The sequence below is a fragment of the Neltuma alba genome, unplaced genomic scaffold (assembly GCF_004799145.2).
Source record: "Neltuma alba isolate B1F8T4 unplaced genomic scaffold, ASM479914v2 tig00012732_pilon, whole genome shotgun sequence".
Classification (NCBI taxonomy): domain Eukaryota; kingdom Viridiplantae; phylum Streptophyta; class Magnoliopsida; order Fabales; family Fabaceae; genus Neltuma; species Neltuma alba.
In genome coordinates this window covers 361,404-422,351 of record NW_021637152.1, presented here as the reverse complement: position 1 = coordinate 422,351, position 60,948 = coordinate 361,404, and the positions used below count along the sequence as shown (strand labels likewise).

The window sequence follows — 60,948 nt, the reverse complement described above, 5'->3', positions numbered from 1 at the left end:
TTCGTTTTTTTGTGTGCTAGAATTACTGTTAACTAAAAATAACTGTCTATCTTAATATTTGTCATTTAGTTGTTAAAAGGTTCTCATATAATTGCCAACGGAATCTAACACTGTACATATGCTTACGCACACAAACTCGTGCTACTTCTATTAATTTGATGTTGATCAATATATTAATATGAATATGAAGTCTGAAGATTTGTTTGCCCCTTCTTTACTTTTGATTTTCAATTTATTTTGAATGAATTACAAAAGGATTCCAAATAAAAAAAATATTTTTTTCCAATTCCATCTACCTGCTGTACGTTAAACTTCTATATGTACATTTAACTCAACATGGGTATGATTAATTTTTTTATTTGAAACCTATATGTAATTATCCCGTTTATTGTCACATAAATAGAAAATGGCCCATCTTTGATTGATCAAATAAATTAAGACATCTCAATAATGATAGGTGTGGGTTTCATTTTGGCCATTATTTAGAAACTCACTGTAGAAAAACTGCCTCATCAATATGAACAAGACAGAATCGTCATGATCCTTCTCCAGCTTTTAAGGACCCCTAAAGGTTAAAAAATGAAAGAAATAAAATAAATTTCTATATATCTGCGCATTAATCAAATCTGTTGCATCTCGCAGAAGAAACTTCTTGTATTGTTCTCAATGTCAATAATGCAGAATTGGTCATCCATTCCAATCCTTCCACAAGAATAAACAACCTTTGTGTCGCTTGAACATGATATATTATACATTCGTCTAGTTCGACTTTTGTTGTATTTCCATTCAAGTCATTATCTAATTTGGATACATGTACTCGGCATTAATCTTGTCTCTATCCATAAATAATCTAATCTACTACCAATTAAAAAGAACCATTAATTCAGACCTTCATATGTTTGCCTATAGAAAGCTATTCAATTCAGCTACCACCACTAACTCATTCCATTTCCTTTCCTTTTCTTTCACTTCTTTTTTCCCCAGAAAAAGTGACGATGATGATGATGAAGCTTCTGTTCTTCAATATCCTATTAGCAGCGGCCTGGGCCGCAGCTGAAGCTCAATCCCTTGCAGGCTGTCCCGACAAATGCCGTGACGTGGACATTCCATATCCATTTGGTGTTGGGGTACAACCTGGTACTTCTCGCAACTGTTTCTTGGATCAATCATTTAATCTCACTTGTGACAACACAACATCCACATTATATTTTGAGAATTACCCAGTTTCCAACATATCCCTCCAACGAAATCAAATGGACATTTCAACGCTGCTCTCTAGGGGTTGTTGCAATCGAACAGGCACGATCCATAATATTTACACCAAAGGCTTCACCATTTCCAGCACCCAAAACAAGTTTCTAACCATCGGATGCGATGCTTTGGGCGTACTTATCTTCCGCAAGAACTTCACTTATTACAGTGGCTGTGTGGCGCTATGTGACAAACCTCCTCCAAAAGGGATGATTGATCAGACTTGTTCAGGAACTGGGTGTTGTCAGGTGGATATTCCGACAGGAATGAATAATATCAGCTTTTATGGAGCTACTGTCGACAACCATACCAAAGTTTGGACCTTCAATAATTGTAGTGCTGCTTTTGTTGCCAAAAGTGATTGGTTTAGTTTCTCCCTCGATTATCTGCAAAAATTTCCCTTGGATAGGGTCCCACTTGTCGTGGATTGGACTGTTTCGAATGTTTCTTGTCAAACTGCTTCCAGTAATGAAGAAGAATATGCTTGCAAATCCAACACAGATTGTGTGGATTCCAGTGATGGAACTGGGTACACGTGCAAATGTAAATCTGGGTTTGAGGGAAATCCATACCACCCGGATGGATGTCACGGTAACTTTAAAATCCTGTTAATTTCTTTCCTTTAATTCATAGATAGGTGTTACCAAATGAACTGGATAGGTATGCCTAGTACACTTCAAATGAACTAGATTGTTTGGGGCTCTTGTTGAAAATTGTGAATTCTATTAATTAACTTATACATCTTTTCATAGGAATAATATGATATTGGATAATATTTAAATCAAGTTTTTTTTATACAAATATTTAAATCAACTTACTTATATCAATTTTGTCCAATTTCTCTAATCAACCATAACCATATGTCCTGCTTTTGAAATATTAGAATTTAATAGCAGTTAATTTTAAATTCATATGAAACAAAAAGGAAAAGACACATGGTCATGTATGATTAGAGAGCTTGACATAATGGATATAAAGAACTTGACCTAAATTTTTTTCTTTATACTACTTCTAGTTCTTAATATAAGAATTAGTTGACTAATTTGAGTAGATTTACTAAAGTTAATTATTTGTAATAAATATGTGTTGTCTTTTATAAAATATCCTTGCTAATCAAGTATTATTTAATAAAACATTTAACATGTACAACTACTATGATAACTACCTTGAAAAAAGTAAATAAATATGAGAGATAAAATAGATTAAGGTCTTATATTTAAAATCAAATTAAAAGCCAAATTAGCTCTTATATTAAGGACTAGAGGTAGTAATATTTATCATTTACTACCTCGCCCTAGTTGACTAATTTGAGAAGGTTAAAAAAGTTACTAAATTACTTAATTATATCACATGTTACATGATCTTTTTAAAATATTTGTATAGATTATTAAATTGTATATCAATTTATAAGTAAGACAAATTAGTTGGAAGAAAAACAATAAATATAAATAGTTTAAAGTAATTTAATAACTTCCTTAATTTTTTTCAAATTAGTCATCTTACATTAAGGGAAAAAAATAATATTAATTATTAATATATACTATATACTAATACCCTATTTTTTATTTTAGATGTTGATGAGTGTAGCAGATCTAATAACTGTAGTATGCCAGAGGAATGTCGCAATACTGAGGGTAGCTACCACTGTTCTTGTCCGTCTGGATATAAAGGCGACGGCTACACTAATGGAACAGGATGCAGTTTGGACCCTCCTCGGTCTGATAAAAAATTGCGTCTTCACATAATTGCATTAGGTGAGGATATGAAGAACTATGTTTTTTTTTTCCCATTTTTTTGAATCAGTTTAAAAAATAAAAATTATCATCATGAAATAGTTTTTAATTTTTCTTAACACAAAGGGATATTTTTTCCTTGTTCATCAAAATTCAAAAACCTTTTCTCCTATTCAAAATCATGTATGCTTGGACTACATGGCTTGTAGGCATTAGCGGAGCCTTGTTGGTTGTCATTACACTAATATTCACATTATGTTGGGCACGCAAGCAAAGAACTCTAAAACAGCTGAAGAGAAGAAATTTTGAGCAGAATGGAGGATACATGTTGCTACAACAACTTTCACAACATCAAGGGTATGGTGACAAATTCAAACTATTTACGGAAATTGAGCTTAAGAATGCCACAAACAATTTTGATGAATGTCGAATCCTTGGTCGTGGGGGCCAAGGCATAGTTTATAAAGGCATATTACCAGACGACTCTATTGCTGCCAGTAAGAAATCTAAAGTAGCAGGAAATCTCAGACAAATTAAAGATTTTATCAATGAAGTGTTTGTTCTTTCTCAAATCAAGCATCGAAATGTTGTCAAACTTTTGGGATGTTGTCTCGAAACCGATGTCCCATTGTTAGTATATGAGTTTGTGGACAATGGCACCCTTCTTGACCACATAGATCCATCACATGAGTTTTGTATTAATTGGGAGACTAGAATAAGGATAGCTGCAGAAACTGCTGACGCTATTTCTTATTTACACTCATCTGCTTCCATTCCAATTATTCATCGAGATATTAAATCTACCAACATACTCTTAGATCATGATTTGAGAGCAAAAGTATCTGACTTTGGAGCTTCAAGACTTGTTCCTCTAGATAAAACTCATGTTACTACCATGATACAAGGAACTTTTGGATACTTGGATCCGGAGTATCTTCACATAGGTCAGTTAAATGAAAAGAGTGACATTTACAGTTTTGGAGTTGTACTTGTGGAGCTACTTACAGGAATGAAAGCAGTTGAATTTAGTTGGCCAGAACATAAAAATTTGGCAATGCATTTTGTATCTTCAATGAGAGAAAATCGTTTTTGGGAAATTCTCGACAAACGAGTATCGGACGACCCAAAGAATGCCAAGCAATTGAAGGAAGTAGCTTTATTGGCAATGAGGTGTGTTAGAGTGAAAGGAGAGGAAAGACCCACTATGAAAGAAGTAGCAAAGAAACTAGAGGATCTAATTGCAATGGACAAACGTCATTGGGTGATGAGGGCTGAGGATCTTATGTCAGAAGAAGGTGAACGCTTACTTTGTCATATACCTGTTGTAGATAGGGCAGTTGGTGATGGTACTTTAGCTTGTTATGATAGCATATTGAAGGAGATTGCAACTGAAATTGCAGATGGACGATGATCATCATTTGATTTTCAAGTGATAGGATGGAATGTAATTTTATTCTTATTGTTTCAAGCTAAGTTTTAAGCATATCATTTTCATGATATTTTATATTGAAAATGCATTTTGATGGATATATGTGTGTGTGTGTATATATATGTATATATATGCATGTCATGATTCCATGTGGCCATTTAATTGGCTTTGGTAAGATTTTATACCACAAATCGTCAAACATTTTTGTGTTTGTTTAAGTTTTTCTTTTTGCCTCCTACAAACTGGACTGATTGTCAAATAAAAAGAAATCAATTTGTTTGGATTACTCATCAAGTCTTCAGCGTATTGAGATATATGTATGGGTGTGTGTATAGTAGCCCGTCTCAACGTCCTCCTAATGATAAAGTTTGCGGATTTCCTGAAAACCCAGATGAGATACAAAGTCCAAGGACCAGATTGACCAAAAGAGGCAGCCCAAGTCAATATCCAAGTGATGTTGCTTCGAAGTGAATCTAGCTGGTAAAGCATTCCAAATCAACTTTCATATGAAAAGTTGATGAACTCAAGGAATAAGATTTAGTTGATGAATTTTCCTCCAAAAGATTGAGAAATTAAAAATAGCATCACCAAAGGGTTTGCAATAAAGCTTATCCCTTGAATGAAAAATGGAAAAAGGAGTCCGTCAAGTTGTTTGAGGTAACGATCCATAGAAGATTGTTTAGAATCATTTCATAGAAAGATGAATATTTTGGGGCCAAAACCAACTTTAGCTAGGAATTTTTTGATGGTGTAAGAAATTGCCTAATATTTTTTTACCAACAAGGCTTTATTAAAATCCTTTGTTTTCCAAAGCCCTAAGCCACCCTAACTCTTTGAAGAACAAATTTATTTTGTCCCACGCTAAGAGATGCATTCTCCCGTTGCTAAAACCCCAAAAGAAATCTGCACTTTTCATACTTAATCAATGAAAGTCTCCCAGGCTGTGAGAGCAAGTCAGCTCGCCATTGTTGCATCCTATTATCAATATGCAATCCAAATCTTCATTGTAGAACAAACTCCTATTCTTTCCCAGATGTACATAATGATATGATATATATATATATATATATATATAGATCGAATTTGATTGTGTGTTAGAAACAATTAAAATCATAATTTTGATGGTAAATTAAAAAAAATATGTAAGTAAATGTGTTAAAAATAACTGGCACAGCAACAGATCCAAAGGCTTCATCATTGATGAGGGACAAAGGGCCAAAGAAAAAGGTTGAAGAGAGAGTGTCAGTCAGAATTAGCCACCGCGCTCCTTAAAACATTACTATGTGCTACAGTTCAAGTAGGCTTTGCTATATTTTCTAAAGGTATGAGTTTTTATTTACATGTATATATGTTTTTCTAACTAAGACATGCTTGTTTATGGGACCTTTGTAATAATAAAAAAACATAAATTATAAAATTAAAGATTAGGAAGTGTTATTTCAAGAAAAGAAAATAATCTTTTTAATAATTTTTTTTGCCATTTTTACAATTCTGTAAGATTAAAATAAGCGGAAAAAACAGAAAAATCACACTTGAATATTGAAATCCGAAATGCCCCTTTGAGCACACCAAATTGGAATTTTAAACTTTGCTAAAAAGACTAAATCGCTCTTTTTTTTAAAAAAAAAAAACTATCAAACACTCTCATCGGCCAATTGGTCACCCGAACTCCAGTGCTGGCAGTGGCCACTGGAACTCCGATGCTAGCAGTAGCCATCAAAGTTCAAGTGAGTCGTGGGTTGTGGGCTGATGACTAATCGCCTAAGCTCTGGTGACCAGAAACTTTTGTTTTTGGGGAAAATTTTTCAAGTCCAGTAATATAGATAACAAATTCTTTAAAACTATTAACAAGTTTGGTATAACGATTAATAACATATTTTGTAGAAAATTAAAAAAGTGATATTTTTACAATTTCAATAACGCAGTTAATAAGTTATGTAATTGTATTAACAACTCTTATAATACTATTATTCATGTGATCTGAAAGCTTTATATACTTTGAAAGATTAGTCATGACATCATAAATAGGAAAATTTTCAAGTCTTGTAACGTAGTTAATAAGTTATTTAATACTATGACCAAGTTCAGTATACTCCTCTGATCTTATTATATGGCAGAGAGAGAAGCCAATTTTTGATCCTATTTATAGGGCATTGAGAGAAATTTTTTATACAGATGTACAATTTTACTTTTCATTTATTATTATATTGACTTTGTTTGCATGAGATATGGTGTGTATTAAATAGGGATAAAATTATAAAGTTGTTAAATTTTAAAGGGAAAACCATATTGGAGGTACCTGTATTTTTTGTAAATTTTCAATTTGGTACCTGTGTTTTTTGTTCTTAACTAAATCTTTAATTTTGCTCAATTAACATCATTAATCCTTATATAGAGACTAAAAATGCCAATAGAACAAAGTTATAAGAGCTAATGTTGCTAAAAAAATAAAATTAAATGTTTAATTAAGAGGAAAAAACACATAGGTACCAAATTAAAAATTGAGAGAAAGTAGAGGTACCTATGATATGGTTTTTCCAATTTTAAATGAGAGTTAAACGAAGTTTAAAGTTTTTCTTGGTCCGTGTGAAACATATTGAAAATGACTTATAAATAGGACTAGAAGAGTAGCAATAAACAATATGTTTTTAGGAAATTAAAAAAGTGACATTTTTATAACTTAGTAATGCAATAAACAAGTTGTGTAACAATTTTAACAACTCTTGTATCATCATTAACCAAAAAAAAAAGTCGATATTTTTAATATTAGCTCTCTATGAAGGTTGTACAACAAAATTTTCTCATTTATTAGGCAATCACTATAATTATGAGAGTTGTTAATATTATTACATGACTTGTTAATATAATTATATGACTTGTTAATTATGTTACTGAAATTGTAAAAATATTACCTTTTAAATTCCTTGAAAAACCTATTATTACCTGTTATGCCAAAATTGCTAATAGCTTTAAAAAAATTTGTTAATTGCATTACTAGACTTGAAAGAATCTTTAAAAAAGTACTTGCTCAGTTGTCAGTTGGCTGCCGGAGCTTTGAAAATCAGCAGCCCACTTGAACTTTAGCAGCTGCCGTGGTTATTGGAGCAGGTGCTTGATAGTTTTTCAAAAAAAAATAAAAGACAATTTGATCTTTTTAGCAAACTTCAAAATCTCACTTTAGTCATATGCGCTCAAAGGAAAATTTTCATTATTTAGGTGGTTAGAAGGGATTTCAATATTTAAGTGTCATTTTTTTTGGGTCTTTTTCTCGTAAAATACTTACAAACCTAACATTATCTATATATGTTAAATTTTGATTATATATTATTATCAATAATATAAAATATTTTTGGGACATTTCATAATATTTTTTTTAAATTTTTTTTACAGGTTTAGGTGATTATATCTTCTTAGGAATAGCTAGATAACATTATGTTAGAACCAAAAAAATAGCATCTGAGAAATAAAAAAATTGCTATATAGTTTGATATAAGCCATTAAAAGTTTTATAACAAATAAGTAGTATATGGCTGTTGTCATTTTTTATATAAGAAGATGTCATTACAACTTGGTTATTTGTCATAAAACTTTTTAGTAATTAGATTTTTTTTTTTAGTTATTAGACTGTTTATATATCTAAATCCAAATTAAGGCCTACACTTTAAACAAACTCCTAATAAGGTCAAGAGGCCTTATTAGGAATTTTTGAATGTTATTAAAAGACTAAGATACTCTTTTTATAATTTAAAATAATATTATTTTAAAAACAAAAAAATTAAACCATAAAAACTTGACATTATATATATTTATTTATAAAAATTGTTTTGCAAGAGAAAATTTGAAAAAACTAAGAGCAAAAAATTGACAATGCATAATACAATATTCTTTGCAAATTCCAATATATTGACAAGAAATTTATGAAAAGAGGGGCCTTTTAATTACTTGATTCCAACACCATTAAATTAATAATTTTTTGAAGGAGAATTTTTTTCTTATAATTGAAAAAATCAGAATCTTAATGTGTCGATAGATTTTGGCATCAAATCTATCATTTCTTTCTAAATACTTTGCTATATCTGATATATGGACATTCTCATTACCTTATATCTTATTAATTTTGTTACTAAAATTTATACTAATAATTAATATGAACTTATATTAGTATTCTAAAATAAATTTTTCAACATATGATGGGATCGATGGAATAATATAAACTACTCAATATAAATTTATATGAAGAAATTCATACTAGTCATCAATAGAACTTGTATTATGTAAACAAAAATATTCAATCATTTGTCAAACTGATCTCAACAAGGATTTGGATTTTTACAAGTCTTTATTGTGTGACTTGCTTGATGACATCTTGAACAATGGTATGTTTTTGTATTTTGAAATTGTGATTCACGTCTTTTAGTTCTTGGCCTTCTAGGAGGTCGACTGGTTTGAGGTGGTTAGAGGAAGACTTATCCCAATATATTTTCCATCCTCAAGTTATTTGGGTTTAGCATGTCAATTGTTATAACGAGTATCATGCTTATGCTATAAATCTTCTCTTGTGATGTAATCTTATAGCAGTTTTCAACATAATCATACACATTACCATGTACGAGTTTAATTGCTGCACAAGCATGTGGACATGGAATTCTAGACATCTGCCATACTGCATAATTACACTGATGTATGCGAAGATCAACCCGTAAGTCTCCATAAGCTGTATGAACACAAATCATATCTCGATAATGTTTAGCTAACATTTGTTCAGCTTTGGCCACACTTTCTCTCACTTTCAACTCTATATTTGGACCAACAACATTTTTCCACTTTCTCATTGCCATACTTGATGCAAACATTTTTTTTGCTACCTTCTCTCAATGCTCATAGATCAATTGGGCAACATTATGCTTCCTCTCCTTTACCATCCATGCATTGAATGACTCAGCAAGATTTGTTGTTATATTATCTCATTGTTTAAATGGAAACTTGCTTAAAGCCCACCTATCAACATCCCCATGATTCTCAAGCCATTGAAATAACTCTGAAAAGAAATTTCTCATATTTTCCATAGCATCATTGAACTCATTCTCAAGCCTTACATATGCAATGTCATCAAGCAACTTTAATGCATCATCTTTACTCTGGGCACCTGTCCTTTTCTTACCTCTTTAATTTCATCAATTGTGTACTAAAGTTTTCTTTCACATGCCGATAGCAAAATACATGATGCTCACCATCGAATATTTCCCGCACAACTCCTATTATAGCATTGTGACAGTTTGAAACAATTGTCAACTCAATTGACCCTATTATCTGTTTAATCATAACCAAAAACCATGTCTAGTCCTCATATGTCTCCACCTTCGCAATACCAATTGCAAATGGCAACAGTTTATTATCTGCATCATATGCAGAGGCTAATAGCAAGGTACCCTTATATGGGCCACTTAAATGAGTTCCGTCAATATACAATATATGTCTTGCCCCAATTAAGAATCCATTTATAAAACACTCATATGCTACGAAGACACACTCAAAAATGTTATTATGAGAAGCTACCCATTCAGCTACTATTTTTGGATCGGTTTCCTTCAGTTGTAAGACTGCTCTGGTCTACCCTGAACATCCTTAATTGCTTTTTTCTTAGCAGCATACGCCTATTTATACGTGAGATTCACACCATAATCTTTTTTCAGTGTCTTCATAATTTCATTAGGATGTTTGTTTATGTGAGACCTTACTTCCTCAATTATAATAGATGATGTTAGACTAGCACTTTGAGCATGTATCACTTAAAGATTGTCTTGGACATTATGAATATGTTCATTTTGAAATTGTGTCACACATAAGAAAGGAGTTCTCTTTCCCACTGCATTTGCTGTTATCTTCCAAGGACATCCTCCAATTTTACATTTCACAGACATCCTATCCTTGCTATTTTTCAAAAATTTATGCTCAAAGTTGTGAGCAAGACTGTACTTGTAGAGTTTCTGCTTAAAATCGTTAGCATTTGCAAAGTTTTGCAATTCTCCTGACAACAATCCTTTCCATTTTAGAGAGTTCAATTCCGGCATAGGTGTGGGTGCACTTTGTACTCCACAATATAGGCTACTAAGTCCTCCACAAGCTTCATTAGTTGGACATGCAACATTGCCAGCTTGACAAGACATGGATCCAAATTGATTATTGCAACAATTTCGAGAGAGAGAGAGAGCTTTGTTCTGGGTGCCCCAACAATTCCTCAATGCTGCATAACCCAATCAAAACTCATGTTTTATATTAACAACAATACTATTAAATAATAACTATTAAAAAAAAAACAAGTTGCTTACACTTGTGGCTCATCAATTGTTTCTTATAAATTGTCATTTCCTTTGCATGCTATATACACATGCCCACTTTTCTCATTATATTGAAATAGGTTTGCAAGTTCCGCATCATCAACAAGACCTATTAAGGTCCTCTCATCACAAGCCACAGTGTATTTCATCTCGCTATGATTACTAGCAATGCCAATCCATGATGATATCGTTACTTTCATTTCTTGAAGTGTCATCCCTTCTCTTATGGTTTTCAATCTTACACTCCCCCCAGTATATTGAATTTGACCTTCGCTATTTTTCACAAATTGCCCACCTATATGAAAAAAACAAAGTAGTTGTTTTGCAGATGTTGATGCTGAAGTAGATGCCACTTTTTATGCCAATCTACAACAAACAAATTAATGTAATTAGTATTTTAGGTGCATTTAATTGGAATGTTTTAAATATACAATTTACATATAATCATATTGTTCATAACTCTTAAATAGTACAATTAATGCTAAATGCCGCCTAGTTGAAAGAATAAAAAATTACAATAAATTATTAAAATATGTGAATCAAAATTAAAAGAATAAAAAAGAAATCGTATAAAGTCCAACAGAATCCCATTCTAAACAAGATATGTGCAAGTCCTCAGTTTCGACTACCCTAAATAACTTGTGAACAGGACAAATTAGCAACTAAAGATAATCACCTCTGGTAAACATAACCAACGGCATAGGGTAAAGGAAGTGTCACTTGTTTCTTCTTTCACGTAGAATAGATGTTACTATATCAGAGAAGCACGCGCTTAGACAAACAAAGCAAGAGATAATTTCAATAATATGTCTAGAAGATAAGAAGCCACTTTGATCCGGATCACAATAGACATTGAAAAATTGGAAATTTTGGGGTTTCAAATAATGAAAAATTGCGAATACATACCTCTTGATTTATTGGAAGTCCATCGAAAACTTGAGAACCCGCAGATGATTCAACACTCAAGCAAGGAAACTTGAAACTGATGGATCAATATTTAGCGGCAGTGCATCTCAAGAAAAAAAAGCTAGGTCATAAATTGATTGGAGTAATCACTAATTTGCTAACTTAAAGGGTATTTTAGTCTTTTAATAATATTCAAAAATTCTTAATAAGGCCTCTTGGAGTAATCATCAATCATCAATCAATCATCAATTATATTCTTGAAAACTTGTCATACCCTATACGTTTGAAAATGGGTCGGATGTGAAATTGTAGGATCCAAATATATTCAATTGATGAGATTTAAAAAATATCTTGATTGAGATTTGAATATATTAAATTAAATAGGAAACATTATAAATAAATGCAATTTCAAATAAAGATTCAAATAAAAAAATTAATAATTAACTTTGAATTTGAATAATATCTTAATTGAAATTTGAATATATTAATTTAAATAGGGGGTATCATAATTAATCAATCATCACCATCAATTCATTCAATTATATTCTTGAAAACTTGTAAAACCTGATACTTTCAAAAATGGGTCGGATATGAAATTGTAGGATCCGAATATATTTAATTAATGAGATTTAAATAATATCTTGATTCAGATTTAAATACATTGAAAAAAGTTCATGAGTATTTTTTACCGTTAACTTTTTTTGTTTTGAACGGGGGTATTTTGATAATTTCATTAAAAAAATCATGGGTCCCATGACTTAAAAAACGGATGTTAACGGTATTGGTATTATTGACCTCTTTTTAAACTTTGATGGGTAGATTTGAACCCAAAAAAAGTTCATGGTGATGAGTGAACTTTTGGTAAAAGTTCATAGCTATTTTTGACCCTTAACCCAATGTTCATAGCATCTTGAGAAGTAAAAAAAATTGCTATATAGTTTGACATAAGCCATTAAAAGTTTTATAACAAATAAGTAGTATGTGGCTATTGTCATCTTTGATATAAGAACATGTCATTACAATTTGGTTATTTGTCATAAAACGTTTCAGTAATTAGATTATTTTTTTAGTTATTAGACTGTTTATATACAAAATATACAGACCTTTAAAAAACAAAAAAAAACAAGAAGAAGAAGAAGCTTCTGCGGCAGTGGTCCAAATAGTCCGCTAAAAAAATTAATTCGTCAATTCTGGAAAACACACAAAATTTGACGGCTTAATTTGTTTTCAACTTCTCATGGTGGATGACTCAAGCGGCTGTTTCCTCAGGAGAGCACTTTGGTCCTCTTCCTCTTTCATTCCCTTCCTGTCTTTCCCGTACCTACAACCGGCCAAAAAGAAAATGTTTTACCTACAGTTTTCAACAATTGCTTCCTCTGATTCTCCACTTTTTCTAAGCTTCTGTCACCCGAGGAAGATTCAACAATTTCTTGACCAGAAAAGTAGGAAGCTTGAACGCTTCTTGCCTTTCAACTGGCTGAACAGTTAGAAGCCTTCTCGCAGGAGAGAATGACAGAAACCACATAACTACATGCGCAGAGTTGTAGTGGTGAGTGTTTTTCTCGTTTTGGGTTCAATATTTTGTAATATTTCAGCCGCATTACTTGCTCGATGCGCTCTACAATTGAAACCTGCGTGGACTGATGAGACTGATCAAAGCAAGCTTTCTCTTTTCATTTTTAATTTCTTGTGGTATTTGTGTAATTAATTCTCTTGTCACTCTTGTTACATGATCATTATGTAGATGCCTAAATCGACTTCTGTTAACTTTCCCCTTCATTTCACAACAATGACATTGTCTTTTGCCTTTGGATCATTTCCTAATCAGTAGCTTAAGGCGAAGAGGAAGTTGGAAGAAGAGGAAATCTAATCAGATTACTAAAGTTGGAATTTCAGGACACAACTGAACTGCTGTGTGACAAGTTCAAGATATGGCTGTAGAGTTCGTCAATGCCATTGATGCTGCTGCAGCTGCTGAGGTACTTGTTTAGTTGTTGGTTTGTTATTTTTCCTCTAAATTTTATGCATATGTTGCTTTTGGATTATGCCAGTACTTTTTTATGTTGATTCTTTCAACCAAAGTTTTTTTTTTTGGGGGGGGGGGTTTGGGTGCCGGGGGTGGGGGTGGGGGTGGGGGGGATGTACTATATTGCTCTGTAAAGAAACTCTAATGCTATGCTTCTTTCACATTGGAATTAGTTCCTTCTTTGTTTGTAATTTGTCAATAAAGTTGGATAACTATGTATTGATAATTGCATTTTACTTTTCCATTTGAGTTGACTGTGATACTTCAACTCCATCACTCCCTTATAGCTGGCGGTGTTGCTATTTTTACAGAGTGAATGTGCTAGACTGAGAAGACTGCTTGAAGAAGAGAGAAAGGTTGTGCAAAGGCTTCAGCGAGAAAATGTAGATGAGGCTCAAATGGCCAAGAGAAAAATTGAAAAGATGAGCTATCTATTAGCTGAGGCTCATAAAGATGCTAAGCATGCTACAATTAGAGCTGATTTTGCTGAGGTTCTAGCTAGTCTTGGCCCCTTCCACCCTCCATCATTGATTTTGAAATTCTTACAATATTTAGACTAACAAGGCTGAATGATATATTTATTTTTGCGCCACTGTTAAATTTCGGAATTCTGAAATTAATATTGGTTTATATCTGTCATTCAAATTTTACCTATCACTAATTTCCTCTCCAAATTGTTATATGTATTTGTGTGATCAGATATAATTACGTATTACAGGCCCTTTAAAAATTATTTAGGATAGATTGAGGTACTTGAGTGTATACTGATTGCTTACTTTTTGTGTTTATAAGAATGAATGGGTTAAAGTGAAGAGAGAATTGCAAGAAACTCGAGAGCTTGTGCAATTGCTAAAGCCAGAAGGTGAGGAGACAAGACAAGGTGTATCGACACGGGTTGACGACAAAGAACTGGAGCTAAATAATGCCCTTGGTGCTGCTTCAACTGCTGAGGTGTTTATTGTTGCACCTGTAATTTTGTTTTAGTTTGTTTCCTCCTTGAAAGATGCATCTTAATCCAGACGGGCTTTTGCGAAGAACTTTTCTTTGTTATTTTAGCATTTGCTAACTCTATAATGAAGAAGCAGTTGGTGTTGCAACGAGTTATCTTGCAAGTTCTTTCTTCAATGATTGACATTTGGTCAATTATTTCAAAAATAGCTTTATTATTTACCTGTTAAATCACTAAAGAAGACATACTTAAAAGAAGCATATGGTTTGCTTTTATTGTTAATTTTTTCCCTGTTTCTAATATTACTTCTTACTACTATTATGTTGAGCCCATTGCTAATTTCTTTTTTTCCATTCGACGTGATACTTTACTGTGCCCCTTTACTACTATTATGTTGAACCCGTAGCTAATTTTACAGAGTGAACGTGATAAACTGATGATAATGCTGGAGGAAGTAAGAAAACGTGTCCAAAGGCTTATACTTGAGAAAGATGATGAGGCACAACTGACCAAGAGAGAAATTGAAGAGACAAGTCAAGAATTAGCCAATGCTCGAAAATATGCTGAGTATGCAACTACTAGAGCTGACATAGCTGAGGTTTGAGTTTTCATTTCTATTAAAATGTTTATCTATCAACGAGGTGGCCATATTTACAAGTTGCAATCATTGCAAAAAGCAAAATACAGGATTCTTGTGCTTTAAAAAAGATGAAAAGGTTTATATAAACCAATTTGAATGGCAAAGAATTTTTATTTGTTCATAATAGGCATGCAATAGGAAGGAGGAATTATGGTTTGATTCTATAAATTGGGATTTTGTGGAATGGGGAGCCTGGGCAGGGTGATTGTGTTTTGGTTATGTTGAGGTTTGAGCCTGCACAAGTTTGTTATGGAAGTCACCTTTCCGTCACTCTTATTTTCCTGTGAGATGGCACCTGTGGCTCTTAAGGAGGAATATGAATGTTTTCGTTTTAATGATTTGGGTGTAAAAACCACTGGAGTTCCATCCAGTTTAAAGGAAGAATAGCATTCTCTTCTAGGCATTTTATTTGTGCCTCTTTGATAGGTTAGATCCTGTCTGGACAAAATAACCATGATTTGGGATCCATCAACAGTATGATCATCAAAGATTAACAGATGTTCAGTTTCTTAATTTTTAAACCTTTTCAAGTCTCCGAAGCTCTTTGAAAATAAAGAGAGAATCTATGGGAAATAGCCGAATAGTATATACTTAAAAAAACAGTTAGATTGTATCTGCACTTTTTTATAGTACTGCTTTGTAAGCAAATTCTTACTTCTTGGATCGAGCAGGAATGTGATTTTTATCTTGGTTTATTTTTTTCCAAAAAACAGTCAAAAATTTATAAAAACCCAAAAGTAATACTACTCTAATGTTAGTTGTTTCATGTTTGTAACCGGTGAAGAGATTTGTGTAATTATTTATTTAACTTTTTTGTGTTTGGGTTGCTATGACTGTTTAAGTTTATCACTTCCATAGCGTTATTAATTTATATCTAATCTTACAGCGTGAATGTGCTCAACTGAAGAGAATGCTGGAAGAAGAGCAAAAAATTGTGCACAGGCTTAGACTTGAGAAAGATGATGAGGTGCAGCTAGCCAAGACACAAATTGGAGAGATTGATCAAGAATTAGCCTGTGCTCAAAGTGGCACCAAGTTAGCTCGAAAGCATACTGATGTTGCTGAGGTATTGATTAACAATACGAACCATTACATGCAAAACAATTTGATAACAACATATAAGAGTATGAATGATAGATATTCTGTGTCTGAACAGCTTCTTAACCTATGTTTTTATCTGTCATTCGAATCTGCTAACTACTATATATTTTGGTGTGAGCAATTATAAAATTTTATGCATACTTAAAGAATTGTATGGATTAAGGTGAAAAGCGATTTGAAGAGAATGGAAGAGCTTGTCAAATTGCTGGAGTTGGAACATCAAGAGATGAGAGTAAGTGTCAGGAGGCAGGATGAAGAGAAGGCACTAGAGTTAGCCAATGCCCTCCATGCTTCTGCAATTGCTGGGTGAAGTTTAGATAAACGTCATAGAAATAAAGTTTTTAATGAGGATTTGCAAAACTGATTCGTAAAGAAGCAGTTAGCGTCTGATTAATACTTATTTAATTGTTTTAAAAAGCACATTTTTATTATTATTTTGCTATGAAAGCCATACTTAAAAACTAAACGAAGGATATGATCAGATTATGTCCGAACTTTTTTTATTATATATTTTTACCTTGTAATTCTGGTTTATTTGGATAAATTTCTTCTCCGTTTCTGATACCGTGTTATCAGGAAATTAAAACTTTATGCTTCACTCCGAATGGTAAATTTGATCCTTCTACAATTTAAAAGCAAGTACATGCCTTGATCAGACGTGAATAGTTAAAAGAAAAATGAGCATTTTTTTTGTTCTCTTTAGTTATGCAGAACACGCTAGCATTATGTGGCTAGAGATTTATAGCCTGTAGAGCGAGGCGACGTTTGAAAATGATTTGATATTTATGTTGGTTTTTTCCCCAAAAGAAAAAAAATTACTGATTCATGTTTAACATGTAAGAGAAGATAAAAATAATAAATCTTGCATTCTTTCTTGAGAACTTATGCAGAAATGTTCATTATAATTTATTTGTAACTATGTTTTCAGTTTTTCCATTGAAGTTGAATGTGACGCTTCAACAGTATCACTCCATTACCTTTCTTTTATAGCTTTAGCTGACTTTACAGAGTGAATGTACTAAACTTAGAAGAATGCTGGTAGAAGAAGGAAACACTGTCCAGACGCTTATGCTTGAGAAGAATGATGAGGCCGAACTGGCCAAGAGACAAGTTGAAAAGATAATTCAAGAATTAGCCAATGCTCGAAAAGATGCTCAATTTGCTCGAAAGGATGCTGACATTGTTAAGGTACTAATTCAGTTGATTTTCCGCTTATCATATGCTAGACAAATTAACAACATGAACTAACTAACATGGAGTTGTATCAATGTGATAACATAATACAGGCATTTTTTGTAATTTACTTCTGGTGAATTACGTTTTATGTTGCATGTTTCCAATTACTTGACTGCTGCTTATAACTGAACCCTCTGTTAAAATGATTATACATATTGGCAGAGTGCAACTGTATAAACACTAGTGTGTGCTTAAAGAATTGTTTAGGATGGGTTGAAAGAACCTAAATGGGTATTAATTGGTTACTTCTGCGTCTAGAATGAATGGATCAAGTTGAGGAAAGAGTTGGAGGAAAAGGAACAGTTTATCATACATCTAAAGCAGCAAATTCTGGAGATGAGAATAATTACTATGCGACAAGTTGAAGACATTAGTCAAGAATTAGATCATGTTCAAAAGGAAGCTGAGTATGCTCGATATGATGCTAACATTGCTAAGGTACTTGCTCCTTTGTCCCCACCATCCCAACTTTATAATTTCAAACAAATTAACATTATGAACTCGTTTACAGTCAACTTGTAACATTAAAATCTTGACAATATTATTACATTATGAACTCAATATATTATTTTGACTATCTTAAATTCAAGATGGTCAAAATTAGTGTTTCTTCATATTTGGCGTTGAGATTTTCCCAAACTAAATCTCCTTGCCTAGTGATTTTTGTTATTGATAGAGCAGTTATGATAGTAGATTATATGTATACAGAATATTTTAGGATGGATTGAAGGATCCAAGTGACCATTAATTTGTAACCTTTTATGTTTAAATGAATGGTTCAAAACGAAGAAAGAGTTGCAGGAAAAGCTTGAGCTTGTGCAGTTGCTGAAGCTGGAATGTCAAGACACTAGAGAAAACGCCATGAGACAAGTTGAAGAAAAAGAACTAGAATTAGCCGATGCCCTTGATGCTGCCACAGTAGCATCATCAGGTTCTGCTGCTGCTAAGGTATTTATTAAAAAAAAAAACAAATCAGCAGATTCCTTTTACAAAATCCTTTTACCAAAACAGACTAAACTGATCATAAATTATCATTTAAGTATGCTAGTTCATTTTTGCAATGAAATTCACATGTGTCGTGCTTACTTGTTTATTCATGATTAAGTTAATTTACATATATTTTAAATAGTGAATCTACCTAATAACTCAATCGGTTCTCGTCAGAATCCAGTCCTTGGGGGTAAGATACTGTTATCCTGAGAAGGAAAGCTAATCTTCAGATGGTTACGAATATTTTGCTTCTTGTGATTATTGCTTATTCCCCACTATGTATTTACAATGACATGCAGGATTGTGCAGTTTGTCTGGTCAATGAAAAGGACACAGTCTTTGGATGTGGACACATGGTAATAACTCTATAGAGTGTTTTTGGTTTTACGTTGGAAGCTATCAAAACTATTTCCAACATGAAACCAAGCATACGTGTACCAGAAATATTTTATTGCCTTCTTCTCTTTGTTAATGAGAATGATGATAATTATGTGATTCTGACGCAGACTTGTGAAAAATGTGGGATGAAGCTGATCATGTGCCCTATATGTCGGATTCAGATAACCCACCGGATCAAACTGTTTCCTGGATAACTAGAGGGGTATGCTTAGGTTCAAATCAAACCTCTCTGCCTTCCATTCTCCTTATTCTTTCATTACCTTTGTATGTCATTAACATACCAGAAGTTTTCTTGCCGGTGTGCTTTTAAGGTGATGCAATGCGGATAGATTGTTCTGTTTGGATGAGAAGGATAAAAACTAGGATATGATTACTGCAAATAATGGAATCAGAAATAAGTCTGACAAAAAAACTCTCAGATAATCACTCCATGCCACTTTATTTTTAGTGCTTCTCATGTGGTGTGCAACTACAGCTATTAACTTGAAGGCTTTGGATGACCCCAAAGCAAAATGCATCTGTTAATGCAGTGGAATGTAGTGGGTCAAGAGAACTCTACTTTCTGAATTTTTCTTAACAAATTTGGAAATGGTTAATTAAAGATGAGGCGACTTGGATCATTTCATTCGACTAATGAGTCTCCCAACATCGTAGATGACTCACAATTGCAAAGATCAGTTAATTTGGAAGTCTTATTTTGTTCCAAGCTGTTTTTGCAGAAATTAGTTGACCCATGCGACTTTATTTTTAGAACATCTTATTTGCATGCCTCCCCTGTCTCTCTAAGGGCAGTGACTAAACTGTAAACTTGTCTACATACAAATTTTCATGAGACTTGTATATCATATATATGGTTTACTCTATAAATACGATGGGAAAAACAAACAGGTAAATGTGTGGCACAACAACAAACTCAAAGGCTACAATAATCCGACCAAATAATAATTATTTATATTCATGTGTATTTGTTTTCAAAACGTGCTTGTTTACGGGACCCTTAGACAATAAGAAAGCTTAGATTATAAAATTAAAGATTGGGAAGTGTTATTTCAAGAAAATTAAATAATATTCATTTATAGAAGGGAGAATCTCCAATAAAAAAATTTTAAAATTTTAAAATCTCAAATCAGGAATAACCACCAAAATGTGTTGTTATTTGTTTTTTAAATATTGTTAATTAGTATTGCTTAAATAAGACTGATTTAAAATTTAAAATTTAAAAGTATTTGTTTGGGATTCTCTCTTTATAGAATTTTCTAATTAAAGGCATGAGTTTTTATTTGCCATATTTGCAATTTTATAATATTAAAATAATTATAACCTAACATTACCTGGATGTGTCAAAATTTAATGCTATTATTGTGAATACAAAATATTTTTTGTGTGAAAAGTTTCATAATCTTTTTATTTTTCACTGGTTTAGATGATCATATCCTCTTCGCGATAGTAAGATACTATTATCTTGGGGAAAAAGGTAGTAATTTCATTTCATATAAGCAATTAAAAGTTTTATGAGCAATAACTAGTATATGCCTGTTGTCATTTTGCATATAAAAGCTTGTCATTGTACGTTGCTCATTTTTGTTATAAAATTTTTTTTTAGGAGTTAAATTGCTTATATATAACTGTGGTACCTTTTTTTCAAAAAAAAAAATTGCAAATTTGTTTTAGAAATTTAAAATCGTAACAATTTTATTTGTTACTATTAAAACAAACCTAGCTATCACTGTTAAAATAATTTCGCCGTGGTTTCTAAGACGCTTTCAGGGACTATTTTGTTTAGTTTTTTGTTTTTGTGCCAACTAATGATGAAAGAAATCCAGACAAGGGGCTTTCCAAGCAAGAAGAACCTGGATTCGCGTTGCTCAAAAATATTGCAAAGCCTGCTCGAATTATTATAGCCTTTGAATCTGTTGTTGTGCCACACATTTAACTGTTTGTTTTTACCATAAAATTTATGTACATGTGTATGTGTTTTCAAAACGTGCTTGTTTACGGGACCCTTTAAGCAATAAGAAAGGTTAAATTATAAAATTGCACATAATAAAATTCCATTGCATATAAGGAAGGTATATTGCACGTAAAAAAAAGTCAATTACACTTAACTTATAAATTGTACATAATAGAAAATAAAATGCATATATGGGGAATTTAATTGCACATAACAAAGATATATTACATGTAAGATTGCACACAACATGCTTAAAACATAAGTGCAATATGTGCAAATTATATGAGATGCAACCAAACTTCCCTTACATGCAATATAATTTCTTGTGTGCAACTAAACTCCTCATATGTGTAATTTGTCTTCTATTATATGCAATTTAGGTTAAGTGCAACTAAATTTTTCTTATGTGCAATATATCATCCCTATGTGCAATTTAATTCTTAGTTTGTGCAATTTATTTTTTATTATGTGCAACTTAGGTTATGTGTAATTGAACCTCAATAACATAATTCTCAATCCATGCAATTTATTTTCTATTATGTGCAATTTAGGTTTAGTATAATCAAACTTTAATAACATGTAGTATATCTTTCCTGTGTGCAACTAAACTTTCAATATATGCAACTCATCTTTCATCATGTTTAAAACATGTCCCATGCAATCTAACTTCCCTTGCATGCAATATTTTTTTTTTTTTTTGTATAACTAAACTTCTCATATGTGTAATTTATTTTTCATTATGTTTAAAGCATGTTGTGTGCAATCTAACTTGCCTTATATGTAATATATCTTTCTTATGTGGAACTAAACTTGTCTTGTATTTTATCTTCCATTATCTGCAACTTATAAGATAAATGTAATTGACTTTTTCTTACGTGCAATATATCTTTTCTCTATGTAACTGAATTTTTACTCTTTGCAATTATCTTCCATTATGTACAACCTAGGTTAGGTGCAATCAAATTCTAATAATATGCAACATATGTTCCTTATATACAAATAAACTCTCAGTATGTGCAATTAAGGGTATTTTGGTCTTTTTATTTTGAAATTTATTTAGATGGAAAAACCTCAAAAGCTAACAAATTGTCAAGTCTTATTTACTAATATATTTTTCAAATGGGGACTTTTTCCCAATTTGCTTTTTTTTTTTTAATGCGCCTGTTATTAGAGGTGGGAATCAAGGAAGGGCTGGCGAGCTTAAAAGGACCGGCTCTCCAGGGCTAAAATTTTAAAAATACCCCAATTTGCTAGGCCTAGCCCTTAAGCTATAGGGCTCAGGGTTGGCCCACGGGCTTTCGGCCCGTTTAAGAAAAAAATACTATTTTTATATTTCTCATATTTTTTATAAAAAATAAAAACAAACCAATGAAATTGTTAATAAAAGACATAAATATGAATAAAATTAAATCACAAATACAAAATATCATCATATATAAATATCCATCAATATCTAAGAACATCTAAAACATTTATTAACAAGATAACAACATCCAAAAGTTTTATCTATAGTGTAATTGTGTAATAAATAAACACTATCATTAATCTTTTGAAACTTCATCATCGCTATAATTAATTACTCTTCTTCATAAGTATGCTTTTCTTTCATAACGAAAATATCAAGTTTTTCTTCTTTATAGGAATTTTACTTTTAAATTTTGCAATCTAGCTATTATTTTATTTTAATATGAGAAATATTGTTGTTGAAACTCATGAATTTCTTATTCAAATTATAGAATCGCAAGTTATATAAGTATAAAAATACTCTATCATCAAATATATATATATATAGTTTAAAAATATAAGAAATGCAAAAACGCAGATCTATCATGACAACTTCAATATTATCAAAATATGAATATATTAGTTTAAAAATATCAACGCATATAATATAAGTCAAATCATTATTAAAGTCCAAATTAACCTATTTTTTAAAAATTTTATTAGATAAATTATTGTCTAAAACTAAATAAATCAAATCATTCTGTAAAATTTAATTTTAAAATGATAATAATAACTAAATATTTGAAATATTATTAACAATGTAAAAAATTAATCATATTATAATTATATAAAAAATTTTAAAAAATTATAAAAAGGTCTAAACGGACTAGTCCTTTTAAACCCTCGGCTTTCCAGGACCTTTTTCTCATCTGAGAAGAAAAATTTCAAACCTAATTCTCATAATTTCAGAATCTAAAAAGACCCGCCTGACACGCTCGGCCTGTTTTTTTCACTCTACTGTTATGACAATAATAGCACGTATTGTTGTCGGTTTTCTTTTTCCTGTCTGCCAAGTAATTAATAGCACATTCATGATTGTGGCGAAAGTGTTCGTTTCCCAATAAATGAAAACGGGCATCTTTTTATATCTGTATGTAAAAAACAGAATCACATTAAAAAAAAAGTATTTAACTGTTGATATTCTTGTAAATCTAATCCATTTTATTCATTTAAAGGTACATCTGATACTTTCTATTATTTTTTAAGTTATATCTAACATCCTAAAAATTAAAATATAAGATTAAAGTATTTGATGCACACAAGAAAAAGTTAAAATCAGAGTACTAAATATATCTAAAAAATTAAACAAGGGTGCTGAATCTGTCTTTACTTTTTAATTTATATTTTGTATCTTCATAGAAATATACTTTTTTTTCTCCAATTTTTCATTGAAAAATGTAAAAAAAGAAAAGAGTCTCCGACAAAACTTAATTCCCTTTCTTTTGAATTTTGATGATATTCTCTCAACTTCATGCGGGGCACAGATATTACAAGCTCTTAAGGAGTAGGTGACATATTTTTCATAAGGATGAGAATTAAAATGACAGTGAAATTTGATAAAAAGACATAAATATATTAGCTATGTTATAGAATGAAATATTCAATACTATAAAAATAAATTTTATATTTAGTAGCAGATGTAGTATAAAAAAACTCTTTCTATGGATGTTGAAGCCCGCTCCTCGGCGGGGGGTGCTGAAAATTGAAGTGAGTTGAAATTAATGGAAGGATTTGACAACTCTAAATATAGGAGTTATGGGCTTACCAGATCTTAGGGAAAGACATTCTTGTTTTTTATTATTGGGCTTTTGGTTAAATACTTGTTAGCCCAATGGAATATTGGGCAGCCCAGCTACAATTGAGTCCTCTAGGATGTCCAATCATATAAGCTTCTGAACTTAATAGGCCCAGCATATTTTCAAACCATTAATTTCAGACCCAAACCCTAATTACACTATACTGCTCAAGACTCGTTTAGAACAGTTTATAAGTAGCTTATAACCTATTTTTTAATAGTGATTTGTGGAATATGAGACAAGTATGTGAGAGAAATTTTGTCTCCGCTTATGTGAAATGTGCTTATAAGAGATTTCTACCATTCTGCCAAACAGGGCCTCAATGATGAATGCACTATAGAAGAACTCGTGATTCTATTAGGATCTCTTTCAAAATGCCAAAAGTTGAGTGATTAATTTATTTTCAATCACAACTGGATTCTTCCTTTTCTCATGCCACGCATAAAAGAGATGACAACTTAAAAAAATGCTTAAAAATAAAATAAAGTTGTACATAGCCTAATAAAGTCTACATCGTGTTTGTAACGCGTAATAAAAGCATAATTAGTCCAAGTGAAACTGGACCATTAAAGAGTTTAATAATGTTGTTATCCTAGAATGAAGGTTTTAGTGATAGCAAAATCACAACTTTTCAAGTCTATAGTGATGTCATTACATATCAAAATCACTTTAAAAGAAAATATTTTCACATAAGTCCAGATAATTTTTTTATATATACTTATTTTGTATACTGTAAAACTGCTTTCAAAAAGTTAATCCAAACACTTCATAAGATTTTGAGTACGTTAAATTATTGATAGCAACGATCTTTAGTTTTTTTATTTTTTGGCCAACGAACGATCTTCAGCTTTTGAAGTCTGTGGACTTTCTAAGTCATTTTCATTATTACTTTCATGAAAATGTGAGTCTCCCAAATACTGCTCTACTCCTATTAAGTCTCTACAAATGTAAACATGATTTTCATAAATTATAGTTTATTTAAAGTGAAACTTTTTACAAATTAAATATATATACCACGTAAAGGTAAGATCATTGCAGCTTCGTGATCACTCATTTTAATCTAATATAGTCTAACATGGCCGCGAAGCTTCTTGGAAAATCAGTGATGGAATGTATAACGGCCACAAAGCTTATGTTGAAAATAAAAATTTAGCCGTCACAAAAGCATGGTCACGATAGAATAAAAATTCAAAATTAATATTAAGAGAATTGCTATGGAGTTCTAAGCAAATAACATAATTTTTAATAAGTCATAATAAATGTATAGCTGCTTATAATAACAAGTTTTGAAGTAGAAAATAATAACTGCTTACTTATTATTAACCTGCTAACAATTAATATTAAGAGAATTGCTATGGAGTTCTAAGCAAATAACATAATTATTGAAAAGTCATAATAAATGTATAGCAGCTTATAATAACAAGTTTTGATGTAAAAAATGATAACTGCTTACTTATCATCAATATTTTTTAATAATTAACTTTTTTGAGACCCTGTAGTAATTCTCTAGTTGATATTGAGGCACATCTAATTTAAATAATCTCTGGTAAAAAAAATTTAAATAATCTAATATTGGAAATAACATGGTATTGTTAGCTATGAGGACTTGGGATCTGATAGAAACATTGCTGTCACGCTACTGAGTTAGAGGAGAATATGTATGAAAATGGCAAAATCAGTGCTAAAAATAAGAAGAGAATTTTTAAGTAATTTTACATCTTTTAAATTATTTAGATTTAATATCACATTTACACCGTTTTGAAATGCCATCAATAAATTAAACAAGTATTTTTTTTTTGTGGCTCCTGTATTAAATGATGAATTCCAGCTTTCAATTGCGTGTGCGCATGAGTGAGAGAATGTTTTGATTAAAAAGCGTGTTTGTCCAAGCAAAATAATATCTTACAAGAGCGCACTATCCGACACCAACAAAAATGCTCAATTTTATGAACTCTGAAAACATTGTACATTTTTTTTTAATTTTTATCTTTTTGAAAACAAGGTGGTTGAAGTAACGTGTTCTCTCCACATTTAGTCTTCTCATAACTTGTCTTCATCAGAAAAGGGTACAAGTGATCTGTCAATGAACTCTATAAATTCGACAATCCATTTTCTGTGCCTCACAACATCTCATGAGCTGAGAAAAATAAACAAAAGAAACCCCAGTTATCTAAGAACTGTGTGTTTTAATCCTCTCTAGTTGTTTTACTTTTGAACTTGTATTAAAGCTATTTCGTCTCTGTGATGGGCTGTTTGTTCAAATTTTTTTATGCACTATTGACACTGCTGTTGTTGTTGCATAACAGACTCAGTTTGGCCATTGATGGTGAAGCATTGAAGAAGTGCATCGAGAAGGAGAGGAAAACTCTTCTGTTGTTCAAACGAGGCATTTATGTTGACTTGGTATGCTGTTCACATGGAGGGACAAAGATGATGAAGATTGTTGCAACTGGAAAGGAGTTCATTACAGCGACCAAACAGGTCATGTTCAAATTCTTGATCTTCGTAGTTCAGATTCACTTTATATAGCTAGTACCATTAATATTACTTTGTTGAGGGAGTTGCATGATCTGAAACATTTGGATCTCAGTGACAATAATTTCTATCAAAGTGACATCCCTCAATCCATAGAGTCATTCACCAACTTAAGGTATCTCAACCTCTCTTATTCTAGTTTTGTTGGGCGTATTCCCAATGAATTGGGCAAGCTTTCAAACTTACAGTATATGGATCTGAGCTTCAATTTCTTGGATGGAGCTATCCCTTCACAAATAGGAAACCTTTCCAAGTTGCAGTATCTTGATCTCAGAGAAAATAATCTTGTTGGAGTGATTCCTTATCAACTTGGGAATCTCTCCATGCTACACACTTTGCGACTTGGTGGAGATGATTCTAACCTCACAGTAGTCGACAAAAACAATGGTGATGCAGAGTGGATGTCAAAGCTCTCTTTATTAACAAATCTTAACTTGAGTTATGTGAGTGATGTTGGCAACTCTTAGACATGGCTGCAAACGATTGGTAAACTTGTGCCAAAACTAACAGAATTAAGACTGAGTGGATGTGGCATTTCTAATGCCCATAGCCTACCTTTGCCTTCTTCTCCTTCCAACCATTCTTCTTCTCTTGTTACCCTTGACCTCTCAGGCAATAACTTGAACTCATTATTATTTCACTGGCCCTTCAACTTCAGCTCCAGCCTTCAACAGCTTTATTTACAAAATTGCAGTCTTTCATCTCATAATCTGTACTTTCTATCTTCCCATTTTCATTTTCCTTCCCCTATTGTTCTTGATCTCTCTTTTAATAACTTGGCATCAGCAACAACATTGAGATTCAGCTTCAACCTTCAAGAGCTTTATTTGATAAACTATAGACTTCCATCAAATAATCTTATCTTTACACCTTACAATTCCAACCTTACTTCTCTTGTCCTTCTTGATCTCTCTCAAAATTATTTGACATCATCAACCATATTCAATTGGATTTCCAACTTCACCTTCAATATCTATGAACTGGACCTCAATTACAACTTGCTTAGCGGTTTCATTCCAGATAGTTTTGGAAACATAATGAAGTTTCTTGAAGTTCTTGATCTCTCCCATAATCATCTCCAAGGTGAAGTCCCAACATCACTAGGGAACATATGCACATTGAGAAGCTTAACACTTGGCAACAATAACTTTTGTGGGGAACTTTCGAGGTTCATTTCTAATATATCATGGTGTGATAGACATCCCTTACAAATTTTGGATTTAGGAGGAAATCGATTGACGGGCATGTTACCTAGTCTTTCGGGATTTTCTTTTTTGCAAGATGTGGATCTCTCTGCTAACCAATTAGAAGGAAAAATACCTGAAAGCATTGGATTGATGTCTCAATTGGAATATATGCAGTTGGATGGGAATAATTTGGGAGGTGTAATCACTGAATCACATTTCAAAAATCTTTCTAATTTGTTGGTCTTATCATTGTCTCGCAATCCACTGAGCTTGAAAATCAGCACAAGTTGGATTCCCCCTTTTCAGTTACAATCTGTGGATATGGCTTCTTGCATGATAGGTCCTAATTTTCCAATTTGGCTTCGTAATCAACATCAATTATTATCTTTGGATATCTCTGATGGTGGACTTTCAGGTTTTATGCCAAAATGGTTTTGGCCACTGTTAAAAAATATATATTACTTGAACATCTCATTCAATGATTTTTCTGGTGAAATCTCAAATTTACCATTCAAATTCAATTATCATCCAAGAATTATTTTGAATTCAAATAACTTTATAAGTGCAATTCCATCATTTCTTTGGCAAGCATTAGAACTTCATCTTTTCAAAAATAAATTCTCAAATTTGATTCCACTTGTCTGTGGACAAAGAGAGGATGGAGGCATTGTCATTTTAAACCTATCAAACAATCAATTAAAGGGGCACATACCTAATTGTTGGAGCCAACTAAATGCCTTAGAGTTTGTTGATCTGAGCAACAATAATTTATCAGGAGAAATCCCATCATCTTTAGGAGTCCTAGTGAATATAGAGGCTTTGATTTTAAGAAACAATAGTTTGACCGAAGAACTTCCTTTCTCTTTGGTGAATTGCTCCAAATTATTATTGTTAGATGTGTCAGAGAATAAGTTGTTTGGTTCAATACCTTCATGGATTGGGGAAAGCCTTAGGCAGCTAGAAGTTTTAAGCTTGTGGATGAACCATTTAGATGGTAGTTTACTTGTGCATCTTTGTCACTTAAGGCAGATTCGGCTCTTGGACCTCTCTCATAATCTGTTATGAAATAAAATTCCATACTGTCTTCAAAATTTTGTTGTTATGGCACAAAAGGACATCAACCTAACTGATAGTGGCCATACATATATGATCAATAGGACAATCATTCCTCATGTCATTCAATCTTTTGAATTCTATATAAGATTAGCGTGGAAAGGTCAAGATCAGGTGTTTAAGAGGCCAGAATTTTTTCTTAAAAGCATCGATCTCTCTAGCAATGCTTTAACAGGAGAAATACCAAACCAACTCGTCTCTTTGTTGGGGTTGGTTTCCTTGAATTTATCAAGAAACCAATTGAGTGGAAAAATCCCTAAGGGGATTGGGAATTTAAAATCCCTTGAATTCCTTGATTTGTCAAACAATAAATTATCAGGCCCAATTCCTCCAAGTCTTAGTCATGTTGATCGTCTTAGTGTGCTAGACTTGTCAAACAACAATCTCTCTGGAAAAATCCCGACAAGAACACAGTTGCAGAGCTTTAATGCCTCGTGTTATGAAGGAAACCTTGATCTTTGTGGATTGCCATTGAACAAAAAGTGCCTAAAAGATAATATGCCTCCACATCAAGAAGCTAATCATGATGAAGAAGAAGAAGCCTCATTTTTCTATCAAGAATTTTACTTGAGCATGGGATTGGGATTCGTTGTTGGGTTATGGGCCTTCGTAGGGCTGTTGCTCTTCAACCGAACTTGGAGACAAGCCTATTACAAATTTGTGAACATAGTAACAGACAAAGTCCACGTCATGGTTGTAGTTTATGTGGTTAAATACCTAACCATGAGAGACTAGCCACGGGGTAATGATTTATATCTTTCCTCTTGCTATTCTAATACCATTCAGCTCTTACTTATAATAACCACGTGACAGTAAATTACTAGAGTCTATATGTTAATGTAGACAAACATTTTTAACTTAGTAATGATGTTCAAACAAAAAACACACTTGGGCGTCGTATAAGCATTTTTAAGCTATAATATTTTAGGCTTTCGACTAACTTATGGAATTACTTGGGAATGCTTAACATGCTACTCTGTTTTTTCGCAGGGCATGTTTCTCCTACAGTTCGGCATTGGATGAAGTTGTGATCCAAGTAATGATGGTTTGTAGCACGAATTTTGAAATATATTGTGCTTATAATAATCTTCTCTACTAGCATTTAATTGAACTGGTTATGTTTTTGTCATTGCCTTTTAAGTCTTTTCTGTTGTATACTAGTTGAGGATATGAACAGCTTGATGCTTGTATGATTGCCCTGTTTACGAAGTTAATATATGTCGGCATAACTCAAAATATAACTCTAGCATATCTGCCATTATAAGTTTTGAAATGATTTTTTTCCGAATTATCCATATGAAAAGATTATCTGTTGGCTTTGTATTGATATGATTAGCTGAAGCTATTAACCAAACAGTTCTGCTGAAGAACAAAATCTGAAGTCCATGATTTCATGAAGTAGAACTTATACATTGATTTGATTGAGTTATTGCAAAGCATTGAAGATAGATATTTATCATCGTTGAACAAATCTATGCATCCAAAGGAAGGTCTTCTCCCACAGTCATGGGTTGCGATTGAAGTTATATACAGTATTTAACAGATTTTGAGGAACGAAGATATAGAACAACGACGTTAAATATTTCAAAGGTGTTGTGCTTTAATGTGTAGATTGTTCTGTGTGAGCTCTCTTTTGTAGTTTAGATACCTCTTCCTCTGCTTAAACCGCATATTTTGGGAAGAAAGTTGTAAAACTTGGGATCTAGACATGTTGGAGAGCGTGGTATTCTTTGTTTTAGGAAGCTTACAGAAAACAGCAATAAAAAGTGGTATATATAAACCTAACTAATAGATTGTGTTTAGTAATCTGTCATCTGTGTCTATGTTTGGGTTGCTTTGTATGTTATAATTATAATAAAAATCCCTTGCTTTGTGCTTAGGACATATTAATTTGAACCGGGATAAGTAATCTTGTGTTTTCTCTCTTTCTTTTCAGTTGCTTTATTTTTTATATCTTAAATTATATTCAAGAATACACTTATACTGTATTTCATAGGAGTTTTATGATACATTACAATAGTTTTAAAAACAGAAAAATATTTTTGTGACGTAATTACTTTTTTCCTAGATTTCTAGGCTAAGACACATCAAGAGATTTTTTTTTTTGCCCCCAATCGCATCAGAGCCTATCATCATTAAAGGAGAAAGACTGAAAATGAGTTACCTATTACTTATTTTATACTGTTTTCTATTTTCGCCGACCCAGAAGAATTTTAATAACAGAACTCAAACGCGAAGCAACCAAAAAGTGCATAATATTTTTAAATATAAATTTACGGCTTTTAGTTACCGTACTTATATTTTTCAGAAAGAAAGTTTTCAACATATTTTAATTTGAGGTTTTATTTAATTTAGTAAAATTAGAGTGAATAAAAAGCCATTGGCTGGGAGGAAGCATTATAGTTTAATGTCTTCGTCAAACTTATAAATATTATTCTCATCATTGTTCCCTTCCTGATGAGATGATAAATAGAAAAAATAAATATCAAAATCTATAATTTTCTTTAGGTTATCTGCTGCTGCTTCACAAATGATTATCGTTTTAAACATTCGACATTATTCATAAACACCACATCTTTGGACACCAAATTAATATTCTTTATTCAGTGTGGCGGCATTTTATTATTGATGGAAGATTGATATCTTATCTTATAGTCACAATTAAAAAATAAAATAAAATTTGTTTACGAATGTTGAAAATTGAAGTGAGTTGAGATTAATTGAGGACTTGTTTGAAACAACTTATAAGTAACTTTTCAATCGTGATTTACAAAATACTAGGTAAACATATAAGAAAAGTTTTGTCTCGATTTATATAAAATGCGCTTATAAGTAATTTCAGTCGTGATGGCAAACAGGGTCTGAATGATTTGACTGCCGTAACTCGTAAATATATAAGTAATTTCTAGTTAATGCTCTTCCGCCCAATGGATGTCAACTGGGCAGCCCAGTAACAATTGAGTCCTTTAGACATATCCAATAAGTATATGACAAAGTATAGACGCTATGTAATTTCCTGTACTTTATAAGCACTTGAGGACTCGGCATTCTGTCAGGGTCTCTTCCAAGATGCAGAAAGTTGAGTGATTCAATTATTTTCAATCACAACTAGATTAAAATTATACTGATTTTTCTACTAATAACTTGTGTTAATTACATAGTACAGTCTAATGAGATCTGTAGAGAAAGATTATACTGAATCGAAGTAACAACAAGAAATTACAGAGCATGAGAGGAGTGTTATGATAATAGTGAAATGTTGTACGGACATTATAATTTATATTCATTTATATAGTTTCTTTTTCAAACACTTGAACAAAATTATTGTCAAAATTGAAGTACATCAATATATAAGTAAGAGCAGATTAAAAAATTAAACCAGAATCTGGTGGTCCGAATACAGAAACCACATCTTTTCCAGTGTATGCAAATTTCGTCTTTGTACCGTGTCGAATTATCTTTAATTAGTCTGCATAAAAGTTTATGACTAATTAAGTGGGTTTAATACATCTTGTACGTTGGAGACAAAAAATAATAGCAACTCTATCATTGGCCCAAAAAAAATAACAGTAACAGTAGCAACTCTAATCCCTTTTTCAGGTTTATAGACTTTAATTAGGCTTTCGTTGCGAAACTCCGACACTAATAAAGTCTCTTTTGTCTTTATGATGTGTAATAAACGCTTAATTAGCCCAATCAAACAAAACTGGACCATTAATGGCTTGTTTGGATTAATATTGACAAAAACGAATTTTATTTAACTGACTTTTGCAAATTGAAATTGAGATAAAAACTGATTAACATAATGTAATTTATGTTTAAATAGGTTTTTGTAAAAAAAAAAATCAGTTGAACATAAACTAATTTGAATGATACAAGAAATTTTTTTTTAAAAAAATCAGAAATCAGAAAAATTGCTTTAAATTTATTATATGGTTTGCCCAAATTAAAAATCATTCTTTTTCAAAAGCCATCTGAAGCCTACATTTTTCAGTCAATTCACTTCTTTTTTTTTTTGTTCCTTTTGATTTTTATGCCTTCCTAGTGATATTCCAAACACATTAAAATATTCAATAATGCTGTTATCCTGTGACAAGGAAATAATTACATGCCAAACACCACAATTTTTCAAGTCTATAGTCAAGTCAACACACATAGCATAACGCAAAATTGTTGACATTAATGTTCTTCGGCTTTTTTTCTTTTTTTGAATGCAGTACTGTAATCAATTAAAATAATAACAAGACACCAAAGAACAAAGGTCTAGTTTTCTTCATCAACCTCACCCTAAGATTTAAGTTTGGAGGTTGATGAAGGATACAAAAATAATCAATCCTATTATGCGCCGTCCTGGCTAGATAATCCGTAACAATAATGTTATTTCTATATGTGTGTCTAACTATCACATCCCACGACCTATTGATCAAAAGTCTGGCGTTCTTGATGACATCTCTGAAAGGGTGATTGATGCTACATCCCCTAGTAATAAGGTTAATAGCTTCTATCGAATCAATGAATAGAGCAATCTTCTTGTATCTTCTTGACCAGCACAGACGGAGTCCATGAATAATTCCTAAAATTTCCACAATCGTTGACAGGACTGAAGTGAGTTTGCAGCTAAATCCCACTATCCAATGATCTTTCTGATCCTTGATTACCCCCCCCACATCCGCTCTCTCCCTAGTGGTGAGTAGATCCATCAACTTCTAGTTTAACATAATGATTTGGAACAGTAAATGGTTGTGGCTCGAGGGTGGTTTGACCTGCATAAAATTCACATTTACCCACCAAGTCTTGATCTAAGCAAACTCGGAAGAAACTATCCTTAGCACTAAGATCTTGCTCACTATCCGTGTAGCCAAATAGTTTGTTGCATCGAGCAACCCATATATCCCAGCAAATATATCCAAAAAGTATTAGCCATTGGACTTTCTTTGTAAACTGCATCTTAGCATCTTGTTTGAGGTTCCACTAAACCCACTCAACTTGTTGTAGCGTCGAGAAGGAAGGCCATAGATTTGTGTCTACCACAGTTTTCTACTGTTGAAAAGTATTTGGGCAATCTTTGAGAAGATGCATGGAAGATTCACTTTGTGGACATCCGAAAGGGCAGTCTGCTATATCGGCAATTCCCCTATGTGCTCTAAACTCCGCAATATGGAATCTTCCATGTGTAAATAACCACATAAGAGACCTTATTTTCTCTAGCACCGGCCACCTCCAAAGTATCTTCCAAACCCCATCATCTGGTTGTCTCACACTGGCAAAAAGAAACTTATATGCAGATTTCACAGAAAAAATCCCATTTGTAGACTGTTTCTTGAAATAAATATCCTCTCCTCTCTCCTCTCTAGGTGGATGAGCACAACTAATTCGAGCAATAATAGCCAGGGAAAACCAACAACTAAGTTTATGTCTGTCCCACTCTCCCCAATGGTTAACATAGTCCAACAATTTATCCTTAGGGTTGATGAATCCCTCAAGGCCTGGAATTAAATCAATGATGGGCCCATTTAGCTCTGACCAATTATCAAATCAGAAGGAGGTCATCCTGCTGTTGCCCACTTTCCTTCCTACCTCAGATTTAAAAGAAGTCCACATGGTGCAAATACTCCTCCAAGTCAAAGAAGAATTAGCTCTCTTGTTGACAGTGGGCATCTCCTTATTTCCACATTGGTATTTGGATCTCAAAACTCTTACCCAGAAGGCTTCTCTATTTGTAATCAGATTCCAACAAAACTTCATCACAAAAGCTTCATTTTGCTTCCGTAAGTCTTTAATACGAAGGCCACCTTGTGTCTTACCAGTAATAGTTTTATCCCAAGCCAACAAATGGATTTTCCTACAATCTTCCTTCTACCCCCAAAGGTAATTTCTTCTAACCTTCTCCAAGTCATGAATAAGTTGTTTAGATAGAAGCATTGTTTGCATGTGGTAAGAAGGCAAGGCTGATAGAATCGACCAAATAAGCATAGCTCTCCCTACTAGAGTAAGATATTTCTTTTTCCAACCCGAAAGTTTCCTCCTTATTTTGTCTAAGATAGGGGCAAAGAGTGAGTATGAAGCTCTCTTGTGGATTAGAGGGATACCGAGATACTTTCCAAGACCCCCTATCAACCCTACTCCCATTCGTTGATTTAACTCCATAGCCCTTGTAATGTGGACATTTCTTGAGAAGCAGATTTTTGTTTTAGGATTATTCACTCTCTGACCTGAGGTTTCACAAAATTTATTAATACACTGTAACATCACATCAACCTGATAAGTAGAAGCTTCACCAAAAAGAACTAAACCATCAACAAAAAATAGATGGAAAATGGGTAGCCCATTCGAGTTTAACTTTATAGGGGTACAGATGTCATCATCAATGGCATCTTTAATTATCAAGCTTAGTCTCTCCATGCATAGAGTGAAAATGTAGGGTGAAATCATATCACCTTGCCTTACTCCTCTTGAGGGTTTGAATTTCTCAGTAGGCTCTCCATTCCAAAGTATTTGAAAGGAAGAAGTAGAGATGCAAGCCATAATAACTCGAGTTAAGTTCTCATCAACTCCCATAGCCCTTAGAGTATCATAGATGAAATTCCATTCTAGTTTGTCATAAGATTTCTCAAGATCCACTTTGACTGCTAACCCACCCTTCTACCCTGTTTTAGTCTTCATAAAGTGGATAACCTCCTGGGCAATGATTATATTGTCACTACTTTGTTGTCCTACTACGAGACTGCATTGATGGTGACCTACTACTTTTGCCATGATACTTTGAAGTCTTCGACTAATTATCTTTGTCATCACCTTGTAGCTTACATTGCAAAGAGAGATGGTTGGAAGTCTTTTATACTTTCAGGCCGGTCTAGCTTGGGGATGAGTACTATACTCGTGTGATTGAGCAATTGGACCTTAGGTGGATCATTGAAAATATCTTTTACCATATGATACATGTCACCACCAAAGTAAATCCCAAAATTCTTGATAGAAAAAGGCTTGAATCCCATCAAGCCCTGGGGCTTTAAAGGTGCCTAACTCAAATGTTGCTTCTTTGATCTCCGTATCATCAACTTTGGCCGCCAGGAGGCTTCTATCTTCTTCATTAATAGTAGGAAAACCAATTGAAGTAGAAAAGGTACTCTCTAGACTAATTTGACAACTAAATAGCATCTTGTAGTAGCAGGCTGCCATATCTTTAAGTCTTACCTGCTCAAAAATCCACTCCCCTTAGTTATCTTGAAGCCCCTCAATTCTGTTTTTCGTTCTCCTAATTAGAGTGGACTTATGAAAGAAGCCACTATTGCCGTCACCCTATTTCAACCTATTACATCTAGATTTCTGGAACCATGTGAGTTCCTCTTGAGCTAGCACCTTGTTATATTCTTTCCATAAATCCTTCTCTACCTACATTAAATACTGGTTGCCCTATCTTCCTCTTGCTTTGTCAACACCTTCAATTCTTCGTTGTAATTTTTTTTCTTGGCAGGAATATTTCCTACCTTCTTTTTATTCCATTGTGTTGCTTCCTTAGCAAAATTTTTGACCTTGTCATTCCAATTCGCATGCAACCAGCTTGTTTTAACAATCTTTGTAAATCCATCTTCTAAGAGCCAAGCAGCCTGGCAACGAAATATAGAGCTAGACAACCTAGTATACCCCTCTTGTTCCATGGTAATCATAAGAGGTCAATGATCAGATCCAAATCTATTCAAATGGTGAACTTTAGCATGAGGGAACTAGGTGGTCTAGAGTTGATTATTAAAAACCCAGTCAATTTTCTATTTCATAAGTCCTTTTTCCCAAGTAAATCTATCACCCACATACTCCATTTCAAGCAAATTAGAGCTATAAATACAATCACCAAAATTCCTCATAGACATCGTATTTGGAGCAACACCGCCCGATTTATCATCTAGATTTATATAAGCATTAAAATCTCTAGCAACTAACTATGGTTCTACCATACTAGAGCTCACAGTACATAAGTCCTCCCAAAGCTTTTTATGGAGCAAATAATTCATTTCCGCATAAACACAAGTCATCCAGAAGGAGATGTTACTATAATGCTGCTTGACATAGGTATGCAGAAATCGGGTAGAATAGTTCACATAGTTAATTTCAGAATCATCAGAGTTCCATAAAAGCCATATTCCACTTGCAAATCCTATACTCTCAACTCTAATCCAGTTACTAAAGCCAAGTTTACGGACCACCCTATCAGCTTTAGTTCTACTTACTCGAGTTTCAATAAGCACCAGGATGTCAACTTTCTTCCGATTCATCTAATCTTCGACTCTATTGGGAAAGATTTTTAACGTTTCGCCTCTCCAATTCTGAGTGATTATAATCATTAAAACCAAGGAAAGAGAGGTGGGGGTAGGCAACTTACTATAGCTTTTGCTCCCCCTGTATCTCGACCTTATCGGCTCTATCACTTTCTCTAAATATATCCTGTGTCTCATACCATGCTTCCATATTCTCCTTGTTCTCATTGCTTTCTAGTCCTTCTGTGTTAAACTTCAATTCTCAAAAAATGGTAGAAGGATCAGGCATCACTTTTGGGGTCTTGATCATTTGTTCCTCCATCTTGACTTGTTTTTGTTTCTCTTCTTGAGCCGCAGTTTGTGGAATTAACTTAGCCTTATGCCCTATCATAATTTGCCTATCTGTATTTTGATCATCCTTCCCGCATTGACCCAAGTTCGTTCCTTCCTTCATATCCATAAATCCAAACACCAGACAATAGGCCCCGGATGCTTGTTTTTGTTTCAACATTGGTGAAGTAATTTTCGCCATGTGAGAATATTTCTTTTCCTATTCACTATTCCTTTCTTTCCCATAGTGTCTGCATACGGTTCTGGGCTTCTCATACTGAAGGGCCCATTAGAGTTTGATGGCCCAGAAGGGTTGGTATCTTTCTCCTTTAGTCTAGCTTTAGCCCCCCCTTTTACCTTTGTCATCTCCTTCGCTATTGTCATTTTCATTGCTTCCCCCAAGCTAGGGGTGCACGTGGGTAGGGTTGGTTAGGGCAAGACCCCTACCTGATGCCCAGCCCGAAGTATGTGCAGGTTGTAAAATATAGCCTACTGCCTAGCCCTGCCCATAGAAGCCCTAACCATTTTGGGTTGGGTAGGGCAGGCTTCATTGCCCAAAAACTTATGCCCTGCTCATATCATGAAAAAAAATTCCATTGATACCTGAAAATCACATTTCATAATTCTACATTTTAACACATCAAAATGATCTAGAAATAATCCAAAACAAGTCTTAACAAATATTCAATTAAATAACATCAGTAATCCATTTAAAGCAAGATTCAATATTGAAATTGGAGCCTAGAAAATTGAACAATTTGCACTTTGCATCAATCTCCATAATTTCCAGAAAAGATGGAACGCCTAAAAACATACAAATAAAAATAACAATCTTTAATATATTAGAAAGCAAAAAATAAAAAAAAATGTAATTCTAGATTTTAAAGGATACACTGATTCACCTTACTAGCTTAACTAGTCATGCTTATAAAATGACCCTTTAATCACCAATAGCCATTAAATTCTCCCCTCCAGGTGTGGTAGAATCTAAGGAGAAAAAAAAAAATCAAAGAACAATGACATTACAAATTATGAAGTAAAATATGAGTTATTGAGGTTTAGGGGGGAAAAAAGATTACTAGCAAGTTGAAGGACATGTTCTGTCTTATCAAAATTATCAAACTCCTGAAGGCTTATCAATAAATTCAGACATTGATTGCCCAACTTGTAGCCAATTTTGGCTACAAAATAGTGCTTCTGTCATCTTAGAAGATAAAGAGCTTTTATAATGATCAACCACACGTCCTCCGGTGCTAAAGGCAAACTCAGAAGCCACTATAGAAACCGGCATAGCCAATACATCTCATGCCATGTGTCAATTATTAGCTTTCCACCATAACAATATGTCAAACTTAGCTGCAGAAGGGATTTCATCTCTCGAGTCAGTTGCTATATATCTATCTAACTTGAGGATCTGTTGAGGTTTTTTGTTTCATAGATTCTAACTACTTATGACCTGGATCTTCTTTGCTATCATCATCATCAAAAGAAGGCAATGAAGTTGCATCTGCTTTACTTGTGGAGATAGTCCCTAAGTCAATAGAAACCCCAGCAGAGTACTCATTAAACAACCAATACAAACAATCTTTAACCCTCTCCTTCATAATCAAGCATACTTTAGGATCAACGTAAAGAAGATCAAACATATGATTCACATATGCTAGCTTATACCGAGGGTCCAAAATGACAGCCACAAAAAGCAATGGATTCATATTGTCTGCTTGACCCCAATACTTGTCATGCTTCATCTACATGCTAGTGCTCATTTCTCCTAAAAAGCTATTAGCATTGTTTATGATATTCCTTTGCAACATTTTCTGAACCTGAGCAATCTAGTGGAAACACTCATTTGATGATATAGAAAGGGAGCTTGAAAATTTCAATGTTATGTCATAGAAGACCTTCAAGAGTTTAATGAAGATTCGAGCATTATTCTAATCATCAATAACAGGACCAGAAAAGTTATCTTGGTCACATCTAGTACCATTACACTCACACCTAGCAAAACTAGAAGCCTTACGCCTAGAACTTGAAGTGCTTGAGCTGAAGTATGAAATACAGTCATCATCTTCATCATGTATTCGCTCAAACACTTTTTGAAACTTCATTGCAGCTTCTAACATTAACTATGTTGAATTCCATCGAATGGATACATTGAGGCAAACAAGGCTTTGAGCGTCTGTTTTTTCAGCTTAAGCCCAAGTTTTGAATCTTAGGGAGTGTGAAGGAGAAGAACAAGCATATCTAACAGCACTTTGAATGGCTTCAAAGCTGTCTTTCATTTCTTTAATACCTTCATTGAACGCCAAATTTAGGACATTTGCACATCTCAATTGAACATAATCACCATTACAAAGTAAGCCTTTCTAACTCCTCAAACTTCTTTTAAGATATCCCAAAACTGAGTCATTAGCTGAGACATTATCCATAGTTATGGTGAACACTTTCTCAATCTCCCAATCTAACAAGCATTGCTCAATTGTCCTCTCTATAGTACCACCTTTATGATTCTCAATTATAACAAAATTCAGAATCCTTTTGTGAAGCTTCTATTCATCATCAATAAAATGTACTGTCAAGCATAAGTAGTTGAAATTCTGATTTGATGTCTAGCAATTTGTGGTGAGACAAACACATTTAGCACTCTGCTTCAAAAATCTCTTCAATACTTTAACTTCTCCAAGATATAATTGCCACTCAACTCTTCCAATTGTTGTTCTTGAAGGGATTGGAAAGTGAGGTTCAAAATCATTCAATAATTTCCTAAATACAGGCTTCTCCACAATTCTGAATAGTTTATCATCACATATGATAAATTCAGCTAAAGCTCTTCTACATCGCTTCTCATCATATACATGTGGAATTGAAGATTTTTCTTGCCCAACTGTTCTACCCATCAAAAGAGTTAATATAGATTGTTTTTTTATTTGTAGTGGTCTTATGTGGATTCTTTGAACACTTTGGGATATGCCTTAACAAAGAATTTATCCCATGGCTGTTTGGATTAGCTTTATAAGTAGTATGACAGTACTTGCAAGCTGTTAAGTGAACTCCATTAGTTTCTTCTATTGGCAATCTGACAAAGTATTCCCATACCTCTAATGTGTGTTTAGGTTCTCTTGCCTTTCTCTTTGTACCCCTTCCATCAACATTTGTTTCTGGTGTAGCAAAATTTGTTTATGAGGGAGTAGGAGTAGGAGAAGGAGAGATGGGACAAAGGAGGGTAGGATAAGATGGAGGCTGAATAGGAAGAGTAGGGCTGGGGGTAGGAGCTTCACTAGGTCTATTAGGATTTGGTGTTTGATTAGGTGCGATAGGAATTGGTGTTTGAAGAAGGGTTGAAGCACCTTGAGATATTCCACCTTGAGACATTTCACCAACAGCCAGTAATGGTGATGTAATGGAAGTTTCCTCATCTATTAAAGCTACAATGCAATACCATATAATTCAACAAACGATTTGTTAAAGATATATCAATACACAAGGAAGGACCAAAGCTGAACAAATATTAATTCAAAACCCTTATCTGCCTAACATGTCATCTCTCTATATGCCTAATTGTCTTTCTTACTCTGCTACTTTCTTTCTCAATTACTCTGATATTACATCCAACCAATTACTCTCCTAGTACATTTAATTCATTACATGCAATTACCCATAAAATAGCGCTCACTAATCAAATTTCATTTTCTTATTTTCTACACAGTAAAAATCCACAGGGAGGATACCACCAAATCGTGCCACTAATCCCAACAGCATTGGATTAAAATTACAAGTAGAATTGAATCTACTACTTTTTATTTTATTGAGAAATATTTATGTCACTAAGCTATAAGATCAAACAGGTCTATATAATCTTCTTTAATTACTGAAAATGCTGTGTGTAATACTGTAATATATCTGAACAACCACTAAGCTTACATCTCATATCCAAATCTTTTGGTGATTATGTTATATTGTTATCAAACGAAGTATTGCTCCAAAATGAATTCACTTCAACCTTCAAAAAACAAAGTCACGTTAGAAAGTAGAAACATAACCATTTCCCAATAAAACAGAAAATATATTTGCAACAAATTGGTATAATCTCTACCAAGAAAACAAATTTGCAACAGAAAACACCAAAAGATTGTGTAATTTAGCATAAAACAACAAATTTGTCACACCAGAAAACAAGAAAAGGATGGAATCAAAGCATAATTAAAAGCAAATAGCATCAGCTCACTGGCCGAATATCAAACCTGAATTGATAGAGGAAGATAGAGCCTGGAAACGACCGATGATGAGCACCCATGACGAGTTGAGCTTGAGGGGATGCGAAGACGAAGGTGGTCATTGCTGGTGCTCAGTGAGTTGAGCTTGGAATTAGTCAGCGTCTTGATGAGTTGAGGTTGAGAGAATGCGAAGATGGAGGTGGTCGCTGCTCAATGCTCAGTGAGTTGAGCTAGGAATTGGTCGACGTCCCGGCGAGTTGATCTTAAGGGAATGCAAAGACAGAGGTGGTGTTGCTGCTCTATGAGTTGTGCTTGGAATTGGTTGGCGTCTGAGTGTCTCAACGAGTTGAGCTTGAGTGGAACTGTGGAAGTCTTGAACTGCCAAGTTGAGCTTGGAACTGGAGGCGACCGATAGACCAACAATGAGCAGTGAGCAGAAGTTTGGGAGAGGAGGGAGGGGCTAGGGCGTAAATCTGATCTGAAATCCAAATGAATCGAAGAGCGAAGTGAAAGTGAAACTATGAAAGTTTGAAAGAGGGAAAATTAAAATATTATATTATATTTTATCATTTTAAATTTTTATGTATTATTATATATTATATATTATTATATATAATTACATACACTCCAAGCAAGGCAGGGTACTCGCCAGAAGTGCTTTTTTTTTTCTTTTGGGCTATAATTTTTTGGGTCGGGCTAAGTTTTTTTTCTTTGGGCCCGAGCGGGCATACCTGGCACTGTAAACACCCCTACCCTAGGCGCAGGTTTGTTACTTTCACCAAGTTCAAAATGGTTCTTCACAGTTTCATTAGCATCGACCGAGGATCTTCCTTCCACAGGCTTCTCTGTTCCAACGTTCTTTTTTCTCCACTCTGCTGTCTTAGCCATTTTACTGCTAGTATCTCTCACGTCCGAGGTTGGAGCAGGTTTGTCAGATTCCTTGAGCACCTCAAATCTGGATTCAAAGATACTGTTTATCTCTTTCCCCTTTGACTGATTTCTCCCCCCTTCTTTCTCTTGTGCCTTGCATATCTTTTCTGCTTTAGCTGGTCTTTGTCTAAAGGTTTTTCTTTGCTTTAATCCATTCCCCATACTCCTCTATTGCCTCAATAGCTGGGATGCTAGAGCGAGGTTGCGTCATATTCTCCATTGTTTCTGGTGACGGAGGAGAGTTTTCTGGTTTAGAAGTTTTTTCTTGTTGCTGAGTGGTCTCATCTCTTCCATCACTCGTCAGGCATTCCTCTTTGCTGTGGCCATACTTGCCACATTTAAAACATATAGCATCAAGTCCTTCATATTCACCATTAAAAGCTCTCTTCCTGATCATAAAGAGGGACTGAAGTTTTTGTTTAACTCAACGTCCACACTAACTCCAGCAAATTTCCCTTTCTCTACCAAATTTGATCTATTTGACCTATGTGCTAGAGTATTCATGTCTACTTTTAAAGTTTTTCCAATCATATTTCCCTACTCAAACATGCAATGTTCAGAGTAAACGTGGATAGGTAAGGGTGGAACTCTCACCCAGATAGCAACCCTTTGTATTTTATTGCAATATGGATTAAAGTTGGGGCTCCATCTTTGCACTGCTAAATAATGACCTTGGATGAGCCGAGGGCCATCGAAAAGTAGTCTTCTGTACAACTCCTTATTGTCTGTTTTGAAAATGAAATAGTTGCTGGGGAGGTCAATGAGCTCAAAATCAGTAGCTTTCAACATCCAAGACACTCTGTCCTTCATGAATTGTAGGCTCAAGCTCCTTCCTAAAAGGGTAATAATCACCGCGTCCTTCCAAGGAAGACAAAGTGCCTTCAGTCGTTCATCATCTATGTTTAACCATGGAAGGGAGTCCACAATTTGTTTTTGCTCCTCTGTTAGAGTGGGGGCAGTATCCTCCTCTTCCAGCAGCCATTCTTTCATCAACTGATCAAAATCTTGTTCATCATTCTTAATCTCTTCTTTACCCAGCAGCTTTTCTTTACAAGAAATCTGAGTTTTTTCTTTCCAAGTAGATAGGCTCTGTTTTTTCGTGTTTTCTTTGGCTTCTCCACTGCTTCTGGTATCCCTGTTTGACTTTTCATCCTTCTGCTCACCTTGCACAGGCTCAGTAGTTTGGTCTTCCGTAGTTACGTCTTCCCCCATTTTCTTGATATTCCTTCACTTAAGATCATCTTCCTCCTTAGTGGTTTCCGGATTCTCCGTTGTTGGATTCGTAAGATTGCTCGAGTTACTTGCAGCCGCACCCTGTTTCTCTCTCCTCACACGTCCCCGAATCTCTTATTTTATTTTCATGTTCTTCGGCTTTTTTAGTCTATGGACATTGTCATTATTAATAACATTACCTTCTTGAAATCGTGAGTCTTTTCGTCCCAATAACATCATTACTCTGCTCCTAATAATTTTTAAAATATATGCCCTACACATAAGGTTAGGTCATTGCAACTTCGTTATGATTGGTATTAGTCTAATAGAATTTAAAACATGGCACCAAGACACACGGACTTTAGTGGTTTTTTACATAGTACTCTTCCTGTTCTTAATATAGGACTCAATTGTTGAGATAGTTTTGGTTCTAAATATAAGATCCACTTTACATATTTATCAATTTTCTCTAAATTATCTGTATAGATACTCCCTCAACTATAATTAAATAGAAGAGGAAGGGGGAATATTAAGAAAGATGATCATGGTATTTTAAGAAAAACGTGTTATGTTTCTTATAATTAACTAATTTATCTAACTTTTTTAATCTAATCAAATTAGGTAAATAGTATATTAAGGACTGGAGGAGTAGTATTTTTTTTCCTTTTGGGTTAGACGCGGATACTGTGTCTTCTTGCCAGTAATGAATATGCTATTATCTTTTTAATGATATTAATCATTTTATTATTGACATATTATATAAAATTTTAAAAAAAAATCTTACTAAATCATTAATAATGTAACTCATCTCTCTATGCAAAAGCCTATATCTAGTTATGTCATTTTTTCTGGTAATTATCTAGTTATGTTATGATTGATATCATATGACATTTTATAAAATGTCAAATTACGTGACTTAACTTATAGATAGTATTTTTAAGGACGTGTATGTAATTATTTTAGTGATCGAATGATTTGAAATCAAATTATTTATCTCAATCTGCGGGCCAAAAGAAAATTACTTATCTCAAAATCTTTCTTCTCGTAGAATGTACATGTCATTAATTCTAGACATAGCTAAATCTTTCCCAACAGTCTATTAAGCTGTGCATCAAATAAACAATCACGATTATTTATCTATCGTTTGCACATCAAATGTAGCTCACAATATCCCCGGTTACAAGAGAATTTCGATATATTATATAAGCATATATATATATATATATTTTAATTGTTCATTTAAAAGTTGAATAGTTTAAATTTTATTCTAAATATTTTAATGTCTTTTTGTTTTCACACCAAATGTACAAATAAACATAATTTTCATAAGTTATGATTTATTTAAAGTGAAACTTTAATATACAATATAATATATATATATATATATATCCTACATAAAGGTAAGATCATTACAGCTTCGTGATCACTTATTTTAAACTAATATAATAATCTAAGATGGCAGTGAAGCTTCTTAGAAAATCAGTGATGGAATTAATATATTTTGCCTTGTTTTATTTGAGGGAGATGTCTACATTGTGGGGCAAAAGGAGGAAGACTTTAATTGACTCGTAATTTTATAATATAATAACCATAAATCTTATAGTCAAAATAAAAATTTAGCCGTCACAAGCAAGGTTTTGAAAGCCGAACCGGACCGGACGGTCCAACCGGTCCGGCCGTCACCCGCTCCTTTTACCGGCTCGTTTCAAAGGTTTTAACCAGAGGAAGAGTTGAGCCGTTTTGAACCGTGTTAAACCAGCGGTTAAGCCGGAAACTGGAGTAAATCCAGAACCCGGAGCGGTTTTAGAAAAACCGGACGGATCTGAAATTTTTTGAATCCAAGAGAAATTCTTCCACTTGCCCCTCCCATCCCACACGCAGAAAGAACAGCAATGAAGAACATAGGGAGAGTGAGATAACGGTGAAGATGGGGGGATAAAGAGAAGAGCCAAATAAACCATACTAACCACAATTTCTTCCCCTTCTTTTCTCCATAATTTCTAGTCGTTGCAGCTTTCATCTATGGCATTTGGGAGGATGCAGGATACGCTGGTTAAAGAAAGAACATCCAGAGTTCTACTTTGATGGTGAGAAGGAGAAGAAAAGTTGCAGACGAAGTGGACGAGCCAAGCTTCTGATTACTCACCAGAAACGAGGAAGTAAATTTTAAATTCACCTTACTCTTACTTCTAGTAACACGTGAAGGCTGACAAGACTTTTTCATCTTTTTTAATCTGATCATTTACTATTTCACTTATACAATATATATATATATATTCGTTTTTTATTTCGTATTTATTTATATTTTTAGTCTCATTGTTATATAAGATCTATTTACATATTTTTATATAAAATGAATTTTTAATTTTTTATCAAATATAAAGTTAAATGTATATATATTATTTCTATTTAATTTTCTTAAAAATTGTAATAATTTAATAATTTATTTCTTACATATATTATTATAGGTACATAATGTTATTTTTAATTTAATTATCATATTACCGGTCTGACCGAACGGTTTAACCGATCTAACCGTTTGAACCATGACCCGTTAACTTTTCCGGCTCGAGCTCCGGCCCGGCTTTTAAAACATTGGTCACAAGAGCATGGTTTCAATAAGATGAAGATTTAAAATAAAAAAAATATATGGAATCATCTAACTCGCTACGCTAAGAATTAATATTGAGACGCGTCTAATTTAAATAATCTAATATTGGAAATAACCACAATATTATTAGCTGTAATTAGGACTTGCGATTTGATAGAACAATTGCGGGAACGCGTCACAGGAGACTATATATATATATATATATGAAAACGGCAAAATGGGTGATAAAAATAAGAAGGGAATTTTTTTAGTAATTTAACATCTTTTAAATATTTAGATTTAAGAATATATTTACACCGTTTTGAAATGCCATCAATAAATTGAAGGATGATTTTTTGGCTTCTGTATTAAATTGCGTGTGTATGTGTAAGAGAATGTTTTGTTAGAAAAAAAGAGCATTTTTGTCCAAGCAAAATAATACAAGTAGTGTCTTACAAGAGCACACTACCCGACATCAACAAAAATGCTCAATACTTTGAACTCCGAAAACATTGTGCATTTATTTTTGAATTTTTATCTTTTTGTTTTTTTTTGCAGATCTGTTACTCTTTCGATTTGGCATTAGGATGAACTGAGCCCCATGCAAGAAATGATGGTTTGTTGGACAAATTTATATTGTGCTGTGAAACATAACAAGTCAGATCATTTATACTGCAAACTAGATGTTATATTTAAACCCAGAAGTACCATTGTATTTACAATTATGTTCATTGCAAGATTTCATATCAAATTGTGTACTGACGGGGAATAGATAGCTTGATGCTGGTGGTATGGTTGCACCGTTCCTTGTGCGAAACCTGTTATATGGCCTTGCATTTGAAACTAAGTGTGGTCGAGACGCACAAACCTAGTTAATAGTTTTTGTAATATGATCTCTACTACTCGGTATCTTATAGCAAGATCATTTTAACTAAATTGTGCGATTTAAAAAAACAGTTAAAATTAGTTAAAAATAATTACTCCCTCCGTTTCTTATTATAAGAGACATTTGATGCTTATGGCATGTTCCTATATATAAGAGACACTTACAAGTTGTCTCTATTTTTTTGTGTTGATTTACTATTTTACCCATATTTATTATCTCCAACTCACACTCTCTCTCCCTCTCACTTCTCTTTCTTTTAATAATTTAATTGTTCTCTCTCATGCTCTCTCTCCTTATTAATGAGGGCATTTTTGAAAAAAAATTATACTTTTTACATATTAATTGTTCTTAACTAATTTTAACTGTTTTTTTTATCAACGTATTTCGGTTATTTGTCTCTTATAATAAGAAACGGAGGGAGTAATATATAGCAAATACAGTTTTTTTTCCAAATACACCCTATGTATAAATGGATAAATGTGAGAGAATAATTGTGAGATAAATGAAGAAAGAGAATGTATTAAATACATTAAATTAGAGATAAAATAGATAATACTGTATTAAATACTCAAACAAACTCAAAGAGAATCTTATAAAGAGGAACAAACCCATTCAAAAAATTGAATCTTATAATAATGGACAGACAGAGTATATATTTAGGGTTGCTTTATGCATTTTGATAATTAATTCTCACTATAATAAAATTCCTTGTTGTGGGTTTTGAGATAAATGATTGTTATTTGCGGTAAATGATTAGGATACATTGATAATAAAATTCCCCTAAGCTTAAGATATTTTGATCCGAACTTGGATCGTGAGAAACCAGTTTGGGTGTAATTAAAAAAAAAAGAAGAAATGTAATAAAAATTAAAAAGAAAAAAAAAAAGAAACTAGTTTGGGTGCTCTGATTGTTAATTTGTTATTTGTGTGATTTTTCTCTCTCCACTCATTTATTATTTATTAAAGCATATTTAAGAATAAACGGACAGAATCTTAATGGTCATCAAAAATGATCTTTTTGTAAAACAATTAATAGTCCCAAGCAATGATGTTTTAATGAAGTTCTTTAAGGATATTTTCCAGAAATAAATAATCATCCCTATAAATGTACATAACTTCATGAAGCAATTCTAAATTTTAAAAATTCTAAGGATATTTTTCTAAAAGCTAAAGGGTTAAAAAAATGGTTTAAAAAAAGAAGAATAAATTTGACACTGCTACAGCAGTAAGAGAGATTGATGAAATTATTAAAATCTACGCAGTTCACAGTTTCATTTGGTACAAGTAAAGGAGAAAAAATTTTTAATGAGCTCTATTTAAAAAATTAATAAAATATGAGTAAAAGCTTTTAATTATTTTTTTATCTTACATATTATTTTCTCTATCAAATGGTTAAAAAAAATTTTCTCTATTAAAATAGTTTTAGTAAAACTAAAAGTGGTCGAGACGTAGAAACCTAGTTAATAGTTTTAATAAAATGATCTCTGTGTATTTAGGGTTTGTTTGGTATAAAAAAATAGAAAAAATGGGGAAAAAATTTTAATCAACTCAATTTAAAAAAATAACAAAGTAGGGTTAGAAGATTTTAATTAATTCTTATTACTATTTTATATCACATCTTTTCTTCACTAAAATTTTAAAACCCTACTTTTTTAATTTTTCAAGCCGAGCTCGTTAAAAATTTTTCTCTCCTGTCCACCTCTCCATTTCCTTTGTACCGAACAAGCCCTTGGGGTTACTTTGTACATTTTTTTTTTTTGGGTAAGGTACTTTGTACATTTTGATAATTAATTCTCACTATAATAAAATTCCTGGCTGTGTGTTTCGAGATAAATGATTGATATTTGTGCTAAATGATTGGGATAAATGATTGATAATAAAATTGCCCTAAGCAGAGGATATTTTGATCCGAATTTGGATCAATGAAAAACTAGTTTGGGTGTTTATTAAGGTAATTGTTATTTATATGATTTTTCCTGCCCCTCTTTTATTATTATTATATCTGAGAATAAACAAATAGGATCTTAGTATTAAAGATCATTATAGTCATAAAAATGATATTATTGTAAAATAATTAATAGTCTCAAGAAATGATGTTTTAATGAAGTTCTTTAAATATATTTTCCGGAATTAAATAACCATCACTATAAATGCACATAACTTCATGAAGCCATTCTAAGTTTTAAAAATTAGTTTGATTTTTTAGTGATAAAATTAGTTGATTTTTCCAAATATATTTCGTAGCTTATAACTTTATATAACAGAAAAAATGGCTAAAAGGTTAAAAAAGTCGTTTGGGAAAAAAAAACAAGAAGAAGAATAAGTTTGACACTAATACAATGGCAAGAGAGATTCGATAAAATTATTAAAATCCACACAACTTATGATTCTGTTTGGTAAGAGGAAAGGGAAGGAAAGCTGGGAAGGGAAAAAATTTAATGAGTTCTATTTGAAAAATTCATAAAATAGGATTAGAAAATTTAAATTATTTTTTTAATTTTTTTTATCTTACATAGTTTCTCTATCAATTGGTAAAAAAATTTTCTCAATTAAAATTTTATAACTCTATTTTTCTAATTCTTCATAACCCCAAAGTTGACAATTGACAGACCCTTTACTTACTTTATCTATAATTTCTATATGTTGTTGTGTCGATTCTTTTGCTTTCCTAAAAATTTGTGCCTAGATGTTTTTTATTTCAACTTTTTTCTGTAATGGGGCTGAAGAATTCAAATAAGATTTGGGCCACTTCTTTATTGTCTTTTTGTTTTAAAGTACATATGTTTTTTTATTGAAGACAATTTTTCAATTTTTTTTCACAAGAAAAAAGAAGTTTGTTCACCTCCTCCAAAACCTATTAGTTATTGAGCCCATCCCTGCTTCTATACGTGGCCGGTTCATGTCATATTATGGAAGCGGGAATAGGATTAGGATCGAGCGGGGAACCGGGTCTTGTGCGTCGCCGATTACTTACGACTTTCAAATAAAATAACTTTTTATAAATTTTAGAGTACTTGATATACTACCTCCGATCTTAATTATAAGATCCAGTTAACTAATTTGAAGAGATTAAAGAACTTAGTTGAGCTAGTTATTTGTAATGAATAGATGTTGTTTTTTCTAAAATATCCTTAAAAATCAAGTTTGTTATATAGAAATACCATTATTAAAGGACTATCTTGGAAAAGAAAAAGATAAATATAAGAGACAAAGTAGATTGGGGTTTTATATTTAGGATCAAAATAAAAGTCAAACAAGATCTTATATTAAGGACCGGAAGTAGTATTTTTTATTGAATGTATTAGATAGATTGATGTTGATCATGTTTAATGATTTTTGCATATATAGTTTACTGTATTTTAGTTTTTTTTAAAAATATTATTCAATAATTTTTTTAATATTTTTACTGTATGAAAAACAGAAAGGTGTGGAATAATTAAAAAAGCTTAAAAGAGCAACGAGAAAGAAAAAAAAAAAGTGTTGGGGTTATAGCCCAACTCACCTCAAGCATCTTTCTTAGGATTTTATTAAGTGTGAAGCTGTGAATTTGTTAGACGGGGAAAAAAAAAAGTTGTGAATTGAAACCATTATAAGAAATATGATGAATGCATGAGCTATGAAAAAATATGCGTGTTAAAAAAAATCAGGTAAAGGCATGCTAGTTATTTTCATTTCCCTCGTTATGATTTATTTCTATTCATAGCCTTTTTATTTTCTTTTGTGCGCCTGGTTTTTTAACTTTTTTATTTACTCATTTTGTCCGCCTCTTATATTCATCTATTTGGATATTTTATCATTATTTCTAACCTACTAAACTATTATCATAGTTGATGCGAATGTCTATTATGTATAGTATTTAATTAATTTGAAACGATATTTTTTACTATTAGTTTTGGTTAATTTTTCGCCCGTTTCAACTTATTTTTCATTTAAATTCGGCTACTTTTATACGTTATTGTGATGGAAAAATATCTTGATTTTTAAATGTAGATTGAGAAGGCTGCTCCAAAATAAATCTTACTCATTAATCATCCAAATATACTTTTGTTAGACATGGAGGCAAAGTAGAACTACAAAGTGATTGTCTTTCTATAGCGTCCCTTTTTAAATGCCCATATCTCCAAAGCAAGAAAACAACAACCAGAAATGATACATATAAGCAGATTTTACGGTAAGATTATTTTTTTCATCTCATTTTTTATTAAAGAGAGGAAAATATAAAAATTGATTATATATATAAATCTTATTTAAGTATAGAATATGTATTAATAATTGCGAAGCTTGACCCATGGACTCGAGAATATATATTTTGCCTTGTTTTGAGAGAAATCTAGATATCGTGGCCCCAAAACGACAAAAACTTTAGTTGACTCGTAATTCTATAATTTAATACCCATAGACTTATATTCAAATAATTAGTAAAATACTCTAACTATTTTTCTATTTGATCTAAATTATAGAAATTTTTTTTCCTTTTTTTAAAATATATATAAATTTTTTTTAAAGTTAAAATTCATGTTACATAAACCTGTTTTATATATTTAAGATTTTATTTTCATCCATCTAATCGTTATGTAACCGTTAAGTTTAACTTTTAAACTTTTATTTTGATCAAAATACTTCTCATTAACAGAAAAATTATTTAAACATTTATATTTGTTAAAAAATAGTTTTTGATACAACAAAAAACAATTTTAGTACATGTATTTTTAAATTTTTAATATGCAATAAAATTTATTAATTTTGATTATACTATTAAATTTTACAATTTTAACTTTTTACTGCATAATAAAACTTATTTATTTAGATTTCTTTTAAATGACTAGGAAATATATTAAATACTTTTTTTTCATCGTGTAATATAAATTCTTTGAGTTTGAGAGACTAAAGAAATCATTTAAATTTATAATTTAAAATTTTGAAACAAAAATTTTGTTAGAAACATTTATAACGTATTTAATCTATTATATATTTATGTAAAAAATTAATTAAATTTTCATTCAATATTTTCATATCTACGTTAAATAAATAAATCAATTTTTCATCCCACTATGATAAAAACACTAAATAAATAACTATTTGTAGATATAAAAACTAAAATTAAGGAAAAAAAGTTTAAATTCCTCAAAACTTTTTAGCTGAAATTTAGGGAGTTTGTGCTATGAAGGGTAAATTAGTAAATAAAAATTATCTTAATATAAATTTTAATAATAAAAAGTATCTTTTTAAAATATTCTTAAGAGAATTAACGATTTAGATTTAAGTGTATATTTTTAGAATAAATGAGAAGTTGATGTAACTAGAGCAAAATATAAAGAGCCTCAGAGTATTTTAGTCAATAATTTTTCCCTATTTATTTTCTCTTGACAACAAAAGTCAAGGTCTCCTTCTCTGAAACTAAAAGGATCAAAGCACATGTGAAAAATTTGCCAAGTAATGACAACTACCATGTTTTTCTCCACCAACTCAATTTGTTTTTCCTCCACCAACCCAATCTGTTTTTCTCCCCATTAATTTATTTTTCTAATATAATTTTTATAATAATTGTAGTTTTAGTCAATACATTTAATTAGTTAGAATATTTTAACAAAAAAATACCTATTTATTATAAATAACTAATTTAATTAGTATCATTACAAATAACTAATTTAATTAATTTTTTAATCTACACAAAGTATTATAAAATATGTATTAATAATTGTGAAGCTGACCCATGGATGGGAATATATTTTGCCTTGTTGAGGGAGATCTGGACATTGTGGGACCAAAACGAGAAAGACTTCAATTGACTCATAACTCTAAAATATAATAACCATAAGGCTTATGTTCAAATAAATTAAATTTTCCCCATTCATTTTTTCTTCACAGCAAAAGTCAAAGTCTCCCATCTAAAACTAAAGGGATCAAAACTCTTGTGGAAAATTTGCCGAATAATGACACCTACCTTGTTTCCCCCACCAACCCAATTTGTCCCCCCCCCCCAAAATAATTTATTTTAATTGTTATAGACAAGTATTTAAAACTTTAATATATCATTGTAAATTGAACAAGAAGCTTGAGTGTTGACACTCGGTTAAAACTCGACATATGCATATATCAATATTTCTGGTCCATTCACATGCAATAAATTCATAGTGAGACATAAAGATACTGTACGTGTAAACTTGTTATAAAATTTATATTTTATATTGATGGGAGTGGTTTTGATACTTGAAAATAAGTTGGTTTAATTTAAACATCTCAAGAAATTGTTAGGAAATAGTTAGTGGGTTGTTATCAATCCTTTTCTGTGATACCTTTTCTTTGCTCGAATTTTCTTCGGTAAATTCTGAGGGTCTCCCTCATGAAATCAAGAATTGGACAAAGTATTTAATTTCTTGTTGACCAGTACTATTTTTTGTCCAATGATTTTTTTCCATTTTTCTTGAATCCATTTTGTCTCGTTTCTTGCATCAAGGTCTCGTAGAAAATTTTTTATTCTCCACAAATATTTTCTTATATATAGTAGTTGAATGGAGCTTTCCACGAAACTGCATCAATTTGAAATTAGAGCATAGATGATAGTCAATCCTGAAGCCTGGGACAGATACTTTTGTCTGACATGTGGAAATTAAATTAGAGTGAAAATGGTGGTTCGCTGTTGAATGTTCACCATGGAGATTCGGCCATTCTTTTTGAGGGATCATATTATACTTTTCTTTGGTATTTTTTCCTACAAGTTTTCTGAATAGAGTGAAAGTCATAGTTGAGAAAAGTCCAGTTATGATTTTTTTTTTTCCCCAAAGAGGACGGGTGTGATTGACAAGAAACCATCAATTTAAAACGAAATTTTAATTTACAAGTTGAAAATTAAAAAAAATTAAAATGTTTCCTTCAAAATAACTAAGATACAATAGTTGAACGAGAAGTTTGGTGCCTAATTAATAGTCCAAATATCATTTTATTTTTATAATCTATGTAAGTCATTTATATCAACATAATGCGTGAAGCTATGAGGAGAGAATGGCCTAAAAATACATTAAAATCATGAAAAGATATTTTAATAATTCTACTTCAATTTCTGTGCGTAGCATTGGTCATATAAGTCCTTGAGCGGTTTATTTCAAACATATTGTGATGTTTTCATTTTATTTTTTGTCCTTGTAGAGTCCAGTGGATTATAATGTAAAGTCACTTGAAGCATTAGAATTTAGTCTAGAATTTAACAAAGATAAATCATATCTCCACATAAAAATATATTGAAAAGATGGAGACAATTTTTTCCAAATAATTTTTTTTATTACAATAAAATTACATTGCATTGTTTGCTTGTAGACTATATTACATGTGCAGGTTCACAAATGAACTTAAATGCTCCCATATGAAGTCATCCAGCTCAGCTCTTCTTGTTCACACTAGTGCTACAATTCATCTCTTTCTTTTGTGCTTCCTTTTGCTTCCTCATTTGGGTTTAGAGTTAACAACTTTTTAATACTTATTTTGCCTGATAAAAATTTTTTTAGTACAAATTATGCATTTTATTAAAGCACTGGGCAGAGTAATATTGGTTTAAAAAAAAGAAACAATTGGGGATAAATCCCTCATTACGAATTTAATTAGCAAATGACCTCTGGGATGATTGATTGCACAAAAGAAATATTAGTTACACATAAAGGAAAGTAAGTTGCATAAGGAAATATGATTTGCACAAAACATTATTTAGATATAAGGGATTAGTTTGCATATAGAGAAGATAATTTGCACATAAGAGAATTTCTTTTGCATAAAGGGAAATTAAGTTGCATATCACCTAAAGGAAGATTATTGCACACAAGAGAAGATAAATTACACACAAATAAAATTAAGTTGTACACAATAGAAGTTAAGTTGCACAAAGTTTTTAGATCCCATTTGCCAATTAAATTTTTAATGAGCGATTTATTTTCAATTTTTTTTAATTATTTTCTTGATACCGCTTTTATTTTTTCCCAATATTTTTTTAATTATTTTCTTAAGACCGCTTTTATTTCTTTTCTCTTGAAAACAACGTTTAAATGCTGTGCTTTGTATCATGGTTTGTCTCTTTGAAGGCTTGAAGTCAGGCCAGTGTTTAGTATATTTTTTTTTTCAAAAAAAAAAGATGTTAGACGTTGCGTTTTATGTAAATGGAGGCTCAATGGAGATACATATCAATGGAGAGATTCCACGCGGATAATATAAAATACCTCATTAACAGAAAAGTTATTTAAACATTTATATTTGTCAAAAAAATTTTTTTGATACAACAAAAAACAATTTTGATACATGTATTTTCAAATTTTTTAATATGTAATAAAATTTATTAATTTTCATTATATTATTAAATTTTATAAATTTAATTTTTTACTGCATAATGAAACTTAGTTACTTAAATTTTTTTTAGATAGCCAAAAAATATGTTAAATAAATATTTTTTCATCGTATAATATAAATGGTTTAAGTTTGAGAGATTATAGAAATCATTTAAATTTATAATTTAAAATTTTGAAATAAAAATTTTGTTGGAAAAATTTATAAATATTTGATCTATTATATATTTATTCAAAGAATTAATCAAGTTTTCATTCAAGGTTTTTATGTCTACATTAAATAAATAAGTTAATTGTCCATCCAAATATGATAAAAACGCTAAGCAAATAAATATTTGGAAAATAAAAAATAAAATTAAGAAAAAAATTGTAAATTTATGGATTTAGTGTTATGAAGGGTAAATTAGTAAATAAAAAATATCTTAATATAACTTTTAATTAAAAAATATCTTTTAAAATATTCTCAACGAAGTTAATGGTTTATATTAAGGTATATGTTTTCAAAATAAAGAGAAGATTGGTATAATTAAAGCAAAATGTAAAGAAAGTCAGTATATTTTACTCAATAATTTTTTCCCGTTTGTTTTCTCTTGACTCCAAAAGTCAAAGTCACCCCTCTAAAGCTAAAGGATCAAAGCTCCTTTGGAAAATTTGCTAAGTAATGACAACTAACTTATCTTTCCCCCACCAAGCCAATCCGTTTTCGCCCCCATTAATTTATTTTAATTGTTATAGACAAATATTTAAAACTTTGATATATCACTGTAAATTAAACAACAAGCTTGAGTGTTGGTTACAACTGGAAATAGGCATATATCAATATTTCTGGTCCATCCACATGCAATTAATTCATAGTGAGACATAGAGATACTGTAAAGGTAAACTTGTTATCAAATTGATATTTTATATTGATGGGAGTGGTTTTGATACTTGAAAATAAGTTGGTTTAATTTAAACATCTCAAGAAATTGCTAGGAAATAGTTAGTGGGTTGTTATCAATCCTTTTCTGTGATACCTTTTCTTTGCTCGAATTTTCTTCGGTAAACTCTTTGAGGGTCTCCCTTATGAAACCAAGAATTGGACAAAGTATTTAATTTCTTGTCGACAAGTACTATTTTTTTTTCCAATGATTTTTTTTCATTTTTCTTGAATCCATTTTGTTTCGATTCTTGCATCAAGATCTCATAGAAAATTTTTTATTCTCCACAAATATTTTCTTATATATAGTAGTTGAATGGAGCTTTCCACGAAACTGCATCAATTTGAAATTAGAGCATAGATGATAGTCAATCCTGAGCCTAGGACAGATACTTTTGTCTGACATGTGGAAATTAAATTAGAGTGAAAATGGTGGTTCGTTGTTGAATATTCACCATGGAGATTCGGCCATTCTTTTCGAGGGATCAGATTATACTTTACTTTGTCATTTTTTCCTACAAGTTTTCTGAACAGAGTGTAAGTCATGATTGAGAAAAGTTCATGTATGATTTTTATTTTCGCCAAAGAGGACGGGTGTGATTGACAAGAAACCATCAATTTAAAAAGAAATTTTAATTTACAAGTTGAAAATAAAAAAAATGTTGTTTCCTTCAAAATAACTAAGATACAATTTTTTTTTTTTTACTAGCAACTAAGATACAATAGCTAAACAAGAAGTTTGGTGCATAATTAATAGTCCAAATATCCTTTTCTTTTTATAATCCATGTAAGCCATTTATATCAACATAATGCGTGAAGCTTTGAGGAGAGAATGGCCTAAAAATACATTAAAATAATGAAAAGGCATTTTAATAATTCCACTTCAATTTCTGTGCATAGCATGGGTCATATAAGTTATTGAAAGAACAGATTAAAGGGCCATGAAATAAAACTATGGTCTTAAGAAAATCAAGATCCAACTTTAAAGTTTGATTTTATGAACTAGCATTCATATTATTTATTAAAGCGGAGAAGCGAAATGCAGCTAAAAGCTTTTTTTTTTAGTAACATAACATAAAAAATTAGATAAATGTTTTAATTTTAAAATTAGTTTTTAAAGTTTATGTAAAAATTTGTTCCTTTAATTTGGGAAACAATGATCTTTTGAATCCCTGGAAAAATTGTATAAAATACATTATTCTATTCTCTTGAAAGAGCAAGTTTAATTATGTGAAAAAATACAGGTTGGTCCGTAAAATAAATTTTGGATAACTCAACATATGAGTGGTAACGACTTCTGTGTCTTAAGTTATAGAAGTCTTTTAAGGATAATTAATTTTCGTTATTGGCAGAAAATACTTCTTATCCATAGAAAAATCTATTTTGGCCAAATATAATTTAAATTTATAAAATAGTACTTTCAGCCTATTTTGAAATTATAGTGGCGTACCTTTTTTTAATAAAACTAAGGACATATTTTGAAAATAAAGAATTATTTTTTTGCCAATTGAAAATAAAGATTTAACGTCATATAAGCACGGTTACGATGAAATAAGGATTTAAAAAAAAAAAAAAAACGAAGTCATCCCACTCGCTAAGAATATTAAGAACGCGTCCAATTTAAGTAAACTAATGTTGTAGATTATGAAAGCGGCAAAATGGTATTTCTTCTTTTAAATTAATTAGATTTAAGATCACATTTTCACCGTTTTGAAATGCCGCCAATAAATTAAGAGATGGATTTTTTTTTTCTTTTGGCTTCTGAATTAAATGATGAATTCCAACTTTTAATTGGAAAAGACAAAATGTTTGGTTGCAAAAGACAATACTACGTCATTCCTAATTATAAAACCTCCTTTATAGGACCAGAGGTACTCCTCCGGTCTTTAATATAGGACCTAATTGTTGAGTTGGTTTTGGTCTTAAATATAAGACCCATTTCTCATATTTATTAATTTTCTCTAAATTACCTTTATGGATACTCTCTCAACCATAATCAAGTAGAAGAGAGAGAGGGGTATTAAGTAAGATAATTATAGTGTTTTAGGAAAAACGTGTCACATTTCTTATAATTAACTAACTTACCTAACTTCCTTAATCTAATCAAATTAGTTAAATAGGTCCTATATTAAGGACCGGAGGAGTAATATTTTTGTCCCAGCAAAATAATAATATCTTGCAAGAGCACAGTCTCCAACACCAGCAAAATTCTCAATATTATGAGCTCCGAGAAAACATTGTCATTTATTTTTGTTGAAATAATATCCTCTGATGACTTTCCTTCATCGGAAAAGTATACAAGTTATTAGCTAGTTATGTTATTTTGAAAACTCTCTGTATATAAAAGCCTATATCTAGTTATGTTTTTTTTTTCTCCTGGTAATTATCTAGCTATGTTATGATTAATACTACCTCTGGTTCTAATTATAAAATCCTGTTTGTAGACTACAAATAAAGTTTTATAATTAGGACTGGAGTTAGTATCATATAACATTTTATAAAGTATCAAATTATGTGACTTAACTTATAGATAGTATTTTTAAGGAGTGTATGTAATTATGTAAGTGATTGAAGGTTTTGAAATCAAATTATTTATCTCAACCCGCCAAACAAAAATATTTATATCTAAATATTTCTTCTCGTAGAATATACATGTCGTTAATTCTAGAGTAGCTAAATCTTTCCCAACCATCTATTAAGCTGTGCAGCAGATAAACAATAATGATTATTTATCTATGGTTTGCATATTGAATTCAGTTCAGGTCACAATATCCCCAGTTACAAGGGAATTGGGATATAATATAAGAGCGTATATATTTTAATTGTTCATTTAAAAGGTGAATAGTTTAGTTTTTTTTTTTACCAGAGTGAATAGTTTAGATTTTATTCTAATTTATTCTCAATATTTTAATGACTTTCTGTTTTCACACCAAATTTACAAATAAACATAATTTTCATAAATTATGATTTATTTAAAGTGAGACTTTAATGCGCGAGTTATATATATATATATATATATATATATATATCCTCCGTAAAGGTAAGATCATTGTAGCTTAGTCTAATATAATCTAAGACGGCCGTGAAGCTTCTTGGAAAATCAGTGAGGGAATATACTTTGCCTTTTTTTCATTTGAGGGAGATTTCTTCATTGTGGGGGCAAAAGGAGGAAGACTTTAATTGACTCATAATTTTATAATATAACAACCATAAATCTTATGTTGAAAATAAAAATTTAGCCGTCACAAGAGCATGGTTACAATAAGATAAAGATTTAAAATTTAAAAAAATATGGAATCATCTAACTCGCTGCGCTAAGAATTAATATTGAGACGCATCTAATTTAAATAATCTAATATTGGAAACAACCACAATATTATTAAATAATCTGATATTGTAATTAGGACTTGCGATTTGATAGAACAATTGCTGTTACGCAGACAGGAGACTAGATATAAATATACTCTTCCAGTCATAAATATAAGACCCACTTTGTAGTGCAATTTATACTACAAAGTGGGTCTTATATTTAGGACCGGAGGAGTATATATATATATATATATGAAAACTGCAAAATGGTTGCTAAAAATAAGAAGGGAATTTTTTAGTAATTTAACAGCTTTTAAAATGTTTAGATTTAAGAATTCCACCTTTCAATTGCGAGTGTTATTTGTGCGAGAATGTTTTGTTAGAAAAAGAGAGCACTTTTGTCAAAGCAAAATAATAGTATCTTACAAGAGCACACTATCCGACACCAACAAAAATGCTCAATATTATGGATTCCGAAAACTTTGTGCATTTATTTTTGAATTTTTATCTTTTTTTCAAAAAAAAAAGAGGTTGTTGAAATAACGTGTTCTCTCCCCATCTACTCTGACTTCTCTTCATCAGAAAGTGTACCAGTGATCTATCAAAGTACAGCCCCACAATGAACTCTATAAAAATTCTACGTACCATACACATTTTACGCCTCACAACACCTCGTGAGCTGAGAAAAATAAACAAAAAGAAACCACGGTTTATCCAAGAATTGTGTTTTAATACTCTCTCATTGTTTCTCTTCTGAACTTGTGTTGAAGCTATTTCATCACTGTGATGGGCTGTGTGTTCAATTTTTTTAATGCATTATTGACATTGCTGTTGTTGCTGCATACAAGACTCAGTTTGGCCACTGATGCTGAAGCATTGAAGAAGTGCATCGAGAAGGAGAGGAAAGCTCTTCTGTTGTTCAAACAAGGCATCTCTGTTGACCATGGTATACTGTCCACATGGAGGGACGGAGATGATGAAGATTGTTGCAACTGGAAAGGAGTTCGTTGCAGCAAGCAAACAGGTCATGTTCAAATCCTTGATCTCCACGGTTCACATCCACTTTATATGGCTGGTACCATTAATATTACTTTGTTAAGTGAGTTGCATGATCT

The 60,948-nt window shown here is 32.0% G+C and overlaps 3 protein-coding genes across 9 annotated transcripts in view; all 3 read left to right on the top strand.

The window, feature by feature from the left end:
* The first annotated feature begins 995 nt into the window (after nt 1-995).
* LOC114730443 (putative wall-associated receptor kinase-like 16) lies at nt 996-4,395 on the top strand. The gene is made up of 2 exons (XM_028917527.1): nt 996-1,842; nt 3,194-4,395. The coding sequence occupies exons 1-2, from the start codon at nt 996-998 to the stop codon at nt 4,393-4,395; spliced, it is 2,049 nt and encodes a 682-aa protein (XP_028773360.1).
* Nucleotides 4,396-12,898: 8,503 nt separating this feature from the next.
* LOC114730421 (E3 ubiquitin-protein ligase LRSAM1) lies at nt 12,899-19,561 on the top strand. Of its 7 annotated transcripts, none has more exons than XM_028917481.1 (12): nt 12,899-13,206; nt 13,554-13,636; nt 13,995-14,174; nt 14,476-14,634; nt 15,051-15,230; nt 16,159-16,338; nt 16,537-16,605; nt 17,382-17,561; nt 17,868-18,047; nt 18,378-18,557; nt 18,899-18,955; nt 19,106-19,561. In XM_028917481.1, exons 2-12 carry the CDS (start codon nt 13,589-13,591, stop codon nt 19,190-19,192), a joined length of 1,500 nt encoding a protein of 499 aa, XP_028773314.1. In that variant the 5' UTR covers nt 12,899-13,206; nt 13,554-13,588; the 3' UTR covers nt 19,193-19,561. The 7 variants fall into 7 exon arrangements, with proteins under 7 accessions (XP_028773314.1, XP_028773313.1, XP_028773312.1 ...); XM_028917480.1 differs by having other exon boundaries at nt 12,905-13,206; nt 13,489-13,636; XM_028917479.1 differs by having other exon boundaries at nt 12,905-13,206; nt 13,486-13,636.
* A 41,058-nt stretch (nt 19,562-60,619) lies between these two features.
* Nucleotides 60,620-60,948, top strand: part of LOC114730442 (receptor-like protein EIX1) — a 3,331-nt gene continuing 3,002 nt past the window's right edge. The window contains exon 1 of the mRNA XM_028917526.1: nt 60,620-60,948. This exon is cut by the window's right edge and continues 1,712 nt beyond it. Within this exon, the coding sequence (XP_028773359.1) occupies nt 60,620-60,948 (329 nt within the window).

Excerpts from the sequence above, each read along its gene's own strand:
- LOC114730443 (XM_028917527.1), top strand. The coding sequence starts at position 996 with ATGATGATGATGAAGCTTCTGTTCTTCAATATCCTATTAGCAGCGGCC. Across the intron at positions 1,843-3,193 it reads CCACCCGGATGGATGTCACG|GCATTAGCGGAGCCTTGTTG; the intron begins GTAACTTTAAAA and ends CATGGCTTGTAG.
- LOC114730421 (XM_028917481.1), top strand. The coding sequence starts at position 13,589 with ATGGCTGTAGAGTTCGTCAATGCCATTGATGCTGCTGCAGCTGCTGAG. Across the intron at positions 14,175-14,475 it reads TTAGAGCTGATTTTGCTGAG|AATGAATGGGTTAAAGTGAA; the intron begins GTTCTAGCTAGT and ends TGTGTTTATAAG. Across the intron at positions 18,048-18,377 it reads ATGATGCTAACATTGCTAAG|AATGAATGGTTCAAAACGAA; the intron begins GTACTTGCTCCT and ends CTTTTATGTTTA.